At 32.3% G+C, this 60,948-nt stretch overlaps 6 protein-coding genes and 1 pseudogene across 15 annotated transcripts in view; 2 read left to right on the top strand and 5 right to left on the bottom strand.

The window, feature by feature from the left end:
* Positions 1 to 1,309: 1,309 nt before the first annotated feature.
* On the top strand, positions 1,310 to 6,806 carry LOC114390690 (T-complex protein 1 subunit gamma). The gene is made up of 14 exons (XM_028351527.1): positions 1,310 to 1,463; positions 1,692 to 1,761; positions 1,892 to 1,953; positions 2,253 to 2,325; positions 2,670 to 2,737; positions 2,923 to 2,992; positions 3,131 to 3,196; positions 3,291 to 3,362; positions 3,767 to 3,840; positions 4,693 to 5,355; positions 5,427 to 5,552; positions 5,680 to 5,784; positions 5,871 to 5,945; positions 6,267 to 6,806. The coding sequence occupies exons 2-14, from the start codon at positions 1,737 to 1,739 to the stop codon at positions 6,450 to 6,452; spliced, it is 1,665 nt and encodes a 554-aa protein (XP_028207328.1). The 5' UTR covers positions 1,310 to 1,463; positions 1,692 to 1,736; the 3' UTR covers positions 6,453 to 6,806.
* Positions 6,807 to 7,838: 1,032 nt separating this feature from the next.
* Positions 7,839 to 14,827, bottom strand: LOC114390042 (annotated as a pseudogene). The gene is made up of 15 exons (XR_003661812.1): positions 14,803 to 14,827; positions 14,548 to 14,644; positions 14,339 to 14,424; positions 14,113 to 14,157; positions 13,346 to 13,473; positions 12,492 to 12,602; positions 12,237 to 12,414; positions 10,917 to 11,061; positions 10,286 to 10,342; positions 10,036 to 10,132; positions 9,813 to 9,898; positions 9,558 to 9,602; positions 8,904 to 9,034; positions 8,394 to 8,504; positions 7,839 to 8,317 (listed from the first exon to the last, which is right to left on the bottom strand). The product of XR_003661812.1 is annotated as an uncharacterized LOC114390042 (transcript).
* A 4,744-nt stretch (positions 14,828 to 19,571) lies between these two features.
* Positions 19,572 to 31,594, top strand: LOC114391106 (chloride channel protein CLC-c-like). Of its 8 annotated transcripts, none has more exons than XM_028352095.1 (8): positions 19,572 to 19,888; positions 21,472 to 21,741; positions 24,395 to 24,595; positions 25,670 to 25,847; positions 26,782 to 27,044; positions 28,223 to 28,495; positions 29,368 to 30,496; positions 31,199 to 31,594. In XM_028352095.1, exons 2-8 carry the CDS (start codon positions 21,491 to 21,493, stop codon positions 31,292 to 31,294), a joined length of 2,391 nt encoding a protein of 796 aa, XP_028207896.1. In that variant the 5' UTR covers positions 19,572 to 19,888; positions 21,472 to 21,490; the 3' UTR covers positions 31,295 to 31,594. The 8 variants fall into 8 exon arrangements, with proteins under 8 accessions (XP_028207896.1, XP_028207893.1, XP_028207897.1 ...); XM_028352092.1 differs by having other exon boundaries at positions 21,445 to 21,741; XM_028352096.1 differs by lacking the exon at positions 19,572 to 19,888 and adding an exon at positions 20,589 to 20,926 and having other exon boundaries at positions 21,445 to 21,741; positions 25,670 to 25,781.
* Positions 31,595 to 33,939: 2,345 nt separating this feature from the next.
* LOC114389033 (probable carboxylesterase 18) lies at positions 33,940 to 35,248 on the bottom strand. The gene has a single exon (XM_028349616.1). The coding sequence runs from the start codon at positions 35,179 to 35,181 to the stop codon at positions 34,186 to 34,188; it is 996 nt and encodes a 331-aa protein (XP_028205417.1). The 5' UTR covers positions 35,182 to 35,248; the 3' UTR covers positions 33,940 to 34,185.
* Positions 35,249 to 39,734: 4,486 nt separating this feature from the next.
* Positions 39,735 to 41,248, bottom strand: LOC114390239 (probable carboxylesterase 18). Its single transcript, XM_028350947.1, has one exon. It carries the CDS (start codon positions 41,009 to 41,011, stop codon positions 39,995 to 39,997), a length of 1,017 nt encoding a protein of 338 aa, XP_028206748.1. The 5' UTR covers positions 41,012 to 41,248; the 3' UTR covers positions 39,735 to 39,994.
* A 2,179-nt stretch (positions 41,249 to 43,427) lies between these two features.
* LOC114389373 (probable carboxylesterase 18) lies at positions 43,428 to 44,642 on the bottom strand. The gene has a single exon (XM_028350031.1). The coding sequence runs from the start codon at positions 44,585 to 44,587 to the stop codon at positions 43,571 to 43,573; it is 1,017 nt and encodes a 338-aa protein (XP_028205832.1). The 5' UTR covers positions 44,588 to 44,642; the 3' UTR covers positions 43,428 to 43,570.
* Positions 44,643 to 58,105: 13,463 nt separating this feature from the next.
* Positions 58,106 to 60,948, bottom strand: part of LOC114389401 — an 8,486-nt gene continuing 5,643 nt past the window's right edge. For both annotated transcript variants that reach the window (XM_028350067.1, XM_028350068.1), the window contains exons 7-12: positions 60,822 to 60,916; positions 60,275 to 60,388; positions 60,097 to 60,164; positions 59,537 to 59,647; positions 58,915 to 59,149; positions 58,106 to 58,383 (exon numbers count right to left, since the gene is read on the bottom strand). In XM_028350067.1, coding sequence (XP_028205868.1) covers positions 58,273 to 58,383; positions 58,915 to 59,149; positions 59,537 to 59,647; positions 60,097 to 60,164; positions 60,275 to 60,388; positions 60,822 to 60,916 — 734 coding nt within the window. In that variant the 3' untranslated portion in view covers positions 58,106 to 58,272. The remainder of the gene's footprint in view (positions 58,384 to 58,914; positions 59,150 to 59,536; positions 59,648 to 60,096; positions 60,165 to 60,274; positions 60,389 to 60,821; positions 60,917 to 60,948) is intronic.

The raw sequence follows: 60,948 nt of genomic DNA, 5'->3' as shown, positions 1-60,948 counted from the left end.
ATGGATTGTCAATATGTATGTTTATTGCAAAACATATCACCACGTCCTACCAACAACCATCACGACCTCGCTCAAACCACCAACAACAACAACCAACAACTCAGTTGGAAAAAAAAACCTCAATTGCGTGAATAAAGAAAAAATAAAACGAAGACAGGAAGATGAAGAACTTAACAAGGGTAGTATTGGAATTTTATTAAAATGGTTGGGTGTAGAAGAAAAAGTTATGGTACAGGAAGAAAAGCCCTCATGGGGTCATATGAGCCCAAGTCTTCCCTAATTGGGCCAGAAGACATGTAGGAAAACAATTAACTCTTTTTTTTTCCATCAATAATCACTTATTTGAGTTTTGTTGGAAAAAAACATTATGATTTTTAAAGAATTTTAAATTTACATGTATTTTAAAAGTTGAGGATGAAATTTATTAATATTAAAATATAAAGGCCTTGATTAGCTTGATAAAATATAGAGACTAAAAATACATTTTTATATAAAATTCATATAAATAAATATTTTTCTTATATAAATTATGTTATAATCTTAATTATAATTAATTTTAAGAAAAAAATATTTTTACATATATAAATTATATTTTAGATTTATAATAAATAATTTAATTTGTAACATGAAATTTTTTTAACTATCAGTTATTTATTTCAAAATATATTATGTTATTTAGCTTCGTTTTTTATATTAATGACAATAATAATAACTAAATGGTTAAAAAATTGAAAATACAAAGTCTAATCTTTTAAAGACTTGTCAACTATGAGATTATTTCAATAACCTTTATTTATCTAATAATCTGTGACTAGTGGTGCATCTCAATTAAAAAAATAAGATTATATTTTAATATTTTGGGCAAATACAAAAACATTTGACATTAAAATAGTTCCTACGTTCCAAAAACTGTTGTTTACTTTTGTTTCTTATTTTTTCTATATTCATGGATTGATAGAAGAAAAAAAAAGGTAAGCAACATTCTTTCTTTAATACTCTTTTGCATAAACTATTTGTTATTAATTGAAATTTAAAATTATTACAAATCATAAAATTATGAGAGTTTCGTTTTTTTAATTTAATTTAATGAGTCTCCACTCATTGTTTATAATATTTAATAAATCCTAATCAATAGATAGCATGTTAAAAGAAATTCATTTAAATTAGAAAGTGTCTTGTAAAGTAGAACTAAAAAAAAATAATAAAATGTAACAGTACTAATTTGAGGAGGAAAAAAGTAAAAATAATAAATATAAATAGAAATGTGGCAGTGGGAGGTTAAAGGGTTTTCTAGCACATTTTGGCGGAAAACCTCAGCGTAGTTCCTAACACTACACTCTTCCGCCGATTATTTCTCCAAACCGATTATTCTTCTTCTGTGCCCTAGCGCCTTTTCCTCCGCCGTCAACCACCGTATCCCTCCCGCTTCCGGCACCGATCGAACAGTCTCCGGCCAAGTTCAGGTAATTCGCATTCTTCTCTCTGAACCACTGCTGCTTGAGGCGCCATTTACTGCATCGCCTCCCTCGCAGCGTGCTTTAGGGTTTTGCTTTTGGACTCGTCGTTAGTATGTTCATTTTTGGTGTTTTCTATGTTCGGAAAACGCTTGAATCTGCTTCGTTTTGTTCGGAGAGAACTGTGTTGTAGCGGTGTTTGAGTTTGAAACTAACTTGCTTTGCTACTGGATTTAGTTCTTGCTTGCGAAAATTCTCGGAATATTTTGAATCCAGGAAATCATGCACGCGCCAGTTCTAGTTCTCAGTAAGTTCTTTCTCTACTCTTATGCTCGTAGTTTTTCTTTTTCTTATTTTTTAAAATAATTTTTGTGTTTTTTTTATTGATTTTAAATGTTTTGGTATTTGGTTTGTGTTTGTTCGATTTGATTTCGCAGAGGACTCTTTGAAACGGGAGTCTGGATCTAAGGTCCGCTATGCTATTATTCAGGCGGCGAAGGTATTGCAGATTTCCAACTGATTCTTTTTGGATAATTTTTTCTATAAGCATTTATAGGAGAAGAAAATAAGAAGATAAAATGAATTGAACCTCTTTCATGAACTAAAATCAACTTATGCACTTAACTTTTATAAAATTTCTTTTGTCCAACTTTTCCAGAAGCTGAAATGCGTAAGTTTTGATTTTAGCAGCTTTATGGGAGAAGTCCAATTCAATTTAGAGAAATTTACCCAAACAAGACTTTACCAGTTGCTATTATTGTTCACTTGTTTCTAATCTAATATTGTTGATGATGCCAGGCTGTTGCTGATGTAGTCCGAACAACGTTGGGACCTAGGTCCATGCTAAAAATGCTTCTTGATGCTCAAGGAGGTTAGTGATTTCATTTTTTTACATAAAACTCCAACTTATCAAGGACTCACGTTTTTCAATAGTAACTTGCTGACTTCGTATATTTCTTGATTTTAATCTTTGGTTTGTGAGAGGGGTGTACATAGTTTTTTTGTTAATTGCAAACAATTGTTGTCACATTCAGTAAGATCATCTTTATAATTATTTAGTTTTTCTTATGCATGATGTGGGGATGGGATTATGATTTAGGTTCTGAATTCAGAACTGGAAATGTTTAGTGTTTACCATTGCCACTCAGTAGAGCACTTGTATTCTACGCATTTATTTGATCCTCGTTCTTTTTCTTTTTCCTTGCAAATTAACAGGAATTGTGGTTACAAATGATGGGAATGCTATCTTACGTGAATTAGACCTTGCTCACCCTGCTGCAAAGGTATTTGTATCTTTTGCTTCGCTTTATTGATATTGCTTTGTCACACATACATTATACATACTGCTATATACTGCACTGCACTCCAGACTATGTCTTGTGAAAGCATCACTTCTGTTAATCTAAGGCTTAGTTTCTCTTTATTGTGAAACTTAATAACTCTGTTTCTCTTATTTGAATGTATACAGTCTATGATTGAATTAAGTCGCACCCAAGACGAAGAAGTTGGAGATGGAACAACATCTGTCATCATTCTTGGTATGTTTCTGCATGATTTAATAGCAAAATTCTTGATTTTGTTATATTATATACCGAATGGACGATCAGATCTTAGTTGATTTATTGGGCAGCATATTCTCTTTTTACAATTTTCAATATTTTGTATTTTCGGTGCAGCTGGTGAGATGCTTCATGTCGCCGATGCATTCATTGACAAAATTCACCCTACAGTTATTTGCCGAGGTAACTTAATAGTGTTAACTGTTAATCAGTATTTCTCTCCTACATGGTATAAAATTGTTTATATTAATGAATGCTACAATTTTGTAATATGCAGCATATGCCAAAGCTTTGGAGGATGCTATTGCTGTTCTTGACAAAATTGCAATGCCTATCAATGCTCAGGATCGTAAGTTTTATTGCTGGTTTAGTACCTTATTGTATTAAAAAAATTCTTGCTCCCAATAATAGGAAGAAAGTTCACAGTCGCTGACAATTTAAAGCAAGACTGGGTGACAACCCCCCCCCCCCCCCCCCTCCTTAAATTTTTCTACCAAAAACAAGTTGATGCCTTTATGGTGTACTGAACTTTTTCAATTCTCTCCAATTGTTTGAAGATGAAGAACCTAGGTAGGTTTTCTAAAATCTATATAGTTTGGTAATAGGAATGTGATGTTCTTAAAAGATGACCAGTGTCCTATTGGAATTTGGTGTAAAATCTCCTAGAATTTGTAGTAACTGAGTAATATGCAGAAATGATACATAATTATTTCTTGACATATAATCTAAATGCTATGATGAATTAAACTGCAGGAGGTATAATGCTGGGGCTTGTAAAAAGCTGCATAGGTACCAAATTCACAGGCCGATTTGGGGATTTAATTGCTGTGAGTATCCCTCTTTCTCTTGTGCTAGGTTTCCTAATTGATATTATTCTTTGTTCTTATTTATACTTGTTGAGCTGTTTGTTCTGGCATATGGCTAATTCTTAAAACCCTGTTACAACCAAAAGTCATTATGTGGATCAGGTTCTAGATTTGTGGGACGGTTTTGTAGCAGTTATTCAATTGTATGTGTTGTCGTTATAGGAAGGAAGGTTGTGAACAGTTTTTGTTAAGTCGGGTGTTTTTCTGTTGTGTAAGTCTTAGAACTGTTTCCTCAAAGGAGAGCTTGGCTCTAAGGCTGGTAGGGAAATATGTCTACTTGATTTGTGTGTTTGTGTACTCTGTGTGGAATCCAAAAAAGTTTCTGTTTTAAACCCTATTATCCTATGTAAGAGGAAGCCTAGTCTCTGCAGCATTGCTGATAGGAAGGGTGGCTCACAGCTAGTGAAGTTGGATGTTAGCTATCATCTGTACATTGTTTTTCTACAAAAGCATGACTTGTTATTTTGATATATACAATTTACTTGTTCATTATCTATATGATTTTGGTATCTAGACAAATGTGTTTAAGCTATCTTCTTTTAATTAGATGGACCTGTGTAATTAGGTGATTTGCCTATGAATTCATCAAACTAATATATTTTCTTTGTCTTTAACATTGCATACATACATGAAAAGTTAGCAAATAGTTTCATAAAAATCTCATTTCATTTAGCTCTTGCTCTTCGGTTTTGTTGTTTGAATTAAAACCTTCTGCTAATCAAGAGTCGATAATTATTATAGCCTTCTGCAATTACATAGCATTTTTGGATCTATTGATTTATGTATCACATATTGTTCCTTGGTTACTTCCAGGACTTGGCTATTGATGCTACTACAACAGTAGGTGTTGAGGTTGGCCAAGGTTTGAGAGATGTGGATATTAAAAATTATATCAAAGTTGAGAAGGTCCCAGGTGGGCAGCTAGAAGATTCAAGAGTTCTCAAGGGAGTTATGATAAACAAAGATGTGGTTGCCCCTGGCAAAATGAGGAGAAAGATTGTTAATCCACGTATCATTCTTCTTGATTGTCCCCTTGAGTATAAAAAGGGTGAAAACCAAACAAATGCTGAACTGCTCAAAGAAGAAGACTGGAGTCTCTTATTGAAGATGGAAGAAGAATATATTGAGGAGCTATGCATGCAGATATTGAAGTTTAAACCAGACTTGGTAATCACAGAGAAGGGTCTGAGTGATTTGGCTTGCCATTATCTCAGCAAGCATGGAGTTAGTGCAATCAGGAGGCTGAGGAAAACTGATAATAATAGAATTGCAAAGGCTTGTGGTGCTGTTATTGTGAATAGACCAGATGAATTGCAGGAGTCTGATGTTGGTACTGGCGCTGGGTTATTTGAGGTTAAGAAAATTGGGGATGAGTACTTTGCATTTATTGTTGATTGCAAAGAACCCAAGGCTTGTACTGTTCTACTAAGGGGTGCTAGTAAGGATCTATTAAATGAAGTTGAAAGAAACCTACAGGTAAGCTATTGGCATGGTCTAAAGATTTAGTTCTGATCATACTGCTTTCTGAGAACTTATTTTCTTGACAGGATGCCATGTCTGTTGCAAGGAACATTATAAAAAATCCAAAACTTGTTCCTGGAGGTGGTGCTACAGAGTTGACAGTGTCAGCTGCCTTGAAACAGAAGAGTTCATCTATTGAGGGCATAGAGAAGGTGAGCGTAGTTTCTATGAACCAGTAGCAGTACTACTTTTTATTTGGTGGTTTGATGGATTCTAGTTCTATCTCTTGTCCGAGTAGCAGTTTACACTGATTCTCACTTAAGTGTTGTTGACTGACAGTGGCCTTATGAAGCTGCTGCCCTAGCTTTTGAAGCCATACCACGAACTTTGGCACAAAATTGTGGAGTAAATGTGATCCGGACTATGACTGCTCTACAAGGAAAAGTAAGTATAGTTTGCTAGTACTTACTGTATACAGTTTTTTCTCTGAAGTCTGATCATGTTTAATGTTGTGTTTTTGAAAATAATAGCATGCAAATGGAGAAAATGCGTGGATTGGTATAGATGGAAATACTGGTAGTATCACTGACATGAAAGAGTGCAAGGTACTTCACTTTCAACCGATTCTGTTAGATATGCATATTTTAAATGATACCAAAAACTGCCAATTGTTTTTTTGCCAACTGGAGTTAGTCACATTATGCTTAGAACTAACATTTCTCAGTTACTCCCAGAAGATGCAACACAGTGAAGAAAACTTGTGTTTTTATTTCTTTAGTAGAATAGTCATGTATAGTCATGTATTATTGCCAAACCTGAATTTACCCTTTTGTATCTTGTTTCAAAGTATTTGTACTTATGCTACTATCTTGATAAGCATATATGTCACCAAGTGGACTCAATGTTTTGTTCTAATGTGATGTTAGATCTGGGATGCCTACAATGTGAAGGCACAAGCATTTAAGACTGCCATTGAAGCTGCTTGCATGCTTCTGAGGATTGATGATATAGTGAGTGGGATCAAGAAGAAACAGGCCCCTGGAGCCACTCCTTCAAAACCCAAGGTTGAGACCGAGGCAGATGCTGACAGTGAGCAAATCCTTCCCGATTGAGAATCTTGTTTCAACTGACATTGTTTTTTGGTAGAGTTGATGATGTGTTAGGTTCTTAATCTTCCTTAAATTTTATCACTATTCTTAGAAGTTGAATCCTTTATTGGGATTTTTTTTGTGTCTTGTACTGTTTGCAAGAGCTAATTGTGTACTTCGTTGATGTTAAAGACTTGATTAACTGGCGTATGCTTTATTGGGTGTTCTCGGTTCATTATCTTGAGATTTTGTGCCAGGGTCAAACTGACCAGTTTCACCAATTCTGTTGAGCTGCTTCTGGTTTTTCATCCTATTCATTCGTGAAATGTTTTCTTCATCTTAATATATAAGCACTCCATTGGAACTTGTTCCGGTAAACTTTAGATTTTTTGTTGGTAATATTATTCTATTTCTGAAAAAATGCAATTTACATAAAAGTTGTACTCTGCCAATGTGACAAATGTCTTCTAGCTCGCCAGTGATTACTGATTACGTCTTTTAGAACAGTACCAAGGATTTAAGAAATGCTTGAGATAGGTATTTGATGCGCAGCATTAGATGATTCTCAAGTTTGTTTTGTATACTAAGATTGCTAATTATTGTAATTATTTTAAACGTGATATCTATAGTGAATTTTAATTATATTGATGGGGTATCAAAATTAAAGTCAATAATAACATTTCTTGTATGCATATTTCTTGTCTTCAATAATAACATTAGAATAAAGATGTCTTGATATAACTAGAACTCCAGTTGATTTATGATGGATTCAATCTTAACCTACCAAAAGCAGAAAAAAGGAAACAGAATCTAATGATGCTGGCTGTAACAATTAATTTGTGAGTTTCGGACGAACAATTCTGAGTGGTTATGTTTCGAAAGTCCCAAAATTGTTATTTATGTAAAAAAAAAAAAACTTAATTTGGGTTTTATTCATATTACGTGAACATCCAATATTTGCTGATAAATTAATGTTCACATGAATAAAAAAGTTTAATGTCTATGCACATGGTAATTTTTAAACTCTTTTTCTCTGAAAAATAAAATAAGGTTTCTCATTAAGAAATCAAATATAAAATGTTAGGATATACATTACGGTCCCAATTTCCCAACCTCAGGATGATTTTCTATTAAGAGATATGGTTGCAACTATATAATTCTTAAGGTCCTTGATAGTTTATATTATAGGAATTTGAACAACTAAGGAGTTGCTATGAAATTAAAGAAAAATTATACTACAAGAAATGTAAGAATTTATATTCTTTACAATTTTAAACAGTTTTTTTTTCTTTCTTTCAAAGAGTTAAAAAATGCAGAATTTATACATCAAGAAATGTAAGAAATTTTTCTTAACGTGACAAAATTTGATTGCTTCGAATCAACCTAAGGCTATTATTTAGGCCGTCACCATGAGTGGAACGCAAGAGCACCCTTACATGCATTTGATTTGTTGGTAACAAAAATCAGCACCTGATATTATACGATATCACAACTAAGGAAAAGAGCACAACATGATGGGAACATATATGCCCACACAACAACAGAAACTATCACCAAAACTTAACTTAGAAGATCTCAACAATGAGCAGTGCAATATCTTGCATAAAACAAAACACTATTACTACCACAGTTCAGACATAGGTATCAATGAGAGATTTCCTCATCTCATCCACAATTGCGCTAGGCTGCGCTTCTCTCAGCTTGAAAACACTCTCGATTACAGATAGCTCTGTTGCTGTGGTGTCCGAACCACAAAATGCAGTCCAATCATTAACTGTCATTCCAGCTGCTATTACTTCACTACCCCGGTTCACGGTCCCAGCCACCAAAGGAACCTGAAGAAGTGTAGAAAGTTCATCCAAGTCTTCTATGGAAGTATGAGGGTGAACCTGCATCAAATGTATGGTCAAAAGGCAGTATAGATGTCTATATTATGAATTCAAATAGATGATATGTTTTACTCACCAAGCCACCTCTATTGGAGAAGGCACAGTAACTACCAACAAGAATATTGCCAGCAATGGTCTGCCTGAAAACTTCTACTCCAAGAACATCTGCAATCATCTCTTCAGTCTCCTGAATAAAAACTTAATCGTTGAATACTAAAGAAAGCCAAGATTTATATATAAAATTCAAAGATAAATGCAAATAACAATGATGGATAAAAAGGGTTTGAACCGCTAATTGGATTACTTTAAATCATAAGAGTGGTGGTGTGTTAATATTGACACCTATATGGGAATAAGGTTCATATGCATAGCAATAAGAGAACATGTTTGGCAGACAAACAAGACATGAATAGGTCCTTAACAGAGAATTATCTAGTATAACATTTTATGTTATAAACAGAGATTAGTTTGATTAACAAAACCATCATTAGGTGATCCAATTCCCTACACATTGATACATGTTAAATTTTGCATGTTATTTCCAAGAAATGATAGTTTGTTTCAGTAGTCCACAATAAGGCAATACCCTGTCAAGATCAGTGTGTGTGAGGGCCACATGGTCATTACATGCTATACAATTTCCCAGAGCAGATAACCTTTCGTCTATTCGCTGAACAACAACTTGATCAGGTAGACTGTTTCTCAAATGTTGAAGTTCTACAAAAATAACATAAGATCAAGTACCATAAAGTCAGTATATTATAAATAGTGTGGAGGTTCCCACCAACAAAAATGGTACATAAGATACAAGAAAAAAAAATATATAGAAAGGCTTAGTGACTAGACTGTTGATAAAGATGAGATGCTAACAAACAAATGAACAGAATTCGGAACCATTATGATATCAGCTAATTGCATAACCACAAGATAACCGTCAAACACTCCCTGTCTATATTTGGTAATTAAACAAGTATATTTGTTTGATTATTTTCAATTACAACATATAGAAGCAATAGTATTAAATATCTTCATAGAAATGAGCATTTGTTTATCCCATCTGTGCTAGCAGCAATCAGAATCATCGGTCAAATGTTGAATAACCGTTTGACATATTTTATTCACAAAGTCAATAGGGTGAATTTTTGTTTGGGGAGAAAGGGAGTTACAAAGTCATTGTAACAGGGCCAAATCACATTATAAGTACTAAAAATCAAAACAAACATAAAGAAATAGGAATCACCTTGGTCTGTGGTGGTATGGGGCAAGAGAAGCCCATTCTTGTTACCTGCAAACCAATAGAATGGTAAATTAATTAGGTCCAATAAACTGATAGCGAACAAAATGAAGAAATTGATGCAGCCATTTCTTTCTTTGTTAATTAAAACAAGAAAAATAATTAAATATATAGGATGGAGGCATCTCAACTGTGATGTGGAGTATGTATTAATACTCCTAGAGAACCCAAGAGAATAAATGAGGAAAAGAAAAACTTTACCAGCACAAAGACGACCAATAATACGAGTACCGCCAATGGATGTCTTGACCACAGGGATAACACCTGCTAACTCGGCTTCAAATACACTGTATCAAGCAACATATTAATTTATTCATTTATAGACCTATCATAACAATCTCAAACCATTTGTAACCAAATACATATATAATAACTTGAATCCATATTAGAATATATTTTCACTAAGTCCAAAATGAATGAAAACCTGTAGAAGCTTTCAGAACCACCAATGGCAACCAAACAGTAGGCATTGGTAAGTTTAGAGAAGACTCCAACTTCACAATTATTTTCAAACTGAAGTCCTGCAGGAAATCCATAGTCATTCAATATATTAATTTAAAAAGTAAAAAAAAATTCCACCAAAGAAGACCATAAAGTATTAAACAACATAAATGAGCAAACCTGGTAAAAGGTACAGATTAAACAGATAGGGAAAACACATATGTTTCACTTACTAGTTGCCATGATTGAGAATGACAGAAATCGTTGACCCAAGTAATCAAATTGAAGATCTACAGCATTAGAATTTTAATCAGAAAAACAAAAATAAAGGCCCCATGTTTCATATGATTATAAATTTTAAAAATATACTCCTCATATCTAAAAATATAAACCTCACATTATAAAAATAGCAGAACAGAAAGGGCAAATTATGTTTTAATTTAGTACAGTTTCAACATTGAACATCTCAAAACTCAGCTGAAAAGTAGTACATTATGATTCCTTTAAAAAAATACGATTAGCTTTCATTCCATTATTTTGATTTAAAAAAAATACGATTTCTTAAAAAACTTGAGAGAAAAATTATTTTTCCATTAAAACGTAAACTGTCACAAACACAAACACGCACATAGTTCATCCCATCATTTTTACTTAAAACATTGAAAAGGGATTAATATATTTTGTGTCTGAAAGCTTCATGTCTATAATTTCAGCTCGGCAACGCAATCAAATAAAAACCCATCCAAGGGAAAGACTAGTAACAAAATAAAGATAATAAATTTGCATTAAAATGGGAACCCCCAATTCCCAAATAATCTATAACCTAATTTGGGGCATTATGAAAGGAAAGTTGGATGTGCAAACATGAAGAGAAGAATACCTGGTGCGCGGCCGAGATAGCGGCGGCGCCGGAAGAGAGGTTGCCGGAGCTGAAAGCACGAATGGAGAGAGAGACAGAGACAGAGAAAGAAATTAGGGTATTGCGTTTTGTACTTGACTGTACCGTGGGCTGCACGGTTTTTATTTTATTTTTATTTTACATATATACATTTTATTTAGTTGATATCGAAAATACTATTCATGAAACAATCAAAAATTAGGTTAAGAGATAATGTAATTTTAAACAGATAAAATTAAAATCACGTGATTAGTAGAGGATAAATATTTATTTTATAATTAAAATTTATGATAAATGAATAAATACTTTTAAAATTTTAAATTATATTTTAGGTTTTGTTTTTATATATTTAGAATTTATAAATAAATGTATTATATTATAATTAAATATTTAATATATTTAAATAGATAAATTATATTTTAGTTATATAACAAAATAGCGATATTAAATTATTTTTTAATTATTGATTAATTTAAAATATTAAAATTTTAATTTAGCCAAATAATAATAAAAATAATAAAAGAACCCCTACAAGACACTCGCAATTCGTATCTTGTAACTTAACCGAACCAATTCGATTAAACTATATATATATAAAAAAAAAAAGCATCGTATAATCAATATGCCAAAAGAAAAGAACATCGTGCAATCAATAATAATAATTAAATTACCAGACACATGCACTTTCTTCTTGCTAGTCGCTAATGTACTGGCTCTGTATTAGTGTGGTGTGATTGAATATGATCCACTTGAGTATTTCCCAAAAGGGAATTACAGAAAATGGGTTTAATTCATATGACGTGGACATCTCATAGTTGCTTATTAGTTATTACCCTAAACCCTAAAATATATATTTTATTTGATAAATTACAGTCCCAATTTCCCAGCCTCAGATACTTTTCTGTTATATATAGTTGCAACTATCTTCTTAAAAAGTTAAAATCCTTAGTAATTCCTCAGATATGTTTTAAAGTTATTGAAATTTCAACAACTATTTGAGAGTTACTAAAAAATTGAGGTTAAATTATAAAACAGTAACATAGATTTGTTCCAACAAGATGGCTAATATATGATTGCAAAAAGATCCCTACAAGCATGTGAATTGTGGGTCACAAAAATAAGCACTTAGTATATGATATCACAACTAATGAAGAGTAAAATTCATGATGGGAATATATATGTCCACGTTGCACAAGACAAACTATCACCAAAACTTAAAAGATCTTAACAATGAGGAGTGCAATATATATGTTCTTGCATAAACAACTAATTTCCACAGTTCAGACATAGGTATCAATGAGGGATTTCCTCATCTCATCCACAATGGCACTATGCTGTGCTTCTCTTAGCTTGAAAACACTCTCAATCACAGATAGCTCTGTTGCTGTGGTGTCTGAACCACAAAGGAACCTGAAGAAGAGTAGAAAGTTCATCCAAGTCTTCTATGGAAGTATAAGGGTGGACCTGCATCAAGTGTATTGTCAAAAGACACTGTAGATGTCTAAATTATGAATTTCAAAGAGGGAATATATTATACTCACCAAACCACCTCTGTTGGAGAAGGCACAGTAACTACCAACCATAATATTATCAGCAATGGTATGCCGGAAAACTTCTACTCCAAGAACATCTCCAATAATCTCCTCGGTCTCCTGAACAAAAACTTAACATTGAGCACTAGAGCAAGCAAGATTTATATATAAAATTCAAAAGTTAAATGCAAATAACAATGATGGATAGAAAGGGTTTGAAGCACTAATTTGGATTAGTTTAAATCAAAGGAGCAGTGTGTTAATATTGACACCTAGATGGGGAATTAGCTCCATATGCATTGAATAAGAGAACACGTTTGGCAGAGCAACAAGACTTGATTAGGTCATTAGCAGAGAATTATCTAGTATAACAATTTAATTTATAACAAGGATTTCTTTGAGTAACAAGTTATGGATATTATCAGCATTCTTTATTCAAAAATTCCATCAAAAGGGAAGAAAAAACTTGCAGATATTCAAAAAAGTTTCTTGTTCTTTTTGATAAAAGCTGAAGTTCTTAGCATACAATGCATTCACAACTCTGAACCCAAATCTACAAAATTTAAATCATGTATCATACATTTGTCAAATTCCATTGGCTAGTTGGCTGTGATACATGCCAGAAAATTTTGCAATGTAAATTTTGCATTTTATTTCCAAGAAATTACAGTTTGTTTTAGTCAAAACTTAAGGTGATCAGTTTCAGAAAAACTAGCAATATTTATGCAATAATTAGTTCATCCTATTATTTATCGTCTATGCTTAACATGTATACAAGTCCCTCTTCAAATCAATTTCCAATCCTAGACATGAATGAACAGACTAGTGCAGAAAAAAAATTGTAGTCTACAACAAGACAATACCCTATCAAGATCAGTGTGAGCGAGGGCCACATGGTCACTACATGCTATACAATTTCCCAGAGAACATAACCTTTCTTCTATCCGCTGAACAACTTGATCAGGTAGACTGTTTCTCAAATGTTGAAGTTCTACAGCAATAACCGTGGCAATAAGATCAAGTACCATAAGTCAGTATATCGTAACTTGTGTGGAACTTTATATATACCACCAACAAAAATTATGCATCAGATACAAGAGAGAAAAAATACTGTCATAATCCAGAAATCCCACCCTCAGGCCTCAACATAAAGAATTTGTACAGAAGACAAATAAGAGCTGATCAAAACCAAGGAAAAAAATGCTGAATGGCCTAGAGACTATAGTTTAGATAAAGATGAGCTGCTTGCAAACAAAAGAACAGAATTCGGAATCTTTATGATATCCGCTAATTGCATAACCACAAGACAACCATCAAACACTCCCTGTCTATAATTTGGTATAATCAGTAGATTTGTTTGATTATTTTCAATTACAACTATAAAGAAGCAATAGTGTTAAATATTTCATAGAAATAAGCATTTCTACATCCCATCTGTGCCAACAACATCATCAGTCAAAGGTTGAGTAAGCCATTTTACATATATTATTCACAAAGTTAATAGGGGGAACTATTGTTTGGGGACAAAGGGAGTAACAGAAATGTTTTAACAGGCCATAGCACATGATATTAAAAAAGAAACTTAAAGTACTAAGAATCAAAAAACAAAGATAACAAAAATAGGAATCACCTTGGTCTGTGGTGGTATGGGGCAAGAGAAGCCCATTCTTGTTTCCTGCAAACCAATAGAAAGGTAAATTAATTTGGTTCAATAAAATTATAATGACTAAAACAAAGAGACTGATGTAGCCATCACTTTCTTTGTTGATTAAAACAAGAAAATTAATTAAATTTATAGGATGGACTAATACTCCCTAAGAAACCAAGAGAATAAATGAGGATAAGGAAAACTTTACCAGCACAAAGATGACCAATAACACGAATACCACTAATGGATGTCTTGACCACAGGGATAACACCTGCTAACTCGGCTTCAAATAAACTGTATCATGCAACATATGAACATGTTAATTTATTCATTTATAAATACCATAACAATTCAAACCATTTAAAACCAAATACATATATAATAACTTAAATCCATCTAGAGAGAAGTTTTCAGAACCTGTAGAAGTTTTCAGAACCTCCAATGGCAACCAAACAGTAGGCATTGGTAAGTTTAGAGAAGGCTCCAACTTCACAATTATTTTCAAACTGAAGTCCTGCAGGAAACCCATAGTCATTCAATATTAATTTAAAAATTAAAAATGATTTCACCGAAGAAGACCATAAAGTAATATACAATAAACAACAACATAAATGAATAAACTTGGTAAAAGATAAAGATTAAACAGATAGGGAAAATATATGTTTCACTAACTAGTTGCCATGAATGAGATGACAGAAATCTTTGACCCAAGTAATCAAATTGAAGATCTGCAGTGTTAGAATTCTAATCAGAAAAACAGAGTAAAGGACCGTTTTCAGTATGAAAATAAATTCAAACAATATAGACCTCATATCTAAAGCTTATAACCCTCACATAGTAAATAACAGGTCTTCACCTTAGACTTTACATGAAGGTTTTGGAATAAAATTGTTTTTTTTTTTACCCATGGAATAAGATTGTTAAGATAGAAATTTACAACAAAAAAATTGAGAAGGGGTTGGCATTGTTTAAACCAAGCATTCCCCCATGGACAGTTTTAGATTTGAAACTCATTAAGTAACTGGAACTGATCTTCACTGAACTGGAATAAAATAAGAGAAAAATAAACAAAAAAGGAATGATGTCTCCACTACAAACTGTCCATTCAAATGTCATTTAAAAACTTGTTTATTCTCTCCACTGCTTCTGGCATTTGCTAGACATGATAAGACACGGCAGAACAGCACAAGTAGATTATGTTCTATGTTAAGTAAATTTTAAAAATTGAACCCCCCAAAACTCATTGAAAAAAGTGTTACATTTTGATTCCATTAAAAAAGAGTGAAACCAAACAGAACAGAATGTTCTGTTACTTTCAGTCAGTTTGGCAAACACTACCTTAGCAACAATGTACATGTTGAAATATTCAATCCAAGAACACCCAACAGCTCCCATCATTATGTTGATTATCAGAATCCTTAAAACCAACAGCAGGAAAAATTGCCTCTGCCGAAAAGATATTAACTTTGAAAAAATCTCTTATTTAATGCATTATTGGAATGGTTTATCTTGAATTAAAAATATATATAATGTCCTAAAAGAATGCACTTTTAATTGTTTGGGGGTATAGTATTTTGTCCTATATATATATGGCTGAATTGTTACATAGGGCCTTAAAAATTCCAATCATTAAACCATACTTTTAGACAAGGCTATGTGGTTGCATTGCACACTCGTTTCCATATGCTCTTCAATTCATTGCTTGACTTCTCCTCCTTTGTGATGTACTAGTATCCTTTTATATATTATGACAACATTGACAAGATGCAGTGTTTTAGCTTAGAGAGACCTTGGATCTCCCTCTAAGAAAAATAAATAAAATTAAAGATAAATATTAACTAATGATTGTAGTGATATATTTCCTTCTTCTCGAAATGATTGTAGTTTTTGGTCTTTGAAAAAGATAAATACTAACTAATGTTTTTAGGACATTACTTAAAAAATTAAAATGATTTTTTTTTGTTGAAATACATAAAATTATGTTATTCAGCTTTTCTATAATTTTGATGCAGTGGGTGGATGAATTGTAATGTTCTTAATTGAATTCCTTAATAAGCACGTCTTGTGCTTATGTAAGGGTTATTAATAACTATTTTAATTTACCCATTAAAAAATATACTTTTTTGTTGTTGTTTATTGTGTTCCGTTAAACGTTGGAAGTTGTCTTACCTTAATACAGATTAGTACGTAGTACTGTTTCTCACGTTTGTATTTTTAAACTTTGATATTTCAAATATAAAAAAAAAAAAAAGTTAAAGTATACACCTGTTCTGTTTTGCGTCATTGACTTGCTAAATGCTTCCAATTTTTTTACAAAATTAAGGATGATAAATACTAGTTTTGTTCCTAGATTTAAAAAATCTGTGATAAAAAATAAATTTTTTGTTCCTTGTTATAAATCACGTTCTAGAAAGTTTAATTTATTATTTCTTTATACAAGTCAATTTATTAAATATATGAAATATTAAATATTGTCTTTCTCAACTCTATTCTTAATATCTAATTATATGCCATGCTTATTTACTGAGAATAAATTTTATATAAGAATAGTTTTAAAAATTGAAATTATTTTTTTAATAAATACTAAGAAAAATATGTATTAATAATAAATATTTTTTGTAAATTGTTTTAAATTACTCCTAGATATTTTCTTCTATCTTAAATACGAATGTATTGAAATGCATATATTAATTTTAGTCATATTCTAATAAATTATTAACTTATTTTCTCTTTTTGTACTTTATCTACATAGTAGGTAGAAGTAGAAGTTCTCACCTTTGCGTTTTTGTAGGTTAACTTTCTCTGTAGCGTGATATTGTCACAAGAACATATAAGATTCCAATAGAAACTAAACTACTTTAAGAGCAATCCATGTTCTTTGTATATAGATTTAACTTCCCTGCCTTAGTGGCTAAAAGCATTATATAAAGAGTTGTTTTACCAATATGTTTCGATGAAAAATTTCATAATAGGAGAAGGAAAAAAAATCTCTCATAAGATAAAATTAGCTTATATAAACTCTCTCACATTAGCTATGCAAAAATTTATTTTAATTTATGCACATGTTCCTGTTTATTAAGTCATCATTTAACCCCACTGACAGCAGAAGTAAAATAAATAAAAAAGTCGATTAAAATCAAAACAAACATCTTTAAATGACTAAAATTAAAAAAATCCTTATTTTATAAGGAACAAAAAATTATTTAATTGATAAAAATTAATGATTAAAATTATAATAAAGATTCTATAGAAGTATACTAAATGATGGATTTATTAAATATAATTTCAATTAATAATTATAATTTAATATTATATAGAGCGTGGGGCAGTGGGAGCGGGGCAACACTATTTTAGAATTTTGTATAAAATAATTTTAAACCTAATTGCAACATTCTTTTATTAATTTTTCTATTTTTATGATATACATGAAATATATTTTGTGCTTTCGAGATATTAAATACTTAACTTTTTTCTTTAATATTTTCTTCATAAAATAGTAAAAAAAATATATTAGGTGGAAATAACATTATCCTTTTGTATGCTCCAACTAAGATTGTTAATAAAATAGTAAAAAATTATTTAAAAAAATATTATAAACAATATATTGTTTATTGCGTTCCGATAAACATTGGAAAATGGAAATATCGCTGTCTTACTTGGACAGGTTCTTAAGTGCCAGTGTCACGAATATATTTTTAAATAAGGATAAGGTACTTCATACTTCCTAACACTGATATGAAATTCAAATATATATTCTAGGTATGCGTCAGTTCTATGTTTTTTTTAAAGAGACGTGTTAGTCCAATGCTATTTTTTACAGCAGTCCAATGTTATTTTATATTTGATGCATTTTAAACATAAAATAAAACAAAGGATCAACAAGTGTCACATCTTTATATCTATAAAAAAATTGTATTATAAGGGAATTAAATACCAACAACAGTTGTTGCTTGTCGGTTCAATTCGATCATATTAAATTTGATTTTTTAAGGAAAGTCTTATATTTAAGTTTTATAGATAAAAAATATAATTAAAAGAAAATATTGTTAAGGGAGTATTTGGTATGAGAGAAATTTTTTTCTCCAAAAAGTTAAATTCCTATATCTTAATTTGAAATTCAATTAAGGATTGGCATCTTCTAATAAATATCTTTTCAGATATATAAATTAGGGATCAGATTAGTGACCACATGCTTAATATACAAAATTATTTACTAATCATGTCTCACTATGTTGGTGATAATTAGCTTGAGGTTCAAAAGTTGAAATAGCTAGATGCACCAAGATTCGACCATTGTAGAAAAAAATCATTTTTAATTAAATATTAAATATATGTTAAATGTTAATTATGCTTATATGCTGAGAATAATTATAATTTTTTTATAAAATTCAAAAATATTAACAAGCTTTTTAAATCTCTGAATTTTTTAAAAGTCACTTATAAGAAAGAACAAGGGAGTTAAAGGATACGAATGAGTACTCTTAAGATACTATATATACGAATGAGTACTCTTAAGATACTATATATATATATATATATATTAAAGGATATTAAAAATTTAATAAAGATTATAATATATTAAAAAATTATAATTTTATCAAATATTCCTGAATTAACACTACTTGTACATAAGAAAACAATTTTATTTTCTTCCTCAGACGTGTCAAATATACATAGGATGGTGATCTAAGTTACTTAAAGGGTTATTCACCCAATAATTCTTTATATATATTAAATTTAAATTATTCTACTGTTGAATATTTAGATATTAGCTCAACGGTTATGTACATCAAATTTTATATAAACAAGATATTTGTAGTTAAGCAATCAATATTTTAAAAGAGTAAAATATTGTATGCAATGGTAGCATAATATTTTTTATTTTATCAGGATAAGTTTTTTGAGTTTTACAATTATCACTTAAAAAGTTAAATCAATGATAATTTTTAATTGATTGACAAGTTCAATTTTTTTTAAAACTAACAATGCATACAAATTAAAATATTTAAAAAATTATATTGTACATTAAATTTATTTAATGGATTATCAAATAGTTTTGAAATTTTATAAAAAATTGTAGACTTAATATACTCAATAAGAATAATGGTTTTTTTGTCTTTGGTACAAATTGCTAATGTATTTTAACGAAGAATAATTTTTATAATTTAATGATTCTAATAGGTGATTCATATTTAACTGTTAGGTTAAAAAAAGAAGGATGTGGAGTGTTGTAATTAGATATGGATGATCAAAATTAAAAATAAGTTGGTAATCACATGACAACTTAAAACAGTCATGTACAATTTTGTTTAATGTTGACGGTTCCAATATGACTTTATTAAATGGTGGCATGATCACTAGATAACTTTTATATATTTTGATTGTCTATATAGTTGTGGTCTAATTCATGGTTTTCACGTTTTTAAAATGAGAAATGTTCTCATTTAATAAGCCATATATGTGTCTGTCCTTCAGTTCAGGAAGAGATGGTGATGGAAAGAGATCCTGCAGCTGCCCCAAGGGTTCCAGAAGATGACAATGTTGATGATGGCCTTTCTTTTTTGGACACCATATTGTGATATTCTTTATTCGATGAGTTTACTTGCCTCGGTTGTTACCGTTGGTTCTTTGTTAGAAAATTGTGACAAGGCTTCGCAAGGCATGAAAATGAAGCCAATTTGGTCTTAATTAGATTCTATTGGTTTTGAAATGGATGGTGCCAACTCGGTCTTGGGTTCACAGTGGAATAATGTGTTAGGTGAGAAAGATTGTTGTTACTATTAGATGATTAAATACCTATTACGTGAATATAGATAGATAGATACTTCAATTTTTTCATAATGCTGTGTAAAGTGACATTATGGTTTTAATTAGTAAGAGTAATTTGTTGTTTTAGAGATTAAATTTTAAATGTTCACCTTAACTTGTTGGTTATTATGGCAATATTTGACGGTGGAGTTGGCCATTAGTTCTAGAAGATGATGATGGAGGGACATAGGAATCTTGTCAATTAAATAAGGTTCTATAAAGAAATTTACATACACAGCTTCATGTATGCAACCAAATTGGAAGGTGGTGATCATCATCTTCTAGGACCGAATTTTCATGGTTTGTGGTGGCTGTAGGATTTCTTCCAATTACCTTCAATTCTTTAATTATGCTGGTAAATCTAACAGATACTGTAGAATTAAGCAGAATAATCACTAAGAAAGAAACTCAAAGAAGAGCTAGGCAAGTTGCGGGATTCACCAATCATGACAGGTGACAAAAGGAGCGCGCGAATAGGAAAGCTGAGAGATCTCCATGATAATTATTGAAAGAGAAATGTTAGAAACACACACTCACTTTGTTGAACACTTTCTCATATGGGTTGAAATTGATTAAGAATCATAAAATTTTGTAAATCTCATGTCTTATTTAATAAATCTCTCTAAGATTTTGTAATTTTCAATAAATTTCAATCAATAAAGTATTAGAAGGAGCATCTTAGACAGTGTGTTACTACCACTCCTAGAGAAAGAAACTAGCGAGATTAAGTAAATTAACATTAACCTTGAATTAAAATAAAAATAGATGACGAGATTTGGTGTCAAAGTTTAATTTGACACATGATAAGTTGTAGTGAATTATTGAGGTTGCAGTTAATTATTGATGTGTTTTGTCTGCATAGTGCCTGCGTCTTAATCTTATCATATATTTTCCTTTGGACTTTTCAAAGAGATGCACGGATAACGTTTATGTTCAGGTGATCTTCAGAGTTGGAAATACTCCAGAAGAAGGAGCATTATTGATTACTGTAAACCAATTTCTGATACTTCTATCTCGCCCAAACTGTTGTGTGTGTGTGAGTTTTTTTTTTTTTTTTTTTTTTTATATCTCAACTGTCATAATTTTATACCTTAGTTTGTGCTGATAAACTTTCCTATGATCCCTTTTTGTTGTATATGTCAACTATTCATGTGATTAATGTTGATCCAACAATTTCCAGAATATCAACCAGTTGAATGACTATGGTTCAAAACTAGTCTTCACAGTTGTAAAATGTTGAAAGCCATGGTTGTTGACATGATTTGTATTAGAGGTTACTGGTTAGTTAAATAAGTTAGCAGTTAATACTCGTTTGTACAGAACTCACTTTTTGATCAATTCTTTTTTAGATTCTCTGAATCTTCAATCTTCAATATGGTATCAGTTTCAATAATTTGCAAGTTGTTTCTGTACAGGAAAGTCAAGGGAAGGTTAATTTTGAGTGTTGAATGTGAGATGGCACTTTGATTACACGACATGCTTAAGATGGGGTTGTGCTTGTTGCAGGTTCTGATTAATATACATGTGCTGTAGTGTAAATTAGGTTCTTATCATGACACCAACCAGCGGCGAAGGAGCTGAGAAGATGGATGCAGAAGATGGTGTAAACTGCAGTGATTATGAGCATGACATAGAAAATGAAGATTTGTGGGATGGGAATGAAGAAAGTGGAGGGTACTGGTCAGGGATATATGACAGAAACAAGGCTCATACAAAGCCACTTCTTATGAAGGGGACTAACACCACCTCCCAGATTGCTATTATTGGTGCCAACCTCTGCCCTATTGAAAGCCTTGACTATGAGTAAGCAACTTGCTTTCTTTTTAATTTTGAGCTTAAACACACTATTATGTTTTAAGGAACATGGCTGGCATACTCTTTTTTTATTAGGTTAAATATGTTTATGGTTCTTATAAAATTTTTAATTTTTAGTTTTAGTCTCTATAAAATATATTTAAGCTGCTTCAGAATTCAGCAAGAATTTTTTCTGTACACTGCATATAGAGGAACTTTTATCACTTCTGTCACTTTCTTTTTTGGGAGGGGAGGAACTTTTATCACTTCTGTCACTTTCTTTTTTGGAAGGGGAGGAACTTTTATCACTTCTGTCACTTTCTTTTTTAGGAGGGGAGTTTGTTTTCCTGTGTGCCACCTGTTTTTTGTTTCTTTATTTCAATCATACATAGTTCAACATAAATATCATCTCCTTCCAGCTACTTTCTCACACGATGATTCCTTTTAGTAACTATATCTTTAATTGCAATTTTGCAGTGGTGTCTTTGCATCATGTGCTTCCACTGTTTGATCACTCTTAAATTTTGTTAATAATTAAACTAGTATATTAGCTGGTATAATATATAGAATAAATGTTTTTTTTATATAATTAAAATTTATAATAATTTTTTTAATATATAAATTATATTATAATTAAAAAGTTAAAAATAAATATCATTCAACATGTAGATTATATTTTAAACTTAAAAGAAATAATTTATTTAGTGATAAAATGTTATTTTTAACTATTTGATAATTTCTTTTAAAAATTATTAAAATTGAATTTATAAATAAAGATGAAAAAGAATAAATTGAAAGAAATAAGCGGTTAAGAAAATCAAACATATAAACAAAGATAAATTTAAAGGAGAGTGATTTGAGACAATTGAGAAAGGATTTTTTTTAACTAGTTGTTAAATCAAATTAAATTTCAAATTCAAATTAAAAAGCATATTTGAAAAAAAAAACTAAATTAAATGCTTAACATATAAAATTAGGATAAGACATGTCTTATTGAGAGTAATAGCAACTCATAAAAATGGAAATAAAAATAATTAAAAAAAAACTCCTAAAAACTCTCTTGTTGGAAAATAATTAAGAATAAATTTAAAGGAGAGTGATTTGAGACAATTGAGAAAGGATTTTTTAAACTAGTTGTTAAATCAAATTAAATTTCAAATTAAAATTAAAAAGCATATTTGAAAAAAAAACTAAATTAAATGCTTAGTATATAAAATTAGGATAAGAAATGTCTTATTGAGAGTAATAATAACTCAAAAAAATAAAAATAATTAAAAAACTCCTAAAAACTCTCTTGTTGGAAAATAAGTCCTAAAAACACTTTCATTCAATGCAGATATTTTAATGTAGAGAGAGGATGCTCTTAAACAAATATGGCAGATTGGTAGTTTTGTAATTTATTTTCATCAAACAGTCGAATTTTAGCGTGTGTGGGATAAATCACTAAAATTTGTGCTCAGTGTCGTTTGTTAACTTAAACCTTGTTTGCAGTTTTGCTTCCTCATGATGTCAGAGTCCAGTTGTTTCTAATTGGAGTTTATGCTACCTAGAATGTCTTTGTTTATAAACCATATATTGCCAAACAAAACCTTCTATCTTGTAGCTTAGCAAATTAGTTCTACAAATGTCTTGAGTTCGAGTCCTAGTATGTAATTGCGTTAAATACTCAGGGAGAGATCTTTGTCGCCTATAATATTCCTACTAATCTGAGCACAACTGTCTCCAGTGTAGGATACCTGTAATTTATAACAAAAAAATAGTTCTACAAATTAGCTTTGCAACCTTCTGCCTGGAATCTCAGGTACTCAAGTCATTAAATGGAGCAAATGTGTTCAGAATTTCATGTGATACTTGGGATCTCATATTTCAGTACATAAGAGAAAGGCTGAAAGGGTAAGTTAAAATTTCGTTACACAAAAAATATCAGACTGATTCTTTTTCGATAAAAGATATTGTTGGTGAATAGAGAAGAAAAAACTAGAGAGAGGACAATATAGTGTCAAAAAGTAACATTACCTCACAACCTCAAGATTAAAGTAGAATATTATAAATAACAACGACAACAAAGAATTTTCCCATTATGTGGGATCAACTACGTAAATTACCCGATGTCATTGTGTTCTGAGACTTCTATCCAAAACCAAGTAATATATATATATACACACACATGTATATTTTGCTACTAACCAAGTATAATATTTTGATTGAAAAAGAGTCCATTTCAGGAATAATTGTGCAAGTAGTTCATTGTTTCTACTTCCTATAGTTAATTATATCGGGAGTAAAAAATCTTTTACTTGTTTAAACGTTTCTTCCTTTTGAATGCTGGGCAAAGGGGTATCTACATCTATCAGTGCCTTCCACAGTTCCACTATAGCTAGTTTTGCCTTAGCAACTTATGTTTACAAATTTTAGAGTAAGGCTGCATACAATGACCCTCCCCCATTGTGGCACTACGTTAGTTTTTTTATGCCGGATTCTATTCTGTTTCTCCATGTTTGTATTTCTTTCCAATTTTCCATAGCATTTAAAGTCATATTATTATGCACCAGCTAATCAAAATTACAAATAGCAAGAACTTTGGAATTGTTTTGATTGCATTGGCAAGTCAGGTACTTAAGGAATGAGCTATGACACCAGAATACTTATTCTTTAATTTTAGGATTTTTGACAATGAAATATTGAAGAATGACTGGAGTTCCAGGAAGAAGGTTCAGATAATCCATTATGTGATGCTTAAGTGGGGATTTGCTCTTCTTATTGGATTAGGTACTGGATTGGTTGGCTTCTTTAACAGTTTTGCAGTTGAGAACATAGCTGGTTTCAAGCTGTTTATGACCACCAGTCTCATGTCTAAACACAGGTGAGCTTGCTCCTAGCTCCAACCAGATGCATTTTGCAAACTGCTAAAGGAGCATTTGGTCTGTACTTGATTTTTTGTTAGATGCTAATTGTTCTTTTCATAACTTTTACATTAAAGATATATATGATGTGCTTATAATGTAACTATTGAATTGGTTCATCATGTGATTGCCCATCATTTAGTCAACTCTCTAAATCATAACCAGAAAATGTAAACATGTGATATTTATGCTTTCCACTCCTTTCCCCTTCCCAAAAGATACGTATCATATCACATCTAATACTTCTTGTATGCTTCTGGCACTTCTTTTCATTTGTCAAAACAAATTTTTTGAAATTACAGAAAATGCTTTATTCCCAATTATTGGTTTATAAATATGTCATCTGCTTACCAACTTAAATGCATCTATTATATAATATGCTTTTAAAAATAAGCAATAAATGTATTGTGATTTGCAACTACTCTTTTTCCCTTAAACTTCCCTTTCAGGTAGTCTTTCTTTGTATTGGAGATGCAATTGGCATATTCAATATGCGACTATATAGAGTGAGAGAAAGAGTTAATATATAATTTGGTTTCTGAAAGTGACATCCTGTTTATCTTTAATCCCTGAAAGTGTTAATATATGCAATTTGGTTCACGAATGTGTTAACTTGATCATATTTTAGTCTTTTTGGTGACTAATTAGTCTTCAAAAGTGTAAATACATACAATTTGATCCCAAAATTTATTAATTTTGCTCACATTTTGATTATATATATGTGCGATGAAATATCTAAAATATGAGCAAGTTGATACATTGAAAGACTAAATTGTACAAATGATCACTTTCATGGACCAAAAATAAACAGCATTTCACGGATTAAATCATATATTAACTCTCTCTCTCTCTATATATGTATATTTATATTCTATCATAATTCACCAATTTAATGAACAAAAATCCTTGTAGAAATTATTTTCGGATCTTGGTTGAAATTATTTTCTCTCAGTTATCACTAATCCTTGTCATGTAATTCTTTATGGTTGGCATTAATGTTCATATATTCTCACAGATTAGTAGTTCCAGTGCAGATATCTTGATGCTTTCTTAGCATATGCTGGTGCGAATATGTGTTTAGCAGCAGCTGCTGCTGCACTTTGTGCTTTCATCGCTCCAGCAGCTGCAGGCTCTGGCATTCCAGAGGTAAAAGCATATCTCAATGGTGTGGATGCTCAACATATATTGGCTCCAAGCACCCTTTTTGTAAAGGTGAATAATACTACAATACTAGGAGCAAGTCTACCCTTTTTGCATAAACACACAGATAAAAATTGAATAACTCCTTGAACAAATGAAAATTACCCAATGTCCCAGTTTTCTATTTCAGATAAAAGAATTTTAGCGAAGAGTGAATATTATTTCGTTAGTAAAAGCCTTTTATTATATATTTTTTTTCTTGGAAAGGGTTCAATGCACTGCAGGATATATTACCAAGGAAAAGTTAAAACAATTTCTTAATTATTCAAGATAGGTGATTGTATATATATACTTTTTATTGTGACATGTTTGGTGTTTCTTATACTTCTTTCTCTACCTTTTTTATTTTATCTTATGTGTTTCCGCAAAATAATATGGAAAAGATAGACCGAGTTATACCAAAATGTTTGAGATAAAACCTATTCCAGTGCCTACACTTAAACATTGAGGTGAATTTGTTTATTGACATGGTATCAGATTCAATGGCTAGGTACTAAATAATTTGATCCTCAATCTATTCTGATCCTCAAAGGATTATTCTTTCTTATACTGATATAAGCTATTTTCTTTGATCTAGTTGACTAGCAATGCATAAGAGATTTCACATGATTAGATACGTTGAAAATGTTATTAGGATTAATTTCATCAGAGAATACAGCCACAACAAGAAAATCTTTTTTGCCACTAGGTGTAGCTTGTTACATTTATGAAATGTGCCATCGTGTTAGGTTGAAAACCAAGTTTTCAAAAAGACCAATTTATCTCAGGGCGGGTGTATTCAATTAGGATTTTAAAAATCTCAATCCAATACACCTCCCTTAGCTTGTGTTGATTCATTCCTAACACATTGTGTTTTCCCCTTTTTAGTGGTAAGAACAAGATAAAATAACTTACTTCTTGGGAAATGTTCAATGTGTTTATAAACCTATGGTTTTAACTGTGACAGATATTTGGTTCCATCCTTGGAGTTTCTGCTGGATTTGTGGTGGGCAAAGAGGGGCCTATGGTACATACAGGTGCATGCATAGCTTCTTTATTGGGGCAGGGTGGATCTCGCAAGTATCACTTGACTTGCACTTGGCTTAGATATTTCAAAAATGACCGAGACCGGCGAGACATGATTACTTGTGGTGCAGCTGCTGGTGTTGCTGCTGCCTTTCGTGCACCAGTAGGTGGTGTCCTCTTTGCTCTTGAAGAGGCAGCTACATGGTATCTATTTCTGCTAAAGTTACTCTTTCTCTACCAACTTCATGGTATCTTTATATTGCAAATTTGTGATTCTAATAAAAAAAATTCCCTATAATATAAGGTGTTAATGGAAAAGAAGCAATAAAATGACATCAATAGTGGTAAGATAGCCGTGAATGTGTAATCATTATTAGTGTGATATCATGCATAGATATCATACTTGTATCAAATAAATATGTATCTGATACGGCAATATGATTACTCCAAAATTATATAGGATACGGTGTAAGATACGTATTTAGCTATGTATAGAAGAGCACAAAACATTATAAATATATAATGGTAATTCTGCAAATCCAAATAAAGAATATACTCATTGGACATTACTGAAAACAAAATAAAGATTATAAATGATCATCGTAAATCACTTCTATTGTCTACAAATAGGAATAATATCAATTTTATCCCTTTCTTGAAATCGTCCATAAAGAAGACAATTTTCATTTTCGGTTCATCAAAGGACATGCTTCTATGTTTGTATGTTATACATACTTTAATGTCTCATATGTAGTTGTATTGGATTTTCGTAACTTTTTTAAAGGTATTGGTGGAGTATTCAAGAGTATCGATATTGGATATGAATACGTGAAACAAATCAAAGTATTTGTGCTTAACTTTTAAGAAGTTAGAATTACATAACATGAAAGTTAGTAGTCTGTCTTATAAAATAAATAATGAAAAGAAAGCAGGCAGCTAAACTGGTTTTTTTTGGTGACGTCTAATTTTCTTTTGGTGACGAGCTAACTGTTTACCACATGGAGTTGACGATAGTGTACTAAATAAAGTTTAATTGGAAGAATGGTCATTGAATTCATGAATAACTTCATTATGTTTGATAATTTATGGTCTTTAAGGTTTCTGCTTCTTTTCTATGGACAAATGGAATATGATGTCTACACAATATATCTTCCACTTAATGCCTTGAATACTTTCAAATGTTTATGCTATGAGTAAAAGGGTATCCACCTTCTACTTAAAAGATTTTAAAAAAGGAACTCTGCTTCATGTTTTCTGGTTTTAATCCAATGATCTTAACTGCATGACAAGATAGATGATATGGTTGATGTTATGAATTGTAAATTATGGCCATTTTAGAAAACTGAACATTTTCTTTTATTTTTTATGGGCCATACCTTCAGGTGGCGGAGTGCTCTTCTTTGGAGGACTTTTTTCACAACAGCAGTGGTTGCTATTGTTTTAAGAGTTGCAATTCAGTTTTGTGCCACAGGCGGGAAATGTGGGCTATTTGGGGAAGGTGGTCTGATAATGTATGATGTTAGTTCAGCCAATATAACATATAGTGCTAGTGGGATATTTGCAGTACTACTAATGGGAGCCATTGCTGGAATTCTTGGAAGCATATATAATTACCTTGTGGATAAGGTTGTTCGGACATATAGCATCATCAATGGGTATGTCCTCACATTCAAAGTTAAATAGTTCTTAGCCATTTACTTGCTATTTTCTAATCATGCTTACAGAACATACTTTCTCTAAAGTGAGTGTTGGAAAACCGTCTTAATTGTGGTTATCTCTAACCCGCCTTAATTTCAGCCTCTTTAGGGGCTGCCTTATTTGCAGCCTCATCCTAGTGCTTAATCTCACATTGAATAGAGACATAGCTTAAATGGGGATTGAGTTGAGTCAGGCCCATGTTAAAAGAGAGAAAAAAGTGGCATAAGATGCCGATAGCCCTAAGGGTGTTTTGAAAAGCTGCCTTAATTGCTACCTCTTTGGGATTGCATTAATTTCCGTGAATAGAGTTTATAAAGCATGGACAGCCCTCACCTTACAATTGATCGTGTGGAGTTAAGTTCATCCCTAAGCTCAAATTCTAAAAGTGAGGAAATGTATAAAGTGAGAAAATAAGGGTGTGTTTACCTTGATTAAATTATAGTACCTTATAAATTTAACCACTTTAAATTAAGGATGGATGCATCCTTATAAATTTAATCAATTTAAACTATTCATTTAGTCCTATAGTTGTCCTTATTATAAGTTTTAGTCCCTATACGAAAAACTCGAAGTTTTAGTCCTTGAATAGTTTTTTGTGGTACTTAATCACTGTCAGAAATTTTTTGTAGCAGTTTTACACTATCAGATAGAGTTATATGATATTAGCAATGAGGACCAAAACTTAATTTTTATTCATGTGTAGGGATTAAAACTTACAATTTTCTTGTATAGGCACTAAAACTTAAAATGAGGACAACGGTAGGATCAAATGAATAGATTAACCTATAATGTATTATCAATGTAACTAATAACCCTTTTTTTGTGGCAGAAAAGGTGCATTTTCAAAAATCTCTCTTGTTGTCACAATTGCTCTTTTGACATCATGTTGTTATTATTTCTTGCCATGGATTGCATACTGCATTCCCTGCCCTTCTAATTCGACAGTGATCTGTCCCTCTGTTGATGAGTCTGGAGAATACAAAAACTTTCAATGCCCACCAGGTTACTACAATGATCTTGCTTCTCTGTTTCTAAACACCAATGATGATGCTATTCGCAATCTATTTAGCCCCAGGATAATCAAAGAGTTTCATATTACCAGTTTGTTTATCTACTTTGCTACTATTTACTGTCTTGGGATAATCACTTATGGCATTGCTATTCCATCCGGGCTCTTCATTCCTGTGATACTTGCTGGTGCTGCCTATGGCCGTCTTTTCGGCCGGCTCTTCGAAACGATCACCAAACTCGACAGAGGACTATTTGCCCTACTTGGAGCTGCTTCCTTCCTTGGTGGCACCATGAGAATGACAGTGTCTATTTGTGTCATATTGCTTGAGCTCACTAATGATCTCTTGTTACTTCCACTTGTAATGTTGGTCTTATTAGTCTCAAAAACTGTGGCAGACAGCTTCAACAAGGGTGTCTATGATCAAATACTTAAGATCAAAGGACTTCCTTATTTGGAGGCTCATGCAGAACCTTACATGAGGAATTTAGTAACACGCGATGTTGTTTCAGGTCCATTGATAACCTTTTCTGGCATCGAAAAGGTTGGGAATATATTGCATGCACTGCATACTACAGGGCATAATGGGTTTCCTGTCATTGATGAACCACCTTTCTCAGATGCACCAGAGTTATGTGGGCTTGTACTGAGGTCTCATTTACTAGTGTTACTGAAGGAGAAGATCTTTTCAAGAGATAGGGGTTTTGCGAATCCAGTGATCTTCCAAAGAATTTCTACTTTGGATTTTGGAAAGGCAGGATCAGGAAAGGAAATCAAACTAGAGGATCTTGATATCCAAGAGGAAGAGATAGATATGTATGTTGATCTCCATCCAATAACTAATGCATCTCCTTACACTGTGGTTGAGACAATGTCACTTGCCAAAGCTGCTATTCTTTTCCGCCAACATGGACTCAGGCACATGTGTGTTGTTCCAAAGAGCCAAGGGGTATGATATCTTTTCTTTTCCCTCCCAAAAAATGTTATTATATACCCCTTCACTTGAATCTGTGTCATCTGCATTCTTTGGCCATGTAAACATTACAGTTTTTCATCTGTCTACAGTTTATTTGAAGATTCCAAAATAGACAAACCATCAATTTTGTCCTTGAAGCATGAACTTCTCTCATAAATAGTCCCTAAAGTAAAGTGTTTGAGTAATCCTTAAAGTATTGGATATTAATCACTTTAAATAATCCTTAAGTTGATGTATTTTAGTTAAGTTTAGGGACTAAATTTTGAAGGGTTTTATAGTATTTGGATGACTACTTGGCGTTAGTTTTAATACTTTTAGGACTACTTGAGTAGTTTTTTTACATTAGGGACCATTCAGGAAATAGGGTAATAGTGTAAGGATAAAGTTGATGGTTTACTCATTCAATTAGATCCAAGGAGCATTTAGAAAAACTAATTTGAATTTATAGAGGTGACCTATGAGTTTTGACCTTCTTATAAGCTCTTATCTTATTTCAATAATAAGTCTCATGGAGAAGCTTACTAAAATTCTTTTTAGCTTATTTCAGTAAGTTTCATCATTGAGCTCACGAATAAACTCTCATTTTAACAAGAGTTATTGAATAAGTACTTAGTTAAGTTGACTTCTTTTGCTTCACCTGATGCAAAATATGCTAACAACCTCTTCATATTGCAGAGACCTCCAGTTGTTGGGATTCTAACACGCCATGATTTTATGCCAGAGCATGTTTTGGGACTTTACCCTGATATCAAGCCTCACAAATGGCAATGAGCGATCTCAATGAAAAATATTCTTTCTTCTGTGTTGGAGTGTTGCATTCATTAGTTGATCAAAGTTTTTATATACAGTAGAGTGCAATTATTATTCATAGAACACTTGAAGCAAAAAATGTTGCTTAAGAAGTGACTTCTGCATATGGATTTGTTAATCTCTATTTCATGAAGTCAGCTTGATACTTTCAGATAGACACTTTTAAACACAAAAGTTAGGTACCACGGTTAGTTGATAATGATCTCTTCTACATGTTGCTTTTTTTATTTTTTTGAATAAATTTGCAAGCTTAATGATCAATTCTCTTTGTATGATAATGTTAATGTTAATTAGGCAAATGTACTGCGATACCTTTGAACCATACCACTGTTAACATATACATGAACTAAGTTCCAGCATAGAATTAGTATGTAATGTATTGTTTGGTGATCACAGAAATTGTTTAAACTATCTTATTAATAACATAATCATTCCAATGTGGCTAAGCTTGCAAAAATATGAGACTTAGGTTTGATTTTTGTCGGCATCGTAAAAAATCAAAAACTTAGATATGGTTAAAGTCAAAGCGATAAAGTTCATCAATTTTTGTTTACCATTAAAATGTGTTGGAGATTCCTGTATACTTACATGAGTTAAATAACTTAACGTCATTATAACATCTAGATATTGAGTTGCATTTAAGTGGGTTAAGAAATACGTTATATTTTGAAGAATAAGACATAAAGCTGGACCAATTGAAAGTGCTGATAATTAAAAGATAGTGACATTTTTTAGTTTTCTTAACTAAATATCTTCTACCCAACAGTGAAAAATTGATTTTTTTGTTAGGAACAAAAACATCAAGTCGAACAAGCAATTAGAGCTAGCTTTCGCATATGAGAAATTAAATTACTAAAGTGATTCAATTTTATGGTGATTTCAATCAACCTTCATATAATATATAATTATAAGTATCATTAATTTTTTTCTCATAAATTAAAAAAATTGTGTACTTGTCGTATATAAATCGATTGAGATCGTAGTTAATATTAAGCTGCACCACCCACCGTTCTCATAACTCCTAATAATTTTTCCAACCCCTCGTACCCCACAAGAATACTGCTTTCTCTCCAACTAAGCTGCACCATCCACCACTTCTTCCTATAATAGCAGTTCAGTTTTTTTTTTTGTCAACTCAGTTCATATCTTATGATAAACTATATATCCATAAATCATTCAATATTCTCTATAGCCCTGCCACTTTCAAAAGAGCCAAAGTCTTATGCAGAAACAGTACATGCAATATTATTGGAATGGGACCATACAAGTTGAACCTCACAAAATTAAACTTTCAAATAGCAAGAACACTACGAGATCATGCAAGTGGGAATTGTCATGTGTACAACCAACTTGGGAAAAAAACAATTGGAGTTGATTCTTTTTGGTGGATTTCTTTCAAGTATTAATGATTCATTTCCTTTTACTCAGACATTATCCTTCAATTCATCTTCACGCAACCACAAAAGTCTTGTCATTGTTTAGCACAGGCCAAAAAACAAATGAGCGGACATCCATGCATGATATTTTCCTTCGTACAAAATATCATTACAAATAGAACTTGTGTCCCCAAATTCGTGATTTCTTTATTATATCAAAATTGATAGCAAATAGTGTTATGTCGGCCTTCGGATAATGCTGAGGTTCTATGCACACTTACACTAATTAGCATCTTATTTGGCAGTTTTCTAAATGGTAAATATATACCATTGAATGAGTTATTTTCTATTGGCATTGGAAACAAATTACACTATGAATGTTACACACTTTAATGAATTATCTTCTTATTTACCAAAAATAAAATTATCTCCTTTAAGTTTATTGTTATTAATTCATTGACAAATATATAAATTTGTTCAAGTAGTATTTTAAAACGAAAGTCCGAGTGTCGAGTTCATAAGACCTTTGACTGTACTTTGAGTTTGTGTATATCTAATTTCAAGCAATTAATGAATTGATTTAATTTTTTATAACATGTGACATTAAAAGTAAATTGACTTAAAATTAAACTAATTAGCTAGCATGTGCAAGGATGAGAAAAACAAACACTCAGCAATGAAGTGACGGTCGATGCAGAATGATGGATATGTTGAGGCTTAGCCTATCGAAATTATTTTTGATGCAATGTTAATAATTTATATCTATTCAATATTATTTCAATTATCACATACATCTACTCGTATACTCTAGTCATGATTTTTCACACTAATTTACCTAATTCTTTCCATAATCCCTTAAGAGATAAAATAGCTAAATTGCATTATAAACAAATATGTATAAAACAAATTAAATATCATTCTATCCCTATGGATAAATTATTTAGATGTTGTTTTTCAGTTCTTAAGAAATAAACATTTTTTAATACCTAAACCCTAAAACATAATATGAACGTGGATGAGCCACAAACGTGAAATTTAGTGCAAAAAAAACAACAATAAAACTAAAATAACATTAAATAGATAATAAAAATCATTATATCAAGAGTGTTTGGTTGTTAAACTCCCAACAATAGCTGATTTAGTCTGTCATTGTCAAAAAAAACTTAGAATTACAAAAAGAAGTAAAGGTGATAAAAGAGAATGGAGAAAAATAAAAAAGAAGTGAAAGGATCACTCCAAAATGAATGAGTTCCATTCAATGAAAGTGCCCTAGAGTGTATTCTCTCTATGGGAAGTTGAATGATAAATTATCTCTTTTTTCTTATGCATAGCAATTATCATTTATCAAACTGATATCATCACGCAACCATCATAGCAATACTCTATTTGCATACAATACATGTTACATGTCCTTCCCTTTTTTCCTCCAACCTTCATATACAACATAGACAAATAATTAACGTACTAAAATACCCTTCAATTCACATTGGCCATTTGCTTGGCCATAAACTCCTTGACATCATAAACAAACAGAGAAGTTTCGGGCAATTCAGAAAAAAAGTAAAAAGCATGAAACGTGTTTGGATAATCGATTAACTCCACCTCTTTTCCCGATTCCCTCAACCAATCATAATACTTCCTTTGCCAATCACGCAACGGGTCAAACCCACCCATAAACACAATCGTATTCGGATAATCCAAACCCGAAATATCCACGGCATTGGGCCCACTCACGTTAACCGCTTCATGATCCCGGTCCGATCCATTTGGCAAGAACACCTTCCAGTGCCAATCGGTTCTATCCACCGAAATAATGGGTACCCGGTTTAATTGGATTTCGGATTTGGTTCTCTCTTCTCCTCCGAAATACGGTTGAACCGAAACTAAGCCGATAATGTTGGTTCTTTGTAGCTTCTCTTTAGAAACCCGAACCGCCACGTGGTGGGCCAGGTTCGCACCCGCGCTATCACCCGCTAAAAAACATTTGGTGACGTCAGCAACGTCGGGTAAAACGCTGCCGTTTCGGTCGATGAATTTTAAGACGTCGAAACCGTCGTCGTATTGGGAGGGGTAGCGGTGTTCAGGGGCGAGGCGGTAGTTGACGGAGATAACGACGGCGTTAAGGGAGCGACAGTAGAGACGACAAACGGCGTCGTAAGGGGTTGAAGCTGCGGAGAAGAAAGCGAAGGCGCCGCCATGGAAGTAGACGAAGACCGGGAGGGTGGTGGCGGAGGAAGAGGAGGGGACGAAGAGGCGGAACCAGAGGTTGCGGGCGGGATCGACGGTGACGTCGGAGGAGGAAACGCCGTCGACGGGGGTGGGGTTTGGCAGTGACTGGCGGTCAGCGAGGTTAAAGAGGCGGCGGTTGATGGTGGCGTTGGAGCGGCGAGAGGTGTCGGCGAGGGTGGAAAGGAGGGAAATGAGTAAGCGAACTTTCCATGGAAGGATCAGTTTGGTGAGTTCAGAAGCCATGTGATTGTTAGTGAGTTAACTCGGTTGGCTCGGAGAATGAAAGTGAGTAATAAGACTGAGGATGTGTTGTATATATAGTTTTATGAGATGAGAAAAGCAGATAAACAACTTACATTACCCTACTACAGCTTCCAACTGTTTTCTTTTCTTACGTGTTTGTATAGAAAATACACTGAAGCAAAAACACTCTCGGGGATTATGGTGTATGTCAATATCATTCATGATATCAAATAGGATAAATTACTAGTTTTGATTTATATAGTTTTATGATTTTTATTTTTTTAGTATTTATTATTTAAAAATACTTTTTTAATTTCTATGATTTATATTTTAAAATATAAAACTAAAAAAATTACTTTCTTATGATAATTAAAAAAATTATTTTCAAAATTATAAGAATTATAAATGATATGATTAAAAAAATCATTTTTAAATAAGATTAAAAGATAAAAATCATTAAAGTATAAGGAATAAACATATCAAATATGTTACATGAATACTCTTGATAGATAAAAATATAAATATGATAAAATTTATAATATGATAAAAAAATGAGAGTTGAATAGTATCTTGTTTAGTGTTTACGTACCAAAATAAACCATGATCTAGTATAGAACTAATTATAGTAATTTCCAATAGTTGAACCTTATAACCAACCAATTGTAGGTGTATGTACTTCAACTTGTCTGTTAATGAAATGAAAGTGCATCCAAATTAATGAGCGTGTGAGATGTCATAGATGCTAACATTGATATCGTCATGATCTCAATTCTCAAATGACTGTTCTTAATCACCAAAATAGCTACTATCGATCGTAAGACAGATTCCTCTGGTCTATTCAATTCAACACATCCACCTCATGTACAAGTACACGATATAATAATTATCACTAAAACGATCTGAACGCATTCAAGCAAACACAATCCACATGCTGCAATAGCTGGAGAAAGATTAAAGTAAATAACATTTAATTTTCACCAGCCATTGATAAAACTACTACATAATATTCGATTATGGTATTGAATAAAAATATACTTTAAAAAGAAAAAAATTATTAAAATCAACACACACCATTTTTCTTAATATGATATGTCAAAATTTAAGATTTAAAAGTAAAATTAATCAAATTATTAATATTTATTAAGTTTATAATATCAATAATAAGAGAGAGAGAAATATCTTTTAGAGTGTGTAATGTGAGAGGTTTAACTCAACTCCAAAAGTTAGCTCAAGGGGTGAGGGTTGTCCTTCACTTATATATATTCTAACGTGGGATTACTTTTAGTCGGATGTGAGACTTGAATTATTTCCAACACATCCCCTCATGTCAAACACTCCTTAGGCTTGATGCGTGAACAACAAATGATGGATGTTTGTCACCACAAAGCGAGGGCTAGCGAAAGCGTGATCCCAGGATCAAAATTGGCTCTGATATCATCTGTTCGTACTTCACTTGCCCATGCATCATTACCTCCTTCCTTTTGGCATCATGCCTTGCAAATGACAACTTACCTTTTCAATATTCTTCCTCATAAGTTATTAAACTATAAATCTCCTCTTAGGGTTTTTTATCATAAGGATCCGACCTATTCTCATCTTCGAATTCTTGGGTGTTTATGTTATCCTTTATTTCCTTCCACTATCATAAATAAACTTCAACCCGCTCTACTCCATGTATTTTTTTGGGATATCCTTCGAATCACCGTGATTATAAATACTATGACTTATCTTCTGAGAAAATAATTATAAATCATCATGTCATTTTCGATGAGACAATTTTTATTTGCTAAAATACATACTCCTCATTTTCAGACTTATGATTTCTTAGATGATGGCTCAAACCCATTCGTAATCCACCATTTAGTGTCTCAATCCACTACTCCTAAATCTCAAACTCTTGGTCTATTTCATTCACGTCCAACTCCCTTAATATTCCAACAATATCTTTAACTGGAAGGAGCAAGGAAAAATCTTCTACTTCTTGAACAAGCTTTAAGAATAATGTAGAAGTGTTCGTTCGTAAGCTTTGATTTAGAAATCGATTTGTTGAAAAGGTGAAGCAATCAGAAGTTGAATTCCTGGTATAGAAAACTTTAAATTTGTGTCTGAATAAGTAAATCGGTTTTGCTTCAAATGAAACTTTTCTATTGTTATAAATAACTTAAATGAAACCTGCTGGAATATGAAGATTTTGTTCCCCTTCTTATCTGTATCTTCCTAAAATTTTAAAATTCTATTCATTATACCTTCTACTATTTCCATTTTATTTCTTCGCCCCCTCTGTCGCCGCCACCACCACCATTAACACCCCTCCCTGTCGCCATCTTCTTCCAATTACTTTTTCTTTAATAGATTTCATCATCAGCATGAATTTGCTTATAACACTGATGTTTCACAATAATAAAAGTTTCATGAGTATCATAAAATATTATGATACTAATATTTTTGAAGCAAATATTTTTTGTGAGAAGAAATCAAACTAAGGTATAAGGAGATTTATAATTACTAATTAACAACTCATGTATATTGTTTAACTGAAGTAGATAGAACATTTGGTATTGCAATGCTAATTAATACGGTTCGTCAGGATCATGTGTGTTTAACTGCCTTGAGCCCTTGACCACGATACAAGATTACAAGGGCACGGCCCTTAATCGCATGTGAGTATTCTACATTGAACGGTTTCAAAGTCTTCATGGCCCCCACTATAGTATTCAGATCCATGCTTGACACTCTTTCAATTTGATCATTAACCACTAATTAAGTTCATGTAAATGAAAAAAATACATTTCGTTCATCAAGAGTTGACACTATCAACTTGATCATTAACCACTATGATATTTGGGCTTATATAATTACACTCTCATAGGTCCATAGGTCACCCTAGCTAGTTCTAACAACATCTCTCAACCCCTTGTTGAAAACCTTTTCCTTAAAAAAACTCCTTTCTAACCGGCCTTTTGCATGTACTATTTCAAATTAAGTTCTTAATTCACATGGCCTTGCTACCTATTTTTCTTAATCTTGCTATTTTCATCAAAACAATGATTTATCATAAAAAATTATTATTTTTAAAACCAAATTAAGAGATAAGTTTCTCACTGGATAGCTATCATCTAACCCAACCTAGCTACATGATTGTTTTAATTTGGTCTTCTAATGATTCTATGTTCAACCCACACCTCCTATTATTTGATTTTCCCAAACTATTAGAGTCGATTTAAGAAAACAACATGGATATATTTTCTCAAGATAAGTTGAGCATTATATGCACTCTATGGTTCCTTCCATAATTATTGAGTTTCTCTCTGAGTTTCTTCTCATTCCATAACCATCAAGTTTTATGTTTAAAGTCAATCAAATTGTTCAAAACTTGAGAACACTATAATAAGCGTAATACAGTGACCTCAACACCTTCTAATTAACAAGTATCAGCTTTTAAAATACATCAATATTGTCACCAAGAAAACAATTGCAAGATTTCAAATTCAAACATCCAGCACATAGTATTCACTGCCCCAATCTTTAGCTCTCAGGCTGGGCACAATACGCACTATTGAAGGACCTCTTTCCATATTGGTACAAACATAAAAAAAAAAAAAAAATGGGCTAAGAACTATTGAAGGAGATGTAGTTTAATGATCCAAATAAAGAAAGAATCTTAGCTTGCTATATGTTACATAAAAACGACTTAATCGAGGCTGTTGTTTCCTGCATCTCCAAGGTATTTTTTGTTTTGTTTTTGGAATAACAATCCAAAATATAAAATTGCATTCCAAAATGATTACAGATTTTGGCTTTTGCAAATGCCAAACCAAAAGATAAAAAAAGAATTCTGAAAATGGTACAGGAAATAACACCCTTAATCGAGTTAATCCATCTACACCAACAGGACCATAATAAGCTGATTTTGTCCCAGCTAATGTACCAAAAGGAATTAACCATATAGATTGAAGCCATTTTACCATCCCTTTCAAGGTCCAAATTTTCAAGAACCACGACCAAACTGTTGTTGTTTTTGAATAACACCCTAACAGGCCCTAATTTATTTAAATCTGTAAATCTACAGACTTCAAATATAAGTCTTGGTGGATCATCATAAATAAATACAATGACAAAAAGCCAACCAAACCCAATGAAATAATTAACCCAATTTACCTTTTATTCGCTCAAAAAACGAGTGAATTAAATTGAACTCAATTTAAAAGATGTTAAAAGTTCCAACCCAAACTATATCCTTTGCTGGGTTAAAGGGATCAACCCAGTAGTAGAGTAGATTAAATTCATTTTACCATCCTTGTCAAGGTCTCTAAATTTTGAAGACCAAACTCTTAAATTTTAAGCAAACCTTTAACAAATCACCAAACTCATTTCACTTACCAAAAATCACGACAGAATATAATCCCAGAACCAATTATTAGCCCAGACAAGTCTTACCTTTAACAAAATTCCAATCAACAGACAACTAACAAAAAACTCCATAGCCTACTCGCGTGCATATATGAGCGGCTGAGCGCATTACATTTTGGCATATTATCCAAACTTCCAAACCGTACACAGAACGAAACTTGTATTATTATTAATTCTAGAGCCAAAACAAATATAAACAAACCACATGCCACCAAACTATAAATCCATAATAATCTATAGTTGCAACTATGGTTTATTAATTCTGTGTTCTTAAATTTGGCATTCCGGGACCCCTAAACATGGTCCATAGTTGCAACATTGCATGTGCCTGTTAGTATTAATTATCATTTCACCACGAGCCACCACTAAACTATATACCAATAATAATCCATAACAACAATAATCAATTCAACTCAGAGATTCTCTTGTTTATGAAATCCTTGATTTGTGTGATCAATTGAGAAGACTCGGGCAAATCATCGAACACATAGAACGCATGAATCATCTTGGGATACTCAATCAATTGGACATTTTTTCCCGAATTTTTCAACCACTCATAATACCTCCTTTGCCAATCTTGCAACGGGTCAAACCCACCCACAACCACGAGGGTATCCGGGTAATCCAAACCCGACAAATCCTCCGAATTCGGTCCACTCACATTCGCAGCCACATGGTCGCGATCCGACCCGTCTGGCAAAAACACCTTCCACAGCCAATCCGTCCTGGCCATCGACACCAGCGGCGCCCCCTTGAACTTCTCCTCCGCTGCCGTCCGCTCCTCCCCGCCAAACCATGGCTGGATCGAAACCAACCCGATGACCCGGATTATCCGGAGCCCCGACTTGGGGACCCGAACCGCCACATTGTGAGCCAAATTCGCGCCGGCGCTGTCTCCGGCGAGGAAGCATTTCGACAAGTCAGCATTTTCCGGCAGGACCGCGCGGTTCTCGTCGAGGAATTTGAGGATGTCCTCGCCGTCGTCGTATTGCGAAGGGTACCGGTGCTCCGGCGTGAGGCGGTAGTTGACGGAGACGACGACGGCGGGGATTTGCCGGCAGAACCGCCGGCAGACGGCGTCGTAGGCTAATGAATCCGGCGAGAGGAACGCGAAGCCGCCGCCGTGGAAGAAGATGACGACCGGGAGAGCGCCGCCGGAGGCGGCGGCGACGGTGGGGGAGAAGACGCGGCACCAGAGGTTTCGCGAGGCGTCGACGGTGACGTCATTAGAGGAAACGCCGTTAACGGGGGCGGCGTTGGGGTGGGACTTGAGGTCGAGTAGGTTTATGAGGAGGCGATTAACGGTGCCGTTAGAGCGACGAGCGGCGTCGGAAAGGGTACATAGGAAAGATATTGAAATGCGTGCCCTCCAAGGAAGAACCGGTTTTGGTTGTTGGGAGTTGGATGTGGTTGACGCCATTGTCGTGTCGTTCTATGATCGGAGAGTGAGTGTGAATGGTAAAAAAAGGGTAATTACAAAGGAATGACAGCATGAGGCCAACACGACAAGTTATTTTAGTTCATCTTTCGTTGGTTCTTTTTTCGTCGTAGAAAGAAGGTAGGATGGTTGTTAGAGTTGTTACCGCCAGATCGAAAATAAATGAATTATTTGTGTAGAAGGTGGTGAAGTTTCTCGAAACAAGACGTTTACGGAAAAAGAAAATTATTAACTATAATTAGGCCATTGAATTTGGTGGGTGCCCATGAATAATTTTGAATTGGAATTTTTTTCTAGGCGGGGGTGGGGGAGATTGAAAGTGACCTAAGCCTAAAGAAAATTGCACAACAAAAGACATTTTTTCCTTCTAAATTAGGTATTTTGATTTAACTAAAATTAACATTTTTAATACAATGATAATAATTATAAAATTGAAAATAGAGGAAATTTATGGTATTATATTAATGTTGTTTTTGATTAAAATTCATATTTATCTCAATAAACAATCTTTTTGTAATTAAATTAATGATAATATACTCTTATATTATAAATAAAGATACACAGCATAGGAAATAAAACTAGTCTTTCAAATGAGAATTAATATTTCTAGTATATTAAAGGACATTTCTTATAATGCAAGAAATTAATGGGTCTAGACATGGCAATGGGGCGGGTCGGGTACGGGTATTGTCTCCCCAATCCCTCCTCAACATATCCTCATATCCGTACTCGATACTCGACGGGTTTGAGTTTATTGTCTCATCCCCTGTCGGGTATCGGGTATCCTCAATCCCATTCCACACACTATTTAGAAAAATATTTTTTTTGTAAAAAAATATTAAAAATTTGATTTTAGAAAAAAATAAATTGATTGTTAAACATTTATTTTTAACTACTTATATATTAATAAATTTATTATAACGCGTGTGTCTACATAAATAGTTAAAAAATAATATTAAATTATGTAAAAATTTTAAAATAAAATTAACTAGTAATAAAAATTATATGCCTTTTGATTAAATTATGCAAAAATTCTAAAGATTTTAAGTGGCGGGGCGGGTTCGGGTTCGGGGTCGAGACGGATTTAGTAATCTCATACCCGTACCCGACTTTTGGTTATCGGAGAAAACTCGAACTCGAACCCATACCCTATCAACTCAGATATTACCCGTCAAAGTCGGGACGGATTCGGGCAGGTACCCACAGATACGGGTTTTCTTGCCATATCTAAATGGGTGGACTCATTATTGGGCAGTTGATCGATCTGTAAGGAGGTTGGAACCTTAGAGGCCTTGAAAAGTTTGAATTTCTAGCATGGGTTCACGGCTTACCTTATAAAACCTATTTGTTGCACATGCCAACATTTATAAACATGTTGTATTTCTTTCTTTTTCTCTTTTTTAGGAAACGAAGTATAATTTTTTTAGAAATCTCAAACTGATCGAATTAAGTTGAATGGATTGATTTTTATAATTTGATATTTATACACACACACAATATATATATATATATATATATATATATATATATATATATATATATATATATATATATATTGTAGACTAGTTTTTTTTATACAATCATTTTGTTTGATTAATAACATTTAAAAAAACTTTTATAAAAAAAGAAGTCATGTGCATCACAAGTGCCCTCGATGAAAGCTAAGTATATTTATTGTTATCATGTCATATGTGTTGTTAAACCTCGTGTATAGAATGGATGCGAAAAATATGTACTTAGCTTGGGATGTAAGATTAGTTATAGGTTTGAAATATATTTTTTATTACACTTCAGTCTAAGATAAGAAAAATCTTTAAGTTCAAAGGACACTTATACATATATTTATATTTAACACATCCCAGAAAGGCGAGCGAGAATTCAAACCTATAATCTATCAAATACAAATTTATTTTGTTCTACTCGACCAATCCTTTGGTGGATTTGAAATATTCTCTAAAGTTTGTAAGCTTGAAGTAACATTAGAAAAGAATAGATGAATTACTGTAAATTCACCAACCCATATATAGCGTCTACAAGGAATAAGTTAATTACTTTGATTAATGGATCAAGTTATTTAAAAGTTACAAACAGGAATATAAAATATATTTTGAAATTAACATGTGAATTGCAGAAGCTTACTCCATTAGTAACTTCAAAGAGAATGAAGGATACGCTATCTTATGGATCTATTTTTTTTTCTTTGTATTTTCCACCCACGCACACACATACATCCATAAAGAGCTATAGTTTAAAGTTGGGACGGAAATATGAGAGTATATTAGGTTTTAGTGTATTCTGAATGTACTTGAGAAGCTAACAAAATTAAGTAAATAAAACTGTATAAAATGTTTTATTTTTATAAGGATAAAATTAATACTTTTTTATAACAACCAAAATATTACTTTTTAAATTTTGGAGAGATCCAAACATATAATAGTAATAAAATCTTACAAATACTAATAATACTAAATACTTTTTTGTTGTTTAGAAGGCTTGAAACAAGAACTTGCATAGCCATACACACTTGACTCCAACATGAACTTAATATACATTTGATTGAAAATCAGAAATTTTCTTGGTGACGAAATCCTTGACCTGTGAGATCAACTGAGATGACTCGGGCAATTCAGGAAATATATAAAACGCATGAATCGACGATGGATACTCAATCAATTGAGCATTTTTCCCTGATTTTTTCAACCACTCATAATACTTCTTTTGCCAATCTTGTAACGGGTCAAACCCACCCACAAACAAAAGGGTATCCGGGTAATATAAACCCGACAAATCCTCCGAATTTGGCCCGCTCACATTCGCCGCCCCATGATCGCGATCCGACCCCTCCGGCAGAAACGCCTTCCACAGCCAGTCCGTCCTCGCCATCGATACCAGCGGTGCCCCGTCCAACTTAACCTCCGCAGCCGTCCGCTCCTCCCCGCCGAACCACGGCTGGATTGAAACCAACCCGACGACCCGAATCAACTGGAGCCCCGACTTGCCGATCCGAACCGCAACATTGTGAGCCAAATTCGCGCCGGCGCTGTCGCCGGCGAGGAAGCATTTCGACAAGTCAGCATTGTCCGGCAGCACCGCGCGGTTCTCGTCGAGGAATCTGAGGATATCCTCGCCGTCGTCGTATTGGGAAGGGTACCGGTGCTCCGGTGCAAGGCGGTAGTTGACGGAGACGACGACGGCGGGGATTCGCCGGCAGAAACGTCGGCAGACGGCGTCGTATGCGAAAGAATCCGGCGAGAGGAATGCGAAGGCGCCGCCGTGGAAGAAAATGACGACGGGGAGGCCGTCGTCGGCGTCGGCGGCGGTGGGGTTGTAGATTCGGAACCAGAGGTTCCGTTTGGCGTCGACGGTGACGTCTTTGGTGGAAACGCCTTTAACGGGTTTGGCGTTGGCTTGGGTTTTGCGATCGAGGAAGTTCATGAGACGGCGATTAACAGTGCCGTTAGAGCGGCGTGAAAAGTCCGTTAGGGTAGAGAGAAAGGAAATTGAAACGCGGGTTGTCCATGGTAGAACGGCTTTTGCTTTTGGAGTTTCGGAAGCCATTCTTCCTTTGCTTCTGTCACTCACTCAAAAGTAAAAGCCAACACGACGCCATTTTAAATATAATTTACGAGAAAGTTAGGGTGGTTGGTGGGTTAGGAAAATAATTGGAGTTTCTCGTAGCTAAATCTTTTACTAACTAATTAAGTCGTTACATTTGGTTGGATGATAATTTTAAATTGGAAGAAAATTTAAGGGTTGGTAAAGAGTATCTTAAATACTCAACAAATTAGATTAACTTTTATGCATTATCAACACCTAAAATCATTTAATAAAAACATATAAATATGCATTTATGCTAGATATCAGTTTTAAAGTGATTATTGAACATTTTTTTAGAAGAAAGTGATTTTTTTTTCTACAGAAGAAAGTGATTCTTGTTCAAATTTAAAAATCATTTGGAACTTTTTTACCAAGACTTCGTTTGAATCCCATATGTGCCTTTTGTTTTTCGACTAGCATAAAGTTGCTTGTTCTTTCTTTTGGATGGTTTTCTTCGCCTTCATCTTATTTTTTGATTTCATAGATGAGAGGAAAAATAGTTAAAATTCAGATTAAAAAAATAAAAAAAAATGTTTTCAGAACTTACTTTTTTTTATATTTTATCAGCTCAAAATCGAAAATACATCACTGTTTTCATTTTTTTTAAATTCATTCAAGAAAAATGTTAAATTATGTTTTTGTTACTTAAAATTTTACGATTCTTTCCCATCAAATGTACTTCCTAGGATTTCCCGTTAGTTATTCTAAAATTTTAAATGGATTATATAACGTAAAAATAAAGGCAATAGAAAACGGAGGAAAATACTCATTGAATAAAAAAAGGACAGGAGTAATGTGTGGTGATGTGATGACAAAAACAAATAAATGAAGTAAAGAGGTACTACTGAATGCAATCAATGCAAAGTTGCACATGAACATGATCAATCTTTAAGGCATCTAACTCTACTATTTATTATGAAGATGCATTCTTCAGCTCTTAGGCATGCCATGATGCAATGCAAATGGGATGGATTGGGACAGTTTTGTTTGGCTTTAAAATCAACATTATTATCAGAAGAGATTATAAAAACATTCAGATTTAATTATGACTTTAATGGTTATACATACATTTATAACTATAAAAATTTCTATAATTAATTATTAAAAAATTATCCAAAGTATAACTCTTTTATCGAAAAATTATCTTTAGTATAACATTTAAAATAATTATTGTAATTTTTTTAAAAAAATTATTAGATTATATTAAGTAAAATTGTTTTACACATTATCTATTTTTTCTCCATATATATTCCAAATGGGTTTTAACTAGCTTTATTTTTCACCTCTCATTTGTTTTAAAATTTAGTTCATTTATAGAGTAGTTATTTATGTATACTTTAAAGTATATTTTACCATATCCTAATCTAATATTTTAAAGGATATTTATTATTTCATGAAAGAAATAAATGGTGAGTTCATTGGGCAGTTGATTGGTGGGGGGATAGTTAGAAAGCTTGAAATTTTTTGCATGTGCTCACCTTATCAAACCTGTTTATGCCAACATTCATAAATATGAACTGTATTTCTTTATTTTTCTCTTTTTTGCGAAGTCGGGTGTAAATTCTTTTAAAATGTCAAACTGAATTAAGTTTAATAGATTGATTTGTATAGTTCGATATATAATTACACGGAACTTTTTCACCCACTCCCTTCTTTGAATCTTAATCCAATCTAAAATATCATTTAAAAAAAAAAAACAATTGATCATCTAAGTTGAGTACTTTACCGACTTTTCTATTATATTTTATAACTAATAATTAACTTTTTATATTATATTTAAAATTAATTTTATTAATTAAATTATATTTTTCCATTTAAAATTAAAATATTAAATTATATATTTTAATACTTATAAATATTTTTTACATTTTATGGAAATCATCTTAATATTATTAATTTTACAAATTATTTTTTTAGTGACATTATTAATATTATGAAAACTATTTAATGAAATTAGAGCTTATTGTAATTGTAATCTATGTTAAAAAAATATGTTAGTGATCAATTAAATTCATTAGACTAATTAGTAATGAGTTTAATGAATCTGGATTGGGTCATTTTTTATTTTATTTTGCTCATTGGGCTGAAATTGTTACTTCTTGGAGCCCAAACCATAATATACTTATACCCCTTGGTAGGGGATGCTATTGCGACTACCTAATTTGTTATTTGCATTTTAAAATCATGTGAAATTTCTCTTTTTTTCACTCACCTAATTGTTCTCACCCCTATCCTACCTCACATCCAAACCGCACTAACCCTTTCCTTCGACCATCAGCCCTCATTATCAAACTGCCTAGATGGGGTCGCTTGGGTGGTGGCATCTCACACGTGTGAAGGGTGACAAGATTGGGGTCGTGTGTGATCTGATCTGCTTGTTGCTGTAGTTCATGATGATATTGGGGTGTGATCGTGGTGAGATGGCTTGCACACAATGGCAAAATGGTGCTATTGGCATGCAACGTACAAAGGAATCATGTTTCCGTTATTTAATTTTTTTATCCCTTCTATAAATAATGGAAATACGATTTTGTTGTATCATATTTTTGTTATTTTATTTTTTTCACACCTCTTCAATGAATAACAAAATCATGATTCCATTATATAGTTGTACAATAAAATCATATTTTCGTGAAAAGGATAATTTTGAAATTATGTTAAAAAAAAACACTCACATGGGTAATTTGAATAGCAAAAGTGATAGTTGTAATAGTAGCTCCCCCTTGTTAGTTCAAGTTGAATTCATACATTGAGGCCCTAATGTCTACGTGGGCTGCTGCCTCTTTTCAGTTCAAGAGTCGAGTCTCGTTTTATACTCAATTAACTATCTATCACAAAGTAGGGTAGTTATGTTAATGTGGTAACATTAGTCATTATACAAATCTTTGGTGAGGTAGATTTTTCGCTGCAAGAGGGAAATAACTTTTTCATGCTCCCAAAGGGGTCACTTTGTTGGAGAAACAAAAGCTGACTCCAACTGTATCACGATTTCAAATTTTATACTAATAAATAGCCTTTTACCAATGACTTTAATATAGCACGAGTTTGTTTAATGATGTCCTTAATTATGAATTGGCAATTTGACCTCAGTGAGCAAATTTTTAATTTACGTACGTATACATGCATCGGCCCCTAACAGCAATAATTAAACAAAAAATCTGTACATTTTGCAGTACGGCAGGCCTATCTTGCATCATTTTGAATGATAGTATTAATAAAATTATAAAGGTTATAGATTACAATCTTCAAAGTTCTAATAGTGGCCAACCTTTATTCACGAAATCTGCTAAATATAATAGTGCAGTGTAGCACTTCATATCACAATCTCGTTGATTACTATTTCTTGAATCCAAATCCAAATGCCTAGAATTTCCAACACATGTGGGAATCATTCCATAATGAAGAACACTTAATTAAGCAGAAAGGAATATATTATATGGAGTAAGTTGGCAATTGATACAATTATTAAGACGAAGTTATATTTGTATGCTTATTATATTGTAGCTTGTATGCATCTTACTCCAGTGAAGGGAGTACTTGATCTGTGATTCGGCTTTTGAAGGAAGAAAATGCAATTTACCTAATGGTGGTAATGCTCTGTTTTTATTAAGTAATCGAGTCTACCAATCTCAATTAATATTAACCAATATAAAATGGTTTCTAAATACGAAAGTCCCCCTCACAATTTTTTTCTCCTCAAGTATAGTTATAAAAGTCGCCAAACATAATAACTTTTACTATTTCTAAATCTGTTTTCTTTTAATATAATTTTCTCCATTAGTTTAACCTATGTTTGAGATTTTTTTAGAAATATAATAATCATTAATCTATGTTTAGAAATAACATTTTAACTCTTTCAAAAAGTTAAAAAAATAATCATTTCTTTGAAATAAACTGAACTAAATATAAATTTAATTTTTTGATCTCAAATGAAAAAAACAGTACTATAAAAATGAACTTTCTTAACACTTGGCGCTTAGATGTTAGATCCATGGCAACTTTTTTTTTTGTTAATATATATATACATACTTCACAGCCTTTTTGTGATCTGTCTCTTTCACTTTATTCTTGATTATTTTGTTCTACTTCTCTATGCATGTAAATGTTTGCCGCGAACAAACCATTTACGCATAATATATGACTGTACTTTTTTCTCTTTCGTACTTATACAATAGATACAATCTTAAGGAATCCGAAAAAACTTAGTAAATTGGAACCACGTACTGTAAATTGTTCTCTCATGTCATAAAAGCAAAAGGCTGAAACAAAAGGCTGCAGGTTATAGGTTCTTAGATGATTTTCCATTATGTTTACATCTCTTTCAGAGATATGATTGAGATCCATGTTGGATCCAATGTATATGTTAAAACTTTGAAGAAGAAAAAATGATATGTCTAAATATCTTTTTTTTATAAATTTAATTAATTAATTCTCAAAAATAAAAAAATTAGTTATTAGTATTATCAATTTTTTTTTCTTAATTTATATATTTCTATCCAAACCACTCCTACTACTAATGAGATATACTCTTTTTTTTTGCAAATATTTTTGTTGGTTTTAATTCTTTTAATCTCTCATTTTTTTGAGTGATTTTAATCTCTCTCCGATACGTGATAAATATATTACGTAAAAATAATAATTATTTTTTTTTGTTGATAATGTATGTAATTCTTTAGTTAATTTTTATTGGTTATATATATGAAGAAACAAAATAAAGTTTCTAAAATATTTTTCATACAAGGCAAAGATAGAGTTTTTAAGAGCCTATGACAATAATATATTTGGCCTATTATTGAACTTAGAGAAATAACTCATTAGGGATATTTTCAAATCTCTAATTTAATTCATATAAAAAATAGTGGTAGTAGATCATATTTAAATGATCAAAATTATAAGATATATATATATATATATATATATATATATATATATATATATATATATATATATATTTAAATTTACATTCCATATATTTGTTTATATATATATATATATATATCTTGAACTCACCATGTATCTGCATCTTTTAATTTTAATTATTTGAATATGATATAACAACTTATATTTATTATGCATGTGGCTTAAAAGTCTCATTTTAAATGTGAATAATTTTTACCAGACTCAAAACCTACACCATTTAAAAGAAATATAATTATTTACATTTGAACTAAATTTTGATAAAAAAGAATTGAATATTGATATTTCCTTCTTGTTTCAAAGACAAAGAGACATGGATTATACAAGTAATACACGTGTTTTTTTTTTTAATAAAAAGAGAAACATAGATCGTTAGATGAAAAACTACTTAATTACATGTGATGTACAAGAAATCAAATAAAGTATTGTTAATTGATGAAGACTTTGAAGGCTTTGAAAATAAGAGCCAGCCTAGCTATGTGAATATTCAAAAAATATAAAACTGTCAGCAAAGAGCAAAGAGCTAGAAACCACATACGTATATAGTTTTAAGCTTAATTAAAATATATAGTTGATCTTAAACGTGGCCAACAGAGGGACAATGTAAGAAAATGTTGGATTCGTGGTGCATGCCATGTGGAAGGTTACGAGTTACAAGATAACAACACCTTAGGGAGAAGTTGGTATTGTTGTTAGCAATGAATCTGTTCTGTGAAGATGAATCCAATTGTTTACATTTTCAAAGCATGCATGCAGCCTTATTCAAGGGCATCCAGCACATACTCACAGCAATCAGCAACCTTTTAATATGATAAGTATATAATCATCATACAAATCGATTTCTCAAAGATTGGGTCGATGTTGGTCCAACCAAATCCTGCAAAATGGAACACTATGGCAATTTAATATTCACATATGTGATCTTTGTTATATGCCTAGCTACCATTCTAGATTTCTGGTGCAGATTCTGTTTGCTTCATTGTATTCCTCTTAGAAGAGCTCAATAAGTTAACTCACCGAACTATTGGTAATTAGAATAAAAGAAAATATAACTCATTATATTGTTGATGGCAAACCTGTTCAAAGTCTTATAAGATTGTTATAGAAGATAATTTTTTTTCTTATAAGTATTTAACACATACATATTTAGAGATTAATGATTAAACTGAAACAATTCACAATGATAAAATTTTAACAAGTTTTTAAATCAGATTTCAAGTTTTGATACTATGAATAAAAAAATATAATTAAGAAAAAAAAATTCTTTAAACATAATTAGTTAGATAATCATCAAAAAAAGTGATACACATTTGGCATAATTGATAACATGATTTTTGAAATTTCGAAACAAATTTACACGAACAAGGTGACTCGCGTCGACTCAGTTTTTGACGGCAGCCGTTTTGTGTTTCAATAATGCGAAAACGGTGCCCTAATAATTGGAAGCATTGCCATGGCTGTCCCCCAAATTTAGACGTGGCAATTTCCTGCTTCTCCACGCACCCTATTACAGCTCACTCACATCAAATTTCTGTCCAACTTTACCCTCCAATATAAAATAGTGTGGGCCCCTCCAACCTTAGAATGAACTCAAAGAAGTGAGAAATTAAAATGTTTATGTATGATCTAATTTTGTTTTTATTTAATAACCTAATTTCAACCGGAATGTACATTCACTGTAACTAAAATTTTGATTTACTAGAATTAAAACAATTGTGGCAACCAATAGTGTTACAATCAAATAAGACCAAGATTAATAGGATCAACTTAAGTGCAAATCAGATATGGTGCCCATTTCTTTTTAAGATTTTATTCATGCAAATGTAATGCAATATGAATATAATTAAAGATACCTTATTTTCGCCTCTTTTTTACTCACCTCACTTTATTATCCAAGTTTCTGTATAAAAAATTATGAGTGCAATTTTTCAATGCCATTGGGACACGTGTTATACTCATTGTGGGTTCAAAGTTTATATATATTGCCGAAAATTGCACCCCAATTTGGTCATGAAATGTATCACAAACTTTGTTAGAGAAAATCCTATAACAAGTGCACACCATGAGAGCACCATCAGCCATCCTCAGGAGCCTCTCCTTGCGGCGGATTCAGCCGAGGGCCGCCTCAGCCGCGGTGGCCCCGTTGCCGGCGACAACCCAATTCAGCCGTGAGCTCGCAGCGGAACTCACCGCCCTTCAGCCAATAGGCACTACTGGTGGTGAACATGGCATGGCTCAATTACTTGATGCAGCCATCACCACCCAAAAAATTGCCTTAAATTCACTTGCTCAAGTTTCCTACTTAGCCGATGTAGACCGTGGAGCAATGGAAGAGTACCTAGAAACCAACACTGATATTCTTGATGCATGCAATTACTTTGTGGAAAGAATAGAAGACATGAAGAAGTACGTGGAGTCATTGAGGATTGTTGCACATTCTTGTACCAATGCTACTACATCACGTGCATTGGACAAATTGGAGTCATGTCATGGCATAGAAAAGAGATTGAAAACAATGGGGAAGCGTGGCTCTTGTTTGAGGAAAACATTGTTGAGGCAAAAGCTAGGCCAAAAAAGTGAGTTCAGTGAGATTGTGTGTGGGTCTAAGGTCATGGCCTTAATAAGTTGTTTTTCTCTTGAACATGCCTTGTCATTTGATTGTTCCAGAGGTGGATTTCCCATGATGAAGTGTCACCCTATGAATTGTTCATGGTTGAGAATTATGCAGGATTTGGTAGAGGGAAGTGGTGAGAAGAAGAAAAGTAGAAGATCTATGATTGAGTTGCAGCAGACAGTGGATGCAGCTAGGGAATTGAAAGAACAGATTAAGGGTAAGAGGGAAAAACAGATGGTTGAATATTCTTGTGTTGAGAGAGTGAAGAGAAGTTGCGGGGATTTGGAGGGTGGACTTGGTTTTATTGAAGGGAAAGTGAGAGATTTGTATAAAAGTTTGATTGATGTTAGAATGGCTTTGCTGGGAATTCTTTCCCAGGCTTAGAATTTTTAGATCAGATTAATTATAGGAAGTTAATTTCATTAGGAAATTGATCATTTCTGTGTAGGTATGATGCCACTTTGCTGGCAGTCACGGATGTATAGAATTGATCTTGAGATATATTGACAAAAAAATTGACCTCTCTACCAACATTTTATTGCTATTATTGGTTTCTACAGTTTGTTACTTTTTGAGTCATGATTAATTATTCTTATTTGTTTGGTTTCGTGTTAGTTTTGATCATGAGGGTTGCTGATGCTATATTTAATTTGCTACTCCTATAGTTTTGCTTTTGCCAAGTTTGAAAGGTTGAGGAACTTGAGCCAAATAATTTTCTTAAATTTGATCTATCATTAGCTTCTGGTAACCTTAGCTCCCAACCTTTTATTAAGAAAACTTGATAATTGATGTATTAAGAACGGCATATTTTACGAATTCACAACTAGTGAAAGTTGAAACATGATTTTTTTTTAAAAAAAGACAAGAATATATACTTTGTTGGTGTAAACTGACAGTGAAAAATGACTGTCAATGAAACAGACATGATAAAAGATATCAAATTTATTTTCACTAATTTGTACGAACCATACATGTTATAATTATAGTGAAATATAACTTAAAATTCCTTTCCTGAATGGTTATGCATCCTTACTTTTGTTAAAGTTTGATTTCTTCTATTTTCTTACGGATACTTTTAGTATTGTTTCTGTTTGAAAGTTGTTTAAATAGAGAAACGAAGTTTGACCATTCCAACCAATAATAATTGATGAAACAAAACAACCAAGGGTTTAACTCAAAAGATCGAGTTTGATTCTTATAAAAAGATAAAAGATCGACAAGAAACAAAACGTGCTTGAAAAAAAAGAAAAAGAAAAAACTCAAGCTTATCATCCCCACCAAAGCAAAATAATTCCATTCCATATTCGGTCCACCATAGTTGCGGGCTCAGATTCGAATTAAAAAGGTTGTTCAATGATCAATAGTGGAGTTTAAATTATGACAATGACAAATTGACAATACTCCTCTGAAAGGGAGCTGAATTTGCATCGTGGGTGGGAATCAGAATGAGGCCTAAGCACTAATTATTGTCTAATATTAGCACTCATATGTTTACCAACCCAACTGATGCAATGAAACTATGAAAGGTTGAAACCTTGAATACTTTCAGACATTATTGTAACTTTTTTACATCCCAGCCTTTCCTATGTAGTTGTATAAAAAAAAGATTATATATAAGAATCGAAGATAGTACTAAAAAATTTAAAACAACTAATATATTTTATTCAACAACTGAGTTAGATTCTATTGGTTTATGTACTTGTATAACATTGATGTAAGGAGAAGGGGCTGTGTAAACTTGATACATGTGTTTTGGCTTCTTTGGTCTTGTAGCATCTGCATAACTTATGCAGGGCTGAAAAGCATCAATAAAATTCATCTTAGCTTATAAAAAAAATGTATGTTAAAATTGATAATACTTATTACATCAAATGTATCTCTAAATTCTTATATACCTACATGGAGTCCAATAGTTTTACGCACACGTCTCTTCTCTTCTTTCCTTGTGTTGTTAAAATTATATGATTCGCATGATTTAAAAACACCCACCTTAAAAGTATCAACATTTTTTTAATAAAAGAATAATATTTGGACGAATTGAAGATAGCTTGCAGCCAGTCCTTAACCCATCACCACTGGTTAAAAGTAAAAGTGAAAAAAAAAGTATCTTGATTCGTTGCTTTTTACATTGAACTCTCTTATCTTTGGAAGCTGAAAACGAGGGTGAAAACTTGGACTGAATTTTTTGCTTCAAGCTGGAAGACGTAATCTGTTTTCAGGGAAAAGGTAAGAAATGTTAACTATTAACGAAAAATCAATTATTAACATTATAATAGAATATACGTACATATATAATAAATTGTAAATTTAATTGAAGTTACCCTATTGGGTTTTTCTTTATGGTTGGGCTTTTTTATTTTTATTTTTTAAATAAATTTATTTTAGTCGAGAATGATCCTAATCCAATTTGATTGAAAGATGTGAGATGGAATGGAATTGATTAAAATGGAATATAATAGAGTGGAATGAAATATATAACTGAATAAAAAATTTACTCAATTGTTTGGATATATTATGATTCAATGAAAAAAAATTCTCTTTTCATCCTTATTCCTCCAAAATTAGGAAAAAAGAAAATGAAGGTAAATAATAGAATGAGAAAAATGTTTACCAGTTTTCATTATGTATTTATCTTCATTTTATTAATTCAAACAAGAACATAATGTTATTATATTCTATTTTCCTATATTCTGCCTATTTCCACTAATCCAAATTTATCGTAACTAAGAAAAGTAAATCAAAGTTATTGAAAAAAAAAAGTAAACAAAAGTAAGAAATTCTTCATTATAATTGAAGTAAAAGCAGAAGTTCATTGGAAAGGGCTACTAATAAAAGCCCAATATACAGGAGAGGTCCAGACCAACAATGTTGTTGACTAATTTGTATCTATGAAGCCATTACACCTTTCACTGAAGATGTATTTCTCATCATCACCGTTTTTTCAGTAAATTACACTCTTCTTTAATAATGTGTACACTTTAACGCGAATGACTTTTTTGTTGTCAATTTTTCCTTCTTTTGTGACTCTAACATTATCATTAACCAGAGTCAAAACCATATTATCAATTTGAGACTTTAAAGGATTAAATAAGAGTTACGAAAAAAACAAAAAGGAAGAAATAAGAAGTGTTTAAACCTTCGTTTCTCCTTACCAAATCCTAATATCAATAATAAGGTATTTTACAATTAGTTGGCTATGACACAAAAGTTGCAGAGGGTGAAAAAATATAGGCGTAAGAGTCATTTATAGTTATTCATCACCGTAAAGTGATTCGTTTTCACTAAAACTAAAGTATAACATTTTGTTTCTTTAAAAACATTTTACTTTATGAAAGTGGATAATGTAATTTTCAGAATTAAAGAAAATAATACAATTTAAACATCTCTAAAGGGGAAATGATATAATTTATCATTTTTTTTTCTAATTTTATCCTCATTAATTAATAGTCTTCCAAAGTTTTTGGTAAGCCTCTGGAATTAAATTCAATTCACCTAAATATTTTGTGCCAAAAAAAATCCCAGACTTTGTGAGGCTTTCTTTTCCACACTGCCAGAGCATATATAATTTAGTAAAATTATGCTGATCATATTTGAAGCCCGTGTATAGATTTTTTTTTTTCGTTTAGTTTGATGATATGATCTCTCTTTTGAATTTGCTATTTCAATTTTTCTGCTAAAAAACAAGTGCCCTGTTATAAACAGTCTCACATAAGAGATATTCAGAATCAGCAGGTGCAATGTGCGGTTGAAATTTCCTAGTCTGTGTGCTGTCATAACTGATCAAATAGAATGCAGAAAACTAGATTTCTGTATAACAGGAAAACATTAAGTAGCCTGTAAATTAATCTCTCACAACTAGTCCAATCTCAGTAGCATAATAACATTTCTTCCACTTTTGAAAATAACTTCTATTCTCATCCAAGGAAAGTACAAAATTTTACTCATGGTGCCAATCACACCCTATGTAACAAATTTACAAGTGCTGATTCTCCAATGTAACATTATTCCAAAATGAACAAGGTAAAGACCAAAAGTTTTGAAGAAAAAAACAGAAAGACAACCACGCAGTTTATGACTTTTGTTGAAATATAGCACAATTTAATACAGAAAAGCTAAGTTTTCATCTCTTCACTTCATATGCTGCTTCCAAACTCTAAAGAAAACTCCCCAAAATTATTTAGCACATAACAGCTTGCAAAACGAGCTCTCTTTTGGCATGCTATTACTCCTGGATCCTCAAATTTCCTTACATAATCTTAAACAAGAGACAAGCATATTTCAAATGATTCCTCTTGGCCCCAATTGTCTTTTTTTTTTTTTAAATGAATTATCATCTTCTCTTTTTGGTCAGTTATTTTGTAGAAGAATGGCTATCTAACCCTCTGCCCCTATTTCTCTTTTGACTCTAATAATATTTCTTAAAAAATAAAATCAGGTCAACCCTAATCCCACAAATATTGCCCTGGATATGCAAGAACATTCCCTACCCAGACTACTTTGTAAAATATAATTTAGTGTGATCAAGTTAGAAGGGATATGAAAGGGCAGGTATGAAGTGTGATCATCATCCCAAGCAATCATTCACAAAAAAATATATTACCCCGACACGGTAGGACGTTTTGTTCCTTTTTCCTATCTCTCAGTCCAACGTAAAGAAGAAAAAACAGCATTTTTTTTTTGTCTGTTCTGCGTCTTGTGGCTTTTTTTTTTTTTTAATTTTTAAAATTCTTCCTTCCATTGGGGTTTTTGAATTTTTGTATGTTGTCGAAAATTTGGGTTTTTTTTTTAATGATTCTGGGACTGATTATTTGTGTTCTGGGAATTTCCCTTTGACGGGGGTTTTATTGAAATGGAGTTGTGAAGGGTGCTTGTTATAGATGAAAATATTTCTGTGGAGGTATATGTTACAACTTATAAATAGCATAATTACATTCCTAGTTTGCTATAACAGATGCATCTACTTTTGGAAAATTTTCTTTTGGTGGAAACAAATACACTGAAAACTCGTTTGTGCGCAAATCAATCAGTGAGTTTTAATTGTATAACACAATTTTTTTTCAAGTTTTTCCATTTTAAATTTAGTTTAATTTTCACGTACTAATAATTTCACACTATAAAGTACTAACTAATCATGAAACGTACAAAAGCTAGTTTTATAATATTTTTACTTACGAAATAATTTTAGCATATTTACTACTTCAAATTCAAAATTTATATGAATTAATAATTTAATTTGAAATAAAAATAAATTTAAATAAAATTATCAAGATTCAAGATGATTGTGTACTTATTAAAACTAAGTTAAGAACTCAAGTTGGGTTTTAAAATTACAGTAAAAAATTAGTAAGTTTTAAAAAAGTTAAGAATTTGATTTAAATTTTTTTTCATTGGAGATTTGATCGTACATGAAACTACAATTTCGTATAAAGAACGTGGAGGACTTTACGCAACTATTAGTAAATATGAAGTTCCAAAATTTTGCTGATGGCCAAACGAGGTATTGGAGCTGGGGTATAAATCTTCGGGGCCTTGATATGTAAATATTTATGCCATTTATATTTATGTATATTATGAGGTTTTCTCTGGTATTCATATTTATGTATCTTGATCTTTAGTGTGAGAATCATTCCCTAGGCCTAATAATATAAACTTTAGCTCTTTCTACAATTCAATTATCATTGCTCTAAATCCTTTTGGGTTTCCCCTGCTTAATTTTAATGTTACGATATATGTTGGTTCCCTAAAAAGAGTATTTATATGTTGGTTTGGTCCAGTAAAAAAGTATTTGCATGTTGGGATCAATTTTGTTTTAAAAGAATTGGACAATCTTATACAATGTTTTGATGCCATGCCACGATTCTTTAAACTAAATTTAAGGCATGTCATGATACTTTATAACTTATAATGGGAGGCAAAGGCTCCTAGAATAGATCCTAATTAAATAAATATTGAACATTAATTATTTTTTTTATTAAAAACCACAAAATATTCTAGTTGCATGAAAAGGTACTAAAACTTTTACTGTTCAATCTTAAAAGTATACATGCATTACATCATCCCAGCACCCGTCCCCCTTCTATCCCCCCTCCCTTTCAAACAAAAACAGGAGAATGAACTAATTCATTGACAAGAAATGCACCCGAGCAAGGGTATATTCCTTTCCTGCAATCCAGACGCCAGTTTGTGACCACTGTACATCTTCCCAGTCCAGGTTTTCCTCTAGCACCTGCATTAGAAAATGCAGAATTGGAATTTTTAATCAAGTTGAAACATACATTTGCATTCTGGAATTCATTAGAATAACATTATACAGCACCAAATTGAGAGATTTTGCACATGTTGAAGCAAAACAATTATGGTTTACATATAAGGCCTTGGGATGTTATGCAGAAACTGAAATACGAGCAAAAACAAGGCCTGCAGCATACTGACTGAGAAAAGATAAAGTTCAGACTAGTGACTGGAGTAGTTGATACAATGATCACAGGCTTATAGCCCATGCCCAATGGCAACAGGTATTGGTTCTGCAGGTTATTGTTTGATATCCTCCAAGACCTACCATATGATATTCCCCTCTACCTTTTAAAAACACCCTAACATCGTCTCCCATTTCATAGGTTGTAAGCCTAAGCAAATGCAAAAGTAGACTAACAGGCAAATGAAAACATTCAATAGAAATACAAGAGTTACTCATAATCGAGGAGAAAAAATTCTGTATGCATTATTCACATCCCCATGGAAAAGATATGAACAATACCTCCACATGTTCAAGAGGCAGAGGGATTCCAATCGTGCGCATCAGTTTCTGGGGTAGAGGATTCTTACATCGAGACCATCGAAATACATCAACCATGACATCAGAATCAGCTTTGTCACCATTTGCAGGATGGTGATGGTGATGGTGATTTTGAGACTTCTCTGTATCTGGGTCATGCATCTGAGTTGCTGGTATAGCCTTCACCATCTTCTCTCCAGTAAAACAGAGCTCATATCTGCAAAAAAAGATTAGACTCATATAATTACAGTTTCTTGACTTCAAGAGTCCTTGGACTCGAAGACAAACATGGAAACGGACTTTCATGACCATAGTGGATCCTTGAGTTTGATAAATTAAACAGAATCTTTTATTGAAAAAAAGCTACTATAAAATAATACTAATAACATTAACGGATCAGCATTGCTCAAATGGATATTAAGAAGCAATTAATGAAAGAAGAGGATGACACAGTCCAATGTAGTTTCACATTTATAAGAACATTGCAGTAACATGTGGCACATAATAGCTAATGCAGATAATTTTTTTCTAAAGGGACAACAAATGTGAAGCCTATAACATACAGATCATCCATTTTGGTCAAGAACTTCCATGTAGAAAATACCTGCAGGAGTGTGTCTCCAGATAAAGAACTTCTCCCTTCTTTAAACGAGCAGATGTATAGAGTGGCTTTTTTAGACCCTTGTCAGCAACAATGCTTATACTATATTTGATCCTGATAAGTATTATAATTAATTAGTAGTTAATAAATACTAAAAACAAGATAAGCTACAAATAGAACTGTTGCATTCATATCTAAATGAGGAAGAACAAGAAATGTTAGGACCTGTTTGATTTAAAAAAAGAAAAAAAAATCCTGTTCTCATTTCCCATGTTCATAAATAATTATAAAAAACTACCTTATTATCACTTTGTTTCCTATTTTCAACAGTTTGTACACAAGATGGTGAAAACAAAAATACAGTATCATTTTAGTAAATACGTGTTAAAACAAAAAAAAAACAGTAAAACTTTTATCAAACCAAACTCTTATAACCAATGTTCAAAGCCAAAACATTTTGGTGTTACAAAAATACCACAAACTTGGATTAGATATTTTCTACTCCATCTTAAAACACAATGCTATTGTATTAGACTGTACTTTGCCAATTAATACTAGCATACCAAGGTTCATTGCAGAGGTTGTACTGTATTGTAACTTCACGAACAAATCTTTGCTGCCGCAATGCATTCTGAAGAACGAAGGCCACACCAAATAAGATGAGCATAGAATGTGAAATTATTAATCCGATGGTCAATATGAAAAGGTTTGTTGATTCTCAGTTAAAGATATTGGACAAACCGAAGCTGCAGCCCTAGTAGTAATTGTCCGCTCAATAGCCACTGGTGCAAGGGTAGGCTCAACAGTTGAGGTATGTGTAAGGCAAGGTTCAAGATCAATAGTTCCACCTCCTTTCTGAAGACCAAAGAAATAAAAAGGGTAAGAATCACCATTAAATTTTAACATTATGCAGTTACCTTGTCCAATTGAGAATGAACGAACTTGTAAATAGACAGGTAAAATGCGAACACAAACACATGCAAAGTGCAGACCCATTCCAAGCACAAGCACCCCTTTAAATCCCACATATATAATGTCCTCATTAGAAGGACACATTATGTGACCAGTAAGTAAAGCATTTAATCAATGACTAATTAGCAATTTCTCTGAAAAGGAATGAGATATGTCAAAAAGAAAGAAAAAGTCATAATATTTGAAATGGAAAATAGTAAACAAAATTAATTGACAAGCATCTAAAGTAGATGATATTTCAATGAAGAGAACATGACTTCAGGGACAAAAGTTCAAAGGATGAAGGATTTTAAGTTTGCACAGCTTATATTATTACCTTTACAATGCAGCACCGCTCAACTTTATAACTACAACCAATTGCAGCACCCCAAGCACGGGAACGTACATTGTTTCTCAGAGTAGAAATATAGCCTGAAGATGTACAAAAAATATCTTTAGATTAT

The sequence above is a fragment of the Glycine soja genome, chromosome 16 (genome assembly GCF_004193775.1).
Source record: "Glycine soja cultivar W05 chromosome 16, ASM419377v2, whole genome shotgun sequence".
In the NCBI taxonomy this organism is placed as follows: domain Eukaryota; kingdom Viridiplantae; phylum Streptophyta; class Magnoliopsida; order Fabales; family Fabaceae; genus Glycine; species Glycine soja.
This window is presented reverse-complemented; position numbering and strand designations above follow the sequence as displayed.

Bases quoted from the DNA above. Each gene is read 5' to 3' on its own strand.
- LOC114389373 (XM_028350031.1), bottom strand. From the start codon at position 44,587: ATGGCTTCCGAAACTCCAAAAGCAAAAGCCGTTCTACCATGGACAACC.
- LOC114391106 (XM_028352095.1), top strand. From the start codon at position 21,491: ATGACACCAACCAGCGGCGAAGGAGCTGAGAAGATGGATGCAGAAGAT. The intron at 24,596-25,669 runs GTGAGCTTGCTC...GTTCCAGTGCAG, and splicing joins AGTCTCATGTCTAAACACAG to ATATCTTGATGCTTTCTTAG. The intron at 28,496-29,367 runs GTATGTCCTCAC...TTTTTGTGGCAG, and splicing joins ACATATAGCATCATCAATGG to AAAAGGTGCATTTTCAAAAA.
- LOC114390690 (XM_028351527.1), top strand. From the start codon at position 1,737: ATGCACGCGCCAGTTCTAGTTCTCA. The intron at 3,363-3,766 runs GTAAGTTTTATT...ATTAAACTGCAG, and splicing joins GCCTATCAATGCTCAGGATC to GAGGTATAATGCTGGGGCTT. The intron at 5,356-5,426 runs GTAAGCTATTGG...TTTTCTTGACAG, and splicing joins AAGTTGAAAGAAACCTACAG to GATGCCATGTCTGTTGCAAG.
- LOC114389033 (XM_028349616.1), bottom strand. From the start codon at position 35,181: ATGGCTTCTGAACTCACCAAACTGATCCTTCCATGGAAAGTTCGCTTA.
- LOC114390239 (XM_028350947.1), bottom strand. From the start codon at position 41,011: ATGGCGTCAACCACATCCAACTCCCAACAACCAAAACCGGTTCTTCCT.